At 49.0% G+C, this 71,764-nt stretch overlaps 1 long non-coding RNA gene across 6 annotated transcripts; it reads left to right on the plus strand.

Annotated features, from left to right (window-relative positions):
• The first annotated feature begins 9,581 nt into the window (after positions 1-9,581).
• On the plus strand, positions 9,582-33,378 carry LOC134987314 (uncharacterized). 6 transcript variants are annotated; one of them, XR_010192990.1, is made up of 9 exons: positions 9,582-9,698; positions 25,809-25,836; positions 26,562-26,628; positions 28,542-30,010; positions 30,139-31,856; positions 31,940-32,115; positions 32,396-32,523; positions 32,813-32,940; positions 33,219-33,378. It is a non-coding gene; the product is annotated as an uncharacterized LOC134987314 (long non-coding RNA). The 6 variants fall into 6 exon arrangements; XR_010192985.1 differs by having other exon boundaries at positions 28,542-31,856; XR_010192986.1 differs by lacking the exon at positions 9,582-9,698 and adding an exon at positions 21,793-21,860 and having other exon boundaries at positions 28,542-31,856.
• The last annotated feature ends 38,386 nt before the right edge of the window (positions 33,379-71,764 follow it).

Raw genomic sequence — 71,764 nt, forward strand, 5'->3', positions numbered from 1 at the left:
GGAGTGGTGGTGAGTAAAGGTGCTGAGGATGAAGAGAGGTGGTGGAGAGTTAAGGTGCTGAGGATGTGAAGGAGTGGTGGTGAGGAATGGCGCTGAGGATGAGGAGGAGTGGTGGCGAGGAAAAGGCGCTGAAGTTAAGGAGGCTTGGTGGAGAGCAAAGGTGCTGAGGATGAGGAGGACTGGTGGAGAGAAAAGGTGCTGAGGATGAGGCAGAGTGGTTAAGAGGAAAGGTGCTGAGGATGAGGTGGAGTGGTGGAGAGGAAAGGTGCTGAGGATGAGGAGATGTGGTGGAGAGGAAAGGTTCTGAGGATGAGGAGAATTGGTGGAGAGGATAGGTGCTGAGGGGGAGGAGGAGTGGTGGCGAGGAAAGTGGCTGAGGAACAGGAGCAGTGGTAGCGAGGTAAGGTGCTGAGTATGAGGAGGAGTGGTGGAGAGGAAAGGTACTGAGGATGAGGAGGCATGGTGGAGAGCAAAGGTGCTGAGGATGAGGAGGAGTGGTGGAGAGAAAAGGTGCTGAGGATGAGGCAGAGTGGTGGAGAGGAAAGGTGCTGAAGAACAGGAGCAGTGGTAGCGAGGTAAGGTGCTGAGTATGAGGAGGAGTGGTGGAGAGGAAAGGTACTGAGGATGAGGAGGCATGGTGGAGAGCAAAGGTGCTGAGGATGAGGCAGAGTGGTGGAGAGGAAAGGTGCTGAGGATGAGGCAGAGTGGTGGAGAGGAAAGGTGCTGAGGATGAGGAGGAGTAGTGGAGAGGAAAGGTGCTGAGGATGAGGAGAAGTGGTGGTGAGGAAAGGTGATGAGGAGAGGTGGCAAGGAAAGGCACTGAGGATGAGGAGGAGTGGTGGCAAAGAAAGTTGCTGAGGAACAGGAGCAGTGGTAGCGAGGTAAAGTGGTGAGGATGAGGAGGAGTGGTGGAGAGGAAAGGTGCTGAGAATGAGGAGGTGTGGTGGAGAGTAAAGTTGTTGAGGATGAGGAGTGGTGAAGAGGGAAGGTGCTGAGGATGAGGAGGAGTGGTGGAGAGGAAAGGTGCTGAGTATGAGGAGGAGTGGTGACGAGGAAAGGTGCTGAGGATGGGGAGGATTGGTGGAGAGGAAAGGTGCTGAGGATGGGGAGGAGTGGTGGAGAGAAAAGGTGCTGAGGATGAGGAGGAGTGGTGGAGAGGAAAGGTGCTGAGGATGAGGAGGAGTGGTGGCGAGGAAAGGTGCTGAGGATGAGGAGGAGTGGTGGAGAGGAAAGGTGCTGAAGATGAGGAGGAGTGGTGGCAAGGAAAAGGCGATGAGGATGGGGATAAGTGGTCGAGAGGAAAGGTGCTGAGGATGAGGAGGAGTGGTGGAGAGGAAAGGTGCTGAGGATGAGGAGGAGTGGTGGAGAGGAAAGGTTCTGAGGATGAGGAGGAGTGGTGGCGAGGAAAAGGCGCTGAGGATGAGGAGGAGTGGTGGAGAGGAAAGGTGCTGAGGATGAGGAGGAGTGGTGGAGAGAAAAAGTGCTGAGGATAAGGCAGAGTGGTGGAGAGGAAAGGTGCTGAGGATGAGGAGGAGTGGTGGTGAGGAAAGGTGCTGAGGATGAAGAGGAGTGGTGGAGAGGAAAGGTGCTGAGGATGTGAAGGAGTGGTGGTGAGGAAAGGTGCTGAGGATGAGGAGGAGTGGTGGCGAGGAAAAGGCGCTGAAGTTAAGGAGGCTTGGTGGACAGCAAAGGTGCTGAGGAAGAGGAGGACTGGTGGAGAGAAAAGGTGCTGAGGATGAGGCAGAGTGGTTAAGAGGAAAGGTGCTGAGGATGAGGTGGAGTGGTGGAGAGGAAAGGTGCTGAGGATGAGATGGAGAGGAAAGGTTCTGAGGTTGTGGAGATGTGGTGGAGAGGAAAGGTTCTGAGGATGAGGAGAATTGGTGGAGAGGATAGGTGCTGAGGGTGAGGAGGAGTGGTGGCGAGGAAAGGTGCTGAGGAACAGGAGCAGTGGTAGCGAGGTAAGGTGCTGAGGATGAGGTATAGTGGTGGAGAGGAAAGGTTCTTAGGATGGGGAGGAGTGGTGGAGAGGAAAGTTGCTGAGGATGAGGAGGAGTGGTGGCGAGGAAAGGTGCTGAGGATGAGGAGGAGTGGTGGAGTGGAAAGGTGCTGAGTATGAGGAGGAGTGGTGACGAGGAAAGGTGCTGAGGATGGGGAGGATTGGTGGAGAGGAAAGGTGCTGAGGATGGGGAGGAGTGGTGGAGAGGAAAGGTGCTGAGGATGAGGAGGAGTGGTGGAGAGGAAAGGTGCTGAGGATGAGGAGGAGTGGTCACGAGGAAAGGTGCTGAGGATGAGTAATGGTGGCGAGGAAAGGTGCTGAGGATGAGGAGGAGTGGTGGAGAGGAAAGGTGCTGAGGATGGGGAAGAGTGGTGGAGAGGAAAGGTGCTGAGGATGAGGAGGAGTGGTGGCGAGGAAAGGTGCTGTGGATGAGGAGTGGTGGAGAGGAAAGGTGCTGAGGATGGGGAGGAGTGGTGGAGAGAAAAGGTGCTGAGGATGAGGAGGAGTGGTGGTGAGGAAAGGTGCAGAGAATGAGGAGGCGTGGTGGAGAGTAAAGTTGTTGAGGATGAGGAGTGGAGGAGAGGGAAGGTGCTGAGGATGAGGAGGAGTGGTGGAGAGGAAAGGTGCTCAGTATGAGGAGGAGTGGTGACAAGGAAAGGTGCTAAGGATGGGGAGGATTGGTGGAGAGGAAAGGTGCTGAGGATGGGGAGGAGTGGTGGAGAGGAAAGGTGCTGAGGATGAGCAGGAGTGGTGGAGAGGAAAGGTGCTGAGGATGAGGAGGAGTGGTGGTGAGGAAAGGTGCTGAGGATGAGTAATGGTGGCGAAGAAAGGTGCTGAGGATGGGGAGGAGGGGTGGAGAGGAAAGGTGTTGAGGATGGGGAGGAGTGGTGGAGAGGAAAGGTGCTGAGGATGAGGAGGAGTGGTGGCGAGGAAAGGTGCTGTGGATGAGGAGTGGTGGAGAGGAAAGGTGCTGAGGATGGGGAGTAGTGGTGGAGAGGAAAGGTGCTGAGGATGAGGAGGAGTGGTGGCTAGGAAAGGTGCTGTGGATGAGGAGTGGTGGAGAGAAAAGGTGCTAAGGATGAAGTGGACTGGTGGCGAGGAAAGGTGCTGAGGATGAGGAGTGGTGGCGAGTAAAGGTGCTGAGGATGAGGAGGAGTGGGGGAGAGGAAAGGTGCTGAGGATGGGGAGGAGTGGTGGAGAGGAAAGGTGCTGAGGATGAAGAGGAGTGGTGGCGAGGAAAGGTGCTGTGGATGAGGAGTGGTGGAGAGGAAAGGTGCTGAGGATGGGGAGGAGTGGTGGAGAGGAAATGTGCTGAGGATGAGGAGGAGTGGTGGCGAGGAAAGGTGCTGTGGATGAGGAGTGGTGGAGAGGAAAGGTGCTAAGGAAGAAGTGGACTGGTGACGAGGAAAGGTGCTGAGGATGAGGAGTGGTGGCGAGTAAAGGTGCTGAGGATGAGGAGGAGTGTGGGAGAGGGAAGATGCTGAGGATGGGGAAGAGTGGTGGAGAGGAAAGGTGCTGAGGATGAGGAGGAGTGGTGGCAAAGAAAGGTGCTTTGGATGAGGAGTGGTGGCGAGTAAAGGTGCTGAGGTTGAGGATGAGTGGTGGAGAGGAAAGGTGCTGAGGATGAGGAGGAGTGGTGGCGAGGAAAAGGCAATGAGGATGGGGATAAGTGGTCGAGAGGAAAGGTGCTGAGGATGAGGTATAGTGGTGGAGAGGAAAGGTGCTGAGGATGGGGAGGAGTGGTGGAGAGGAAAAATGCTGAGGATGAGGAGGAGTGGTGACGAGGAAAGTTGCTGAGGATGAAGAGAGGTGGTGGAGAGTTAAGGTGCTGAGGATGTGAAGGAGTGGTGGTGAGGAATGGTGCTGAGGATGAGGAGGAGTGGTGGCGAGGAAAAGGCGCTGAAGTTAAGGAGGCTTGGTGGAGAGCAAAGGTGCTGAGGATGAGGAGGACTGGTGGAGAGAAAAGGTGCTGAGGATGAGGCAGAGTGGTTAAGAGGAAAGGTGCTGAGGATGAGGTGGAGTGGTGGAGAGGAAAGGTGCTGAGGATGAGGAGATGTGGTGGAGAGGAAAGGTTCTGAGGATGAGGAGAATTGGTGGAGAGGATAGGTGCTGAGGGGGAGGAGGAGTGGTGGCGAGGAAAGGTGCTGAGGAACAGGAGCAGTGGTAGCGAGGTAAGGTGCTGAGTATGAGGAGGAGTGGTGGAGAGGAAAGGTACTGAGGATGAGGAGGCATGGTGGAGAGCAAAGGTGCTGAGGATGAGGCAGAGTGGTGGAGAGGAAAGGTGCTGAGGATGAAGCAGAGTGGTGGAGAGGAAAGGTGCTGAGGATGAGGAGGAGTAGTGGAGAGGAAAGGTGCTGATGATGAGGAGAAGTGGTGGCGAGGAAAGGTGATGAGGAGAGGTGGCAAGGAAAGGCACTGAGGATGAGGAGGAGTGGTGGCAAAGAAAGTTGCTGAGGAACAGGAGCAGTGGTAGCGAGGTAAAGTGCTGAGGATGAGGAGGAGTGGTGGAGAGGAAAGGTGCTGAGAATGAGGAGGTGTGGTGGAGAGTAAAGTTGTTGAGGATGAGGAGTGGTGGAGAGGGAAGGTGCTGAGGATGAGGAGGAGTGGTGGAGAGGAAAGGTGCTGAGTATGAGGAGGAGTGGTGACGAGGAAAGGTGCTGAGGATGGGGAGGATTGGTGGAGAGGAAAGGTGCTGAGGATGGGGAGGAGTGGTGGAGAGAAAAGGTGCTGAGGATGAGGAGGAGTGGTGGAGAGGCAAGGTGCTGAGGATGAGGAGGAATGGTGGCGAGGAAAGGTGCTGAGGATGAGGAGGAGTGGTGGAGAGGAAAGGTGCTGAAGATGAGGAGGAGTGGTGGCAAGGAAAAGGCGATGAGGATGGGGATAAGTGGTGGAGAGGAAAGGTGCTGAGGATGAGGAGGAGTGGTGGAGAGGAAAGGTGCTGAGGATGAGGAGGAGTGGTGGAGAGGAAAGGTTCTGAGGATGAGGAGGAGTGGTGGCGAGGAAAAGGCGCCGAGGATGAGGAGGAGTGGTGGAGAGGAAAGGTGCTGAGGATGAGGAGGAGTGGTGGAGAGAAAAGGTGCTGAGGATGAGGCAGAGTGGTGGAGAGCAACACAAGACAGAGAAAGATTGTCTCTTTGCTGGCGCACTTAAGGGAGAAAGAATAAATTTATTTATATTTCTAATATTTATTAAAAAGTAACTTTTATTAACTTCATTTTAAAATGATGCAATTGAGAAAAATAAATGTGAACAAATATGTGCAGAATTCTGTGATTTCTGTGAAATAATTCACTAATGTGAAAGAAAATTTTTTTAAAATAAATGCAAAACTGTTACACAATGCTTGATTTTTGTTTTTACAGTAAAAGACTGTTACACAATGCTTGATTTTTGTTGAATTACTTGAATATATGTTCTGGATCGTGAGTGAATAAGTGGTAATTATATGTGGGTTAGAGTTATAATATGTATCATTTTAACAGGTTGATTCTGGATATAAATAATCAGTTTACATAATTCCGTGATTCCTGAATTCCCCACTGATTTTATATAATTAATTTTACCAACTTCGTGGCCCACTTTATTATACAGATGAGGTATTTACATTCACTCACATGTGGATAAAGGAGAGTTGGAGTTATGGGTAATAATCCTATCTGATCAGATATTGATTGCACATGAAATTAATTAGAGAGTATTTAAATCTCTATCCATAATTTAGTGCAATCAATAAGCAGCAGTCTGAGATGCGGACTCTAAATTTGGCAATGTGCACCATCTGTGTCTGACATATATTTAACAAACTCACGATATATATCTCAAGCACAAGCTCTGTAATTGGCAATACTCAAATAATCAGAAAATTAGTATCAGAGCTGTAATAAGTATGGGGCTTACACTAAGTTTTCATTTAGATTATATCCAGGGGGCATTATGCATATATCACTGTGGGATATATCCCACTGTTATTGGTAAGAGTGCATTTTAGATTTATTAGAGGTCATTCATGTCTCTATCCGTAGTTAGGTACGATCATAAATAACAGTCTGTGATACAGACTTTAGGTTAAACAGTATGTACCCTCTGTGATTGAATGATATTCTTTAAACACGGCGTGTATATTCAGGCTACAAGTGTTAATACAATCATAGACATAGATCTGTGATGCAGACTTTATCAGTGTGCATCCTCTGTGTCCAAGTTAAATTTATTGGACACAGTGTATGTATTCAGGCTACAAGCTCCGTGATTAACAATATTGACCCGGTCAGGGATTGGTGACTGGAACTACAATGGATATACAGCTTGCCCAAAAATCCCAACTATTTGTCGGCCGATTTGTATAGAAATACTGTCAGTCTAAGTATTCCTGGTTGTGCGGGAGTCAGTATGTCCCGTATTGTATATCAATTGGTGGGTATTTACATGTGTTTTTAAATCGCTGTTTCAAATCACTATGAGCCGTGCCTCATTATTACTGGTGAATAAGAGCTCTATGAGAGGGGCTTGATGCCTGATGTAAAGGTCATGGATTGTGACAAAAAGTAATTAAATAAGCATAGAGTTTTGACACAGTAAAGGTATGATTACTATGATATAATCAGATAGGATTAGTTCATGTCTGACATGTGTATTTGGATAGAGACGCCTTAGACATCAGTTAGTGTTTGATCCAGATAAAATGGATCGGCTGATCACCGTGTCATGCATTCGATACTCCCAAAATGCTCCCTGGATTCTAAGGCTCTGACTGCACTATTCTGTCTATAGCACAATTGCCTACTTAACAATGCCCTATACTCTATAACATTAGACTGCGCTGATAGGTATATTATATTGTAAATCCCTACTTAACATTTGCCTATCTATTATTCTCCAAGGAAAGGTGCTGAGGATGAGGAGAAGTGGTGGCGAGGAAAGGTGATGAGGAGGTGAGGTGGCAAGGAAAGGCACTGAGGATGAGGAGGAGTGGTGGCAAAGAAAGCTGCTGAGGAACAGGAGCAGTGGTAGCGAGGTAAGGTGCTGAGGATGAGGAGGAGTGGTGGAGAGGAAAGGTGCTGAGAATGAGGGTGCGTGGTGGAGAGTAAAGTTGTTGAGGATGAGGAGTGGTGGAGAGGGAAGGTGCTGAGGATGAGGAGGAGTGGTGGAGAGGAAAGGTGCTGAGTATGAGGAGGAGTGGTGACGAGGAAAGGTGCTGAGGATGGGGAGGATTGGTGGAGTGGAAAGGTGCTGAGGATGGGGAGGAGTGGTGGAGAGAAAAGGTGCTGAGGATGAGGAGGAGTGGTGGAGAGGAAAGGTGCTGAGGATGAGGAGGAGTGGTGGAGAGGAAAGGTGCTGAGGATGAGGAGGAGTGGTGGGGAGAAAAGGTGCTGAGGATGAGGAGGAGTGGTGGAGAGGAAAGGTTCTGAAGATGAGGAGGAGTGGTGGCGAGGAAAAGGCGCTGAGGATGGGGAGAATTGGTCGAGAGGAAAGGTTCTGAGGATCAGGAGGAGTGGTGGAGAGGAAAGGTGTTGAGGATGAGGAGGAGTGGTGGAGAGGAAAGGTGCTGAGGATGAGGAGGAGTGGTGGAGAGGAAAGGTGCTGAGGATGAGGAGGAGTGGTGGAGAGGAAAGGTGCTGAGGATGAGGAGGAGTGGTGGAGAGAAAAGGTGCTGAGGATGAGGCAGAGTGGTGGAGAGGAAAGGTGCTGAGGATGAGGAGGAGTAATGGCGAAGAAAGGTGCTGAGGATGAGGAGGAGTGTTTGCGAGGAAAGGTAATGAGGAGGAGAGGTGGCAAGGAAAGGCACTGAGGATGAGGAGGAGTGGTGGCAAAGAAAGTTGCTGAGGAACAGGAGCAGTGGTAGCGAGGTAAGGTGCTGAGGATGAGGAGGAGTGGTGGAGAGGAAAGGTGCTGAGTATGAGGAGGAGTGGTGACGAGGAAAGGTGCTGAGGATGGGGAGGATTGGTGGAGAGGAAAGGTGCTGAGGATGGGGAGGAGTGGTGGAGAGAAAAGGTGCTGAGGATGAGGAGGAGTGGTGGAGCGGAAAGGTGCTGAGGATGAGGAGGAGTGGTGGAGAGGAAAGGTGCTGAGGATGAGGAGGAGTGGTGGAGAGAAAAGGTGCTGAGGATGAGGAGGAGTGGAGGAGAGGAAAGGTTCTGAAGATGAGGAGGAGTGGTGGCGAGGAAAAGGCGCTGAGGATGGGGAGAATTGGTCGAGAGGAAAGGTTCTGAGGATCAGGAGGAGTGGTGGAGAGGAAAGGTGTTGAGGATGAGGAGGAGTGGTGGAGAGGAAAGGTGCTGAGGATGAGGAGGAGTGGTGGAGAGGAAAGGTGCTGAGGATGAGGAGGAGTGGTGGAGAGGAAAGGTGCTGAGGATGAGGAGGAGTGGTGGAGAGAAAAGGTGCTGAGGATGAGGCAGAGTGGTAGAGAGGAAAGGTGCTGAGGATGAGGAGGAGTGGTGGCGAAGAAAGGTGCTGAGGATGAGGAGGAGTGGTGGCGAGGAAAGGTGATGAGGAGGAGAGGTGGCAAGGAAAGGCACTGAGGATGAGGAGGAGTGGTGGCAAAGAAAGTTGCTGAGGAACAGGAGCAGTGGTAGCGAGGTAAGGTGCTGAGGATGAGGAGGAGTGGTGGAGAGGAAAGGTGCTGAGAATGAGGAGGCGTGGTGGAGAGTAAAGTTGTTGAGGATGAGGAGTGGTGGAGAGGGAAGGTGCTGAGGATGAGGAGGAGTGGTGGAGAGGAAAGGTGCTGAGTATGAGGGGGGGGTGGTGATGAGGAAAGGTGATGAGGATGGGGATGATTGGTGGAGAAGAATGGTGCTGAGGATGCGGAGGAGTGGTGGAGAGGAAAGGTGCTGAGGATGAGGAGGAGTGGTGGAGAGGAAAGGTGCTGAGGATGAGGAGGAGTGGTGGCGAGGAAAGGTGCTGAGGATGAGGAGTGGTGGCGAGGAAAGGTGCTGAGGATGGGGAGGAGTGGTGGAGAGGAAAGGTGCTGAGGATGAGGAGGAGTCGTGGCGAAGAAAGGTGCTGAGGATGAGGAGGAGTGGTGGCGAGGAAATGTGTTGTGAAGGTCTGGTGGCAAGGAAAGGTGCTGAGGATGAGGAGAACTGTTGGAGAGGAAAGGTGCTGAGGATGAGGAGGCGTGGTGGAGAGTAAAGTTGTTGAGGATGAGGAGTGGAGGAGAGGGAAGGTGCTGAGGATGAGGAGGAGTGGTGGAGAGGAAAGGTGCTGAGTATGAGGAGGAGTGGTGACGAGGAAAGGTGCTGAGGATGGGGAGGATTGGTGGAGAGGAAAGGTGCTGAGGATGGGGAGGAGTGGTGGAGAGGAAAGGTGCTGAGGATGAGGAGGAGTGGTGGAGAGGAAAGGTGCTGAGGATGAGGAGGAGTGGTGGAGAGGAAAGGTGCTGAGGATGAGGAGGAGTGGTGGCGAGGAAAGGTGCTGAGGATGAGTAATGGTGGCGAGGAAAGGTGCTGAGGATGGGGAAGAGTGGTGGAGAGGAAAGGTGCTGAGGATGAGGAGGAGTGGTGGAGAAGAAAGGTGCTGAGGAAGAGGAGCAGTGGTGGCGAGGAAAGGTGATGTGAAGGTCTGGTGGCAAGGAAAGGTGCTCAGGATGAGGAGAAGTGGTGGCGAGGAAAGGTGATGAGGAGGTGAGGTGGCAAGGAAAGGCACTGAGGATGAGGAGGAGTGGTGGCAAAGAAAGCTGCTGAGGAACAGGAGCAGTGGTAGCGAGGTAAGGTGCTGAGGATGAGGAGGAGTGGTGGAGAGGAAAGGTGCTGAGAATGAGGGTGCGTGGTGGAGAGTAAAGTTGATGAGGATGAGGAGTGGTGGAGAGGGAAGGTGCTGAGGATGAGGAGGAGTGGTGGAGAGGAAAGGTGCTGAGTATGAGGAGGAGTGGTGACGAGGAAAGGTGCTGAGGATGGGGAGGATTGGTGGAGTGGAAAGGTGCTGAGGATGGGGAGGAGTGGTGGAGAGAAAAGGTGCTGAGGATGAGGAGGAGTGGTGGAGAGGAAAGGTGCTGAGGATGAGGAGGAGTGGTGGAGAGGAAAGGTGCTGAGGATGAGGAGGAGTGGTGGGGAGAAAAGGTGCTGAGGATGAGGAGGAGTGGTGGAGAGGAAAGGTTCTGAAGATGAGGAGGAGTGGTGGCGAGGAAAAGGCGCTGAGGATGGGGAGAATTGGTCGAGAGGAAAGGTTCTGAGGATCAGGAGGAGTGGTGGAGAGGAAAGGTGTTGAGGATGAGGAGGAGTGGTGGAGAGGAAAGGTGCTGAGGATGAGGAGGAGTGGTGGAGAGGAAAGGTGCTGAGGATGAGGAGGAGTGGTGGAGAGGAAAGGTGCTGAGGATGAGGAGGAGTGGTGGAGAGAAAAGGTGCTGAGGATGAGGCAGAGTGGTGGAGAGGAAAGGTGCTGAGGATGAGGAGGAGTAATGGCGAAGAAAGGTGCTGAGGATGAGGAGGAGTGTTTGCGAGGAAAGGTAATGAGGAGGAGAGGTGGCAAGGAAAGGCACTGAGGATGAGGAGGAGTGGTGGCAAAGAAAGTTGCTGAGGAACAGGAGCAGTGGTAGCGAGGTAAGGTGCTGAGGATGAGGAGGAGTGGTGGAGAGGAAAGGTGCTGAGTATGAGGAGGAGTGGTGACGAGGAAAGGTGCTGAGGATGGGGAGGATTGGTGGAGAGGAAAGGTGCTGAGGATGGGGTGGAGTGGTGGAGAGAAAAGGTGCTGAGGATGAGGAGGAGTGGTGGAGCGGAAAGGTGCTGAGGATGAGGAGGAGTGGTGGAGAGGAAAGGTGCTGAGGATGAGGAGGAGTGGTGGAGAGAAAAGGTGCTGAGGATGAGGAGGAGTGGAGGAGAGGAAAGGTTCTGAAGATGAGGAGGAGTGGTGGCGAGGAAAAGGCGCTGAGGATGGGGAGAATTGGTCGAGAGGAAAGGTTCTGAGGATCAGGAGGAGTGGTGGAGAGGAAAGGTGTTGAGGATGAGGAGGAGTGGTGGAGAGGAAAGGTGCTGAGGATGAGGAGGAGTGGTGGAGAGGAAAGGTGCTGAGGATGAGGAGGAGTGGTGGAGAGGAAAGGTGCTGAGGATGAGGAGGAGTGGTGGAGAGAAAAGGTGCTGAGGATGAGGCAGAGTGGTAGAGAGGAAAGGTGCTGAGGATGAGGAGGAGTGGTGGCGAAGAAAGGTGCTGAGGATGAGGAGGAGTGGTGGCGAGGAAAGGTGATGAGGAGGAGAGGTGGCAAGGAAAGGCACTGAGGATGAGGAGGAGTGGTGGCAAAGAAAGTTGCTGAGGAACAGGAGCAGTGGTAGCGAGGTAAGGTGCTGAGGATGAGGAGGAGTGGTGGAGAGGAAAGGTGCTGAGAATGAGGAGGCGTGGTGGAGAGTAAAGTTGTTGAGGATGAGGAGTGGTGGAGAGGGAAGGTGCTGAGGATGAGGAGGAGTGGTGGAGAGGAAAGGTGCTGAGTATGAGGGGGGGGTGGTGATGAGGAAAGGTGATGAGGATGGGGATGATTGGTGGAGAAGAATGGTGCTGAGGATGCGGAGGAGTGGTGGAGAGGAAAGGTGCTGAGGATGAGGAGGAGTGGTGGAGAGGAAAGGTGCTGAGGATGAGGAGGAGTGGTGGCGAGGAAAGGTGCTGAGGATGAGGAGTGGTGGCGAGGAAAGGTGCTGAGGATGGGGAGGAGTGGTGGAGAGGAAAGGTGCTGAGGATGAGGAGGAGTCGTGGCGAAGAAAGGTGCTGAGGATGAGGAGGAGTGGTGGCGAGGAAATGTGTTGTGAAGGTCTGGTGGCAAGGAAAGGTGCTGAGGATGAGGAGAACTGTTGGAGAGGAAAGGTGCTGAGGATGAGGAGGCGTGGTGGAGAGTAAAGTTGTTGAGGATGAGGAGTGGAGGAGAGGGAAGGTGCTGAGGATGAGGAGGAGTGGTGGAGAGGAAAGGTGCTGAGTATGAGGAGGAGTGGTGACGAGGAAAGGTGCTGAGGATGGGGAGGATTGGTGGAGAGGAAAGGTGCTGAGGATGGGGAGGAGTGGTGGAGAGGAAAGGTGCTGAGGATGAGGAGGAGTGGTGGAGAGGAAAGGTGCTGAGGATGAGGAGGAGTGGTGGAGAGGAAAGGTGCTGAGGATGAGGAGGAGTGGTGGCGAGGAAAGGTGCTGAGGATGAGTAATGGTGGCGAGGAAAGGTGCTGAGGATGGGGAAGAGTGGTGGAGAGGAAAGGTGCTGAGGATGAGGAGGAGTGGTGGCGAGGAAAGGTGCTGTGGATGAGGAGTGGTGGAGAGGAAAGGTGCTGAGGATGGGGAGGAGTGGTGGAGAGAAAAGGTGCTGAGGATGAGGAGGAGTGGTGGTGAGGAAAGGTGCTGAGAATGAGGAGGCGTGGTGGAGAGTAAAGTTGTTGAGGATGAGGAGTGGAGGAGAGGGAAGGTGCTGAGGATGAGGAGGAGTGGTGGAGAGGAAAGGTGCTGAGTATGAGGAGGAGTGGTGACGAGGAAAGGTGCTAAGGATGGGGAGGATTGGTGGAGAGGAAAGGTGCTGAGGATGGGGAGGAGTGGAGGGAGGAAAGGTGCTGAGGATGAGGAGGAGTGGTGGAGAGGAAAGGTGCTGAGGATGAGGAGGAGTGGTGGCGAGGAAAGGTGCTGAGGATGAGTAATGGTGGCGAGGAAAGGTGCTGAGGATGGGGAGGAGGGGTGGAGAGGAAAGGTGCTGAGGATGGGGAGGAGTGGTGGAGAGGAAAGGTGCTGAGGATGAGGAGGAGTGGTGGCGAGGAAAGGTGCTGTGGATGAGGAGTGGTGGAGAGGAAAGGTGCTGAGGATGGGGAGGAGTGGTGGAGAGGAAAGGTGCTGAGGATGAGGAGGAGTGGTGGTGAGGAAAGGTGCTGTGGATGAGGAGTGGTGGAGAGGAAAGGTGCTAAGGATGAAGTGGACTGGTGGCGAGGAAAGGTGCTGAGGATGAGGAGTGGTGGCGAGTAAAGGTGCTGAGGATGAGGAGGAGTGGGGGAGAGGAAAGGTGCTGAGGATGGTGAGGAGTGGTGGAGAGGAAAGGTGCTGAGGATGAAGAGTAGTGGTGGAGAGGAAAGGTGCTGTGGATGAGGAGTGGTGGAGAGGAAAGGTGCTGAGGATGGGGAGTAGTGGTGGAGAGGAAAGGTGCTGAGGATGAGGAGGCGTGGTGGCGAGGAAAGGTGCTGTGGATGAGAAGTGGTAGAGAGAAAAGGTGCTAAGGATGAAGTGGACTGATGGCGAGGAAAGGTGCTGAGGATGAGGAGTGGTGGCGAGTAAAGGTGCTGAGGATGAGGAGGAGTGGGGGAGAGGAAAGGTGCTGAGGATGGGGAGGAGTGGTGGAGAGGAAAGGTGCTGAGGATGAAGAGGAGTAGTGGCGAGGAAAGGTGCTGTGGATGAGGAGTGGTGGAGAGGAAAGGTGCTAAGGAAGAAGTGGACTGGTGACGAGGAAAGGTGCTGAGGATGAGGAGTGGTGGCGAGTAAAGGTGCTGAGGATGAGGAGGAGTGTGGGAGAGGAAAGGTGCTGAGGATGGGGAGGAGTGGTGGAGAGGAAAGGTGCTGAGGATGAGGAGGAGTGGTGGCGAGGAAAGGTGCTGTGGATGAGGAGTGGAGAGGAAAGGTGCTAAGGATGAAGTGGACTGGTGGCGAGGAAAGGTGCTGAGGATGAGGAGTGGTGGCGAGTAAAGGTGCTGAGGTTGAGGATGAGTGGTGGAGAGGAAAGGTGCTGAGGATGAGGGGGAGTGGTGGCGAGGAAAAGGCAATGAGGATGGGGATAAGTGGTCGAGAGGAAAGGTGCTGAGGATGAGGTATAGTGGTGGAGAGGAAAGGTGCTGAGGATGGGGAGGAGTGGTGGAGAGGAAAGGTGCTGAGGATGAGGAGGAGTGGTGGCGAGGAAAGGTGCTGAGGATGAGGAGGAGTGGTGGTGAGGAAAGGTGCTGAGGATGAAGAGGAGTGGTGGAGAATTAAGGTGCTGAGGATGTGAAGGAGTGGTGGTGAGGAATGGTGCTGAGGATGAGGAGGAGTGGTGGCGAGGAAAAGGCGCTGAAGTTAAGGAGGCTTGGTGGAGAGCAAAGGTGCTGAGGATGAGGAGGACTGGTGGAGAGAAAAGGTGCTGAGGATGAGGCAGTGTGGTTAAGAGGAAAGGTGCTGAGGATGAGGAGATGTGGTGGAGAGGAAAGGTTCTGAGGATGAGGAGAATTGGTGGAGAGGATAGGTGCTGAGGGGGAGGAGGAGTGGTGGCGAGGAAAGGTGCTGAGGAACAGGAGCAGTGGTAGCGAGGTAAGGTGCTGAGTATGAGGAGGAATGGTGGAGAGGAAAGGTACTGAGGATGAGGAGGCATGGTGGAGAGCAAAGGTGCTGAGGATGAGGAGGAGTGGTGGAGAGAAAAGGTGCTGAGGATGAGGCAGCGTGGTGGAGAGGAAAGGTGCTGAAGAACAGGAGCAGTGGTAGCGAGGTAAGGTGCTGAGTATGAGGAGGAGTGGTGGAGAGGAAAGGTACTGAGGATGAGGAGGCATGGTGGAGAGCAAAGGTGCTGAGGATGAGGCAGAGTGGTGGAGAGGAAAGGTGCTGAGGATGAGGCAGAGTGGTGGAGAGGAAAGGTGCTGAGGATGAGGAGGAGTAGTGGAGAGGAAAGGTGCTGAGGATGAGGAGAAGTGGTGGCGAGGAAAGGTGATGAGGAGAGGTGGCAAGGAAAGGCACTGAGGATGAGGAGGAGTGGTGGCAAAGAAAGTTGCTGAGGAACAGGAGCAGTGGTAGCGAGGTAAAGTGCTGAGGATGAGGAGGAGTGGTGGAGAGGAAAGGTGCTGAGAATGAGGAGGTGTGGTGGAGAGTAAAGTTGTTGAGGATGAGGAGTGGTGGAGAGGGAAGGTGCTGAGGATGAGGAGGAGTGGTGGAGAGGAAAGGTGCTAAGTATGAGGAGGAGTGGTGACGAGGAAAGGTGCTGAGGATGGGGAGGATTGGTGGAGAGGAAAGGTGCTGAGGATGGGGAGGAGTGGTGGAGAGAAAAGGTGCTGAGGATGAGGAGGAGTGGTGGAGAGGAAAGGTGCTGAGGATGAGGAGGAGTGGTGGCGAGGAAAGGTGCTGAGGATGAGGAGGAGTGGTGGAGAGGAAAGGTGCTGAAGATGAGGAGGAGTGGTGGCGAGGAAAAGGCGATGAGGATGGGGATAAGTGGTGGAGAGGAAAGGTGCTGAGGATGAGGAGTGGTGGAGAGGAAAGGTGCTGAGGATGAGGAGGAGTGGTGGAGAGGAAAGGTTCTGAGGATGAGGAGGAGTGGTGGCGAGGAAAAGTCGCTGAGGATGAGGAGGAGTGGTGGAGAGGAAAGGTGCTGAGGATGAGGAGGAGTGGTGGAGAGAAAAGGTGCTGAGGATGAGGCAGAGTGGTGGAGAGGAAAGGTGCTGAGGATGAGGAGGAGTGGTGGTGAGGATGAAGAGGAGTGGTGGAGAGGAAAGGTGCTGAGGATGTGAAGGAGTGGTGGTGAGGAAAGGTGCTGAGGATGAGGAGGAGTGGTGGCGAGGAAAAGGCGCTGAAGTTAAGGAGGCTTGGTGGAGAGCAAAGGTGCTGAGGAAGAGGAGGACTGGTGGAGAGAAAAGGTGCTGAGGATGAGGCAGAGTGGTTAAGAGGAAAGGTGCTGAGGATGAGGTGGAGTGGTGGAGAGGAAAGGTGCTGAGGATGAGATGGAGAGGAAAGGTTCTGAGGTTGTGGAGATGTGGTGGAGAGGAAAGGTTCTGAGGATGAGGAGAATTGGTGGAGAGGATAGGTGCTGAGGGTGAGGAGGAGTGGTGGCGAGGAAAGGTGCTGAGGAACAGGAGCAGTGGTAGCGAGGTAAGGTGCTGAGGATGAGGTATAGTGGTGGAGAGGAAAGGTTCTTAGGATGGGGAGGAGTGGTGGAGAGGAAAGTTGCTGAGAATGAGGAGGAGTGGTGGCGAGGAAAGGTGCTGAGGATGAGGAGGAGTGGTGGCGAGGAAAGGTGCTGAGGATGAGGAGGAGTGGTGGCGAGGAAAGGTGCTGAGGATGAGGAGGAGTGGTGGCGAGGAAAGGTGCTGAGGATGAAGAGGAGTGGTGGAGAGGAAAGGTACTGAGGATGAGGAGGCATGGTGGAGAGCAAAGGTGCTGAGGATGAGGAGGAGTGGTGGAGAGAAAAGGTGCTGAGGATGAGGCAGAGTGGTGGAGAGGAAAGGTGCTGAGGATGAGGAGGAGTGGTGGAGAGGAAAGGTGCTGAGGATGGGGAGGAGTGGTGGAGAGGAAAGGTGCTGAGGATAAGGAGGAGTGGTGGAGAAGAAAGGTGCTGAGGATGAGGAGGAGTGGTGGCGAGGAAAGGTGATGTGAAGGTCTGGTGGCAAGGAAAGGTGCTGAGGATGAGGAGAAGTGGTGGCGAGGAAAGGTGATGAGGAGGAGAGGTGGCAAGGAAAGGCACTGAGGATGAGGAGGAGTGGTGGAGAGGAAAGGTGCTGAGAATGAGGAGGCGTGGTGGAGAGTAAAGTTGTTGAGGATGAGGAGTGGTGAAGAGGGAAGGTGCTGAGGATGAGGAGGAGTGGTGGAGAGGAAAGGTGCTGAGTATGAGGAGGAGTGGTGACGAGGAAAGGTGCTGAGGATGGGGAGGATTGGTGGAGAGGAAAGGTGCTGAGGATGGGGAGGAGTGGTGGAGAGAAAAGGTGCTGAGGATGAGGAGGAGTGGTGGAGAGGAAAGGTGCTGAGGATGAGGAGGAGTGGTGGCGAGGAAAGGTGCTGAGGATGAGGAGGAGTGGTGGAGAGGAAAGGTGCTGAAGATGCGGAGGAGTGGTGGCGAGGAAAAGGCGATGAGGATGGGGATAAGTGGTCGAGAGGAAAGGTGCTGAGGATGAGGAGGAGTGGTGGGGAGGAAAGGTGCTGAGGATGAGGAGGAGTGGTGGAGAGAAAAGGTGCTGAGGATGAGGAGGAGTGGTGGAGAGGAAAGGTTCTGAAGATGAGGAGGAGTGGTGGCGAGGAAAAGGCGCTGAGGATGGGGAGAATTGGTCGAGAGGAAAGGTTCTGAGGATCAGGAGGAGTGGTGGAGAGGAAAGGTGTTGAGGATGAGGAGGAGTGGTGGAGAGGAAAGGTGCTGAGGATGAGGAGGAGTGGTGGAGAGGAAAGGTGCTGAGGAGGAGGAGGAGTGGTGGAGAGGAAAGGTGCTGAGGATGAGGAGGAGTGGTGGAGAGAAAAGGTGCTGAGGATGAGGCAGAGTGGTGGAGAGGAAAGGTGCTGAGGATGAGGAGGAGTGGTGGCGAAGAAAGGTGCTGAGGATGAGGAGGAGTGGTGGCGAGGAAAGGTGATGAGGAGGAGAGGTGGCAAGGAAAGGCACTGAGGATGAGGAGGAGTGGTGGCAAAGAAAGTTGCTGAGGAACAGGAGCAGTGGTAGCGAGGTAAGGTGCTGAGGATGAGGAGGAGTGGTGGAGAGGAAAGGTGCTGAGAATGAGGAGGCGTGGTGGAGAGGGAAGGTGCTGAGGATGAGGAGGAGTGGTGGAGAGGAAAGGTGCTGAGTATGAGGAGGAGTGGTGACGAGGAAAGGTGCTGAGGATGGGGAGGATTGGTGGAGAGGAAAGGTGCTGAGGATGGGGAGGAGTGGTGGAGAGGAAAGGTGCTGAGGATGAGGAGGAGTGGTGGAGAGGAAAGGTGCTGAGGATGAGGAGGAGTGGTGGCGAGGAAAGGTGCTGAGGATGAGGAGTGGTGGCGAGGAAAGGTGCTGAGGATGAGGAGGAGTGGTGGAGAGGAAAGGTGCTGAGGATGGGGAGGAGTGGTGGAGAGGAATGGTGCTGAGGATGAGGAGGAGTGGTGGCGAGGAAAGGTGCTGTGGATGAGTGGTGGAGAGGAAAGGTGCTGAGGATGGGGAGGAGTGGTTAAGAGGAAGGGTGCGGAGGATGGGGAGGAGTGGTGGAGAGGAAAGGTGCTGAGGATGAGGAGGAGTGGTGGCGAGGAAAGGTGCTGTGGTTGAGGAGTGGTGGAGAGGAAAGGTGCTAAGGATGAAGTGGACTGGTGGCGAGGAAAGGTGCTTATGATGAGGAGTGGTGGTGAAGAAAGGTGCTGAGGATGAGGAGGAGTGGTGGAGAGGAAAGGTGCTGAGGATGAGGAGGAGTGGTGGCGAGGAAAAGGCGATGACGATGAGGAGGAGTGGTGGCGAGGAAAGGTGCTGTGGATGAGGAGTGGAGAGGAAAGGTGCTAAGGATGAAGTGGACTGGTGGCGAGGAAAGGTGCTGAGGATGAGGAGTGGTGGCGAGTAAAGGTGCTGAGGTTGAGGATGAGTGGTGGAGAGGAAAGGTGCTGAGGATGAGGGGGAGTGGTGGCGAGGAAAAGGCAATGAGGATGGGGATAAGTGGTCGAGAGGAAAGGTGCTGAGGATGAGGTATAGTGGTGGAGAGGAAAGGTGCTGAGGATGGGGAGGAGTGGTGGAGAGGAAAGGTGCTGAGGATGAGGAGGAGTGGTGGCGAGGAAAGGTGCTGAGGATGAGGAGGAGTGGTGGTGAGGAAAGGTGCTGAGGATGAAGAGGAGTGGTGGAGAATTAAGGTGCTGAGGATGTGAAGGAGTGGTGGTGAGGAATGGTGCTGAGGATGAGGAGGAGTGGTGGCGAGGAAAAGGCGCTGAAGTTAAGGAGGCTTGGTGGAGAGCAAAGGTGCTGAGGATGAGGAGGACTGGTGGAGAGAAAAGGTGCTGAGGATGAGGCAGTGTGGTTAAGAGGAAAGGTGCTGAGGATGAGGAGATGTGGTGGAGAGGAAAGGTTCTGAGGATGAGGAGAATTGGTGGAGAGGATAGGTGCTGAGGGGGAGGAGGAGTGGTGGCGAGGAAAGGTGCTGAGGAACAGGAGCAGTGGTAGCGAGGTAAGGTGCTGAGTATGAGGAGGAATGGTGGAGAGGAAAGGTACTGAGGATGAGGAGGCATGGTGGAGAGCAAAGGTGCTGAGGATGAGGAGGAGTGGTGGAGAGAAAAGGTGCTGAGGATGAGGCAGAGTGGTGGAGAGGAAAGGTGCTGAAGAACAGGAGCAGTGGTAGCGAGGTAAGGTGCTGAGTATGAGGAGGAGTGGTGGAGAGGAAAGGTACTGAGGATGAGGAGGCATGGTGGAGAGCAAAGGTGCTGAGGATGAGGCAGAGTGGTGGAGAGGAAAGGTGCTGAGGATGAGGCAGAGTGGTGGAGAGGAAAGGTGCTGAGGATGAGGAGGAGTAGTGGAGAGGAAAGGTGCTGAGGATGAGGAGAAGTGGTGGCGAGGAAAGGTGATGAGGAGAGGTGGCAAGGAAAGGCACTGAGGATGAGGAGGAGTGGTGGCAAAGAAAGTTGCTGAGGAACAGGAGCAGTGGTAGCGAGGTAAAGTGCTGAGGATGAGGAGGAGTGGTGGAGAGGAAAGGTGCTGAGAATGAGGAGGTGTGGTGGAGAGTAAAGTTGTTGAGGATGAGGAGTGGTGGAGAGGGAAGGTGCTGAGGATGAGGAGGAGTGGTGGAGAGGAAAGGTGCTAAGTATGAGGAGGAGTGGTGACGAGGAAAGGTGCTGAGGATGGGGAGGATTGGTGGAGAGGAAAGGTGCTGAGGATGGGGAGGAGTGGTGGAGAGAAAAGGTGCTGAGGATGAGGAGGAGTGGTGGAGAGGAAAGGTGCTGAGGATGAGGAGGAGTGGTGGCGAGGAAAGGTGCTGAGGATGAGGAGGAGTGGTGGAGAGGAAAGGTGCTGAAGATGAGGAGGAGTGGTGGCGAGGAAAAGGCGATGAGGATGGGGATAAGTGGTGGAGAGGAAAGGTGCTGAGGATGAGGAGGAGTGGTGGAGAGGAAAGGTGCTGAGGATGAGGAGGAGTGGTGGAGAGGAAAGGTTCTGAGGATGAGGAGGAGTGGTGGCGAGGAAAAGTCGCTGAGGATGAGGAGGAGTGGTGGAGAGGAAAGGTGCTGAGGATGAGGAGGAGTGGTGGAGAGAAAAGGTGCTGAGGATGAGGCAGAGTGGTGGAGAGGAAAGGTGCTGAGGATGAGGAGGAGTGGTGGTGAGGATGAAGAGGAGTGGTGGAGAGGAAAGGTGCTGAGGATGTGAAGGAGTGGTGGTGAGGAAAGGTGCTGAGGATGAGGAGGAGTGGTGGCGAGGAAAAGGCGCTGAAGTTAAGGAGGCTTGGTGGAGAGCAAAGGTGCTGAGGAAGAGGAGGACTGGTGGAGAGAAAAGGTGCTGAGGATGAGGCAGAGTGGTTAAGAGGAAAGGTGCTGAGGATGAGGTGGAGTGGTGGAGAGGAAAGGTGCTGAGGATGAGATGGAGAGGAAAGGTTCTGAGGTTGTGGAGATGTGGTGGAGAGGAAAGGTTCTGAGGATGAGGAGAATTGGTGGAGAGGATAGGTGCTGAGGGTGAGGAGGAGTGGTGGCGAGGAAAGGTGCTGAGGAACAGGAGCAGTGGTAGCGAGGTAAGGTGCTGAGGATGAGGTATAGTGGTGGAGAGGAAAGGTTCTTAGGATGGGGAGGAGTGGTGGAGAGGAAAGTTGCTGAGAATGAGGAGGAGTGGTGGCGAGGAAAGGTGCTGAGGATGAGGAGGAGTGGTGGCGAGGAAAGGTGCTGAGGATGAGGAGGAGTGGTGGCGAGGAAAGGTGCTGAGGATGAGGAGGAGTGGTGGCGAGGAAAGGTGCTGAGGATGAAGAGGAGTGGTGGAGAGGAAAGGTACTGAGGATGAGGAGGCATGGTGGAGAGCAAAGGTGCTGAGGATGAGGAGGAGTGGTGGAGAGAAAAGGTGCTGAGGATGAGGCAGAGTGGTGGAGAGGAAAGGTGCTGAGGATGAGGAGGAGTGGTGGAGAGGAAAGGTGCTGAGGATGGGGAGGAGTGGTGGAGAGGAAAGGTGCTGAGGATAAGGAGGAGTGGTGGAGAAGAAAGGTGCTGAGGATGAGGAGGAGTGGTGGCGAGGAAAGGTGATGTGAAGGTCTGGTGGCAAGGAAAGGTGCTGAGGATGAGGAGAAGTGGTGGCGAGGAAAGGTGATGAGGAGGAGAGGTGGCAAGGAAAGGCACTGAGGATGAGGAGGAGTGGTGGAGAGGAAAGGTGCTGAGAATGAGGAGGCGTGGTGGAGAGTAAAGTTGTTGAGGATGAGGAGTGGTGAAGAGGGAAGGTGCTGAGGATGAGGAGGAGTGGTGGAGAGGAAAGGTGCTGAGTATGAGGAGGAGTGGTGACGAGGAAAGGTGCTGAGGATGGGGAGGATTGGTGGAGAGGAAAGGTGCTGAGGATGGGGAGGAGTGGTGGAGAGAAAAGGTGCTGAGGATGAGGAGGAGTGGTGGAGAGGAAAGGTGCTGAGGATGAGGAGGAGTGGTGGCGAGGAAAGGTGCTGAGGATGAGGAGGAGTGGTGGAGAGGAAAGGTGCTGAAGATGCGGAGGAGTGGTGGCGAGGAAAAGGCGATGAGGATGGGGATAAGTGGTCGAGAGGAAAGGTGCTGAGGATGAGGAGGAGTGGTGGGGAGGAAAGGTGCTGAGGATGAGGAGGAGTGGTGGAGAGAAAAGGTGCTGAGGATGAGGAGGAGTGGTGGAGAGGAAAGGTTCTGAAGATGAGGAGGAGTGGTGGCGAGGAAAAGGCGCTGAGGATGGGGAGAATTGGTCGAGAGGAAAGGTTCTGAGGATCAGGAGGAGTGGTGGAGAGGAAAGGTGTTGAGGATGAGGAGGAGTGGTGGAGAGGAAAGGTGCTGAGGATGAGGAGGAGTGGTGGAGAGGAAAGGTGCTGAGGAGGAGGAGGAGTGGTGGAGAGGAAAGGTGCTGAGGATGAGGAGGAGTGGTGGAGAGAAAAGGTGCTGAGGATGAGGCAGAGTGGTGGAGAGGAAAGGTGCTGAGGATGAGGAGGAGTGGTGGCGAAGAAAGGTGCTGAGGATGAGGAGGAGTGGTGGCGAGGAAAGGTGATGAGGAGGAGAGGTGGCAAGGAAAGGCACTGAGGATGAGGAGGAGTGGTGGCAAAGAAAGTTGCTGAGGAACAGGAGCAGTGGTAGCGAGGTAAGGTGCTGAGGATGAGGAGGAGTGGTGGAGAGGAAAGGTGCTGAGAATGAGGAGGCGTGGTGGAGAGGGAAGGTGCTGAGGATGAGGAGGAGTGGTGGAGAGGAAAGGTGCTGAGTATGAGGAGGAGTGGTGACGAGGAAAGGTGCTGAGGATGGGGAGGATTGGTGGAGAGGAAAGGTGCTGAGGATGGGGAGGAGTGGTGGAGAGGAAAGGTGCTGAGGATGAGGAGGAGTGGTGGAGAGGAAAGGTGCTGAGGATGAGGAGGAGTGGTGGCGAGGAAAGGTGCTGAGGATGAGGAGTGGTGGCGAGGAAAGGTGCTGAGGATGAGGAGGAGTGGTGGAGAGGAAAGGTGCTGAGGATGGGGAGGAGTGGTGGAGAGGAATGGTGCTGAGGATGAGGAGGAGTGGTGGCGAGGAAAGGTGCTGTGGATGAGTGGTGGAGAGGAAAGGTGCTGAGGATGGGGAGGAGTGGTTAAGAGGAAGGGTGCGGAGGATGGGGAGGAGTGGTGGAGAGGAAAGGTGCTGAGGATGAGGAGGAGTGGTGGCGAGGAAAGGTGCTGTGGTTGAGGAGTGGTGGAGAGGAAAGGTGCTAAGGATGAAGTGGACTGGTGGCGAGGAAAGGTGCTTATGATGAGGAGTGGTGGTGAGGAAAGGTGCTGAGGATGAGGAGGAGTGGTGGAGAGGAAAGGTGCTGAGGATGAGGAGGAGTGGTGGCGAGGAAAAGGCGATGAGGATGGGGATAAGTGGTCGAGAGGAGAGTGCTGAGGATGAGGAGGAGTGGTGGAGAGGAAAGGTGCTAAGGATGAGGAGGAGTGGTGGTGAGGAAAGGTTCTGAGGATGAGGAGGAGTGGTGGCGAGGAAAAGGCGCTGAGGATGGGGAGAATTGGTTGAGAGGAAAGGTGCTGAGGATGAGGAGGAGTGGTGGAGAGGATGAGGAGGAGTGGTGGAGAGGAAAGGTGCTGAGGATGAAGAGGAGTGGTGGAGAGAAAAGGTGCTGAGGATGAGGAGGAGTGGTGGAGAGGAAAGGTGCTGAGGATGAGGGGTAGTGGAGGGGAGTAGGTCTGGAGCTACTCTGAAACTGCACATTTTTTTTTTTGTAGCCGCTCTGTGATCCTTTCGTTCGCACTTCTGCTAAGATACTCTCCCAGAGGGCGGCGGCTTAGCGTTTGTACGGCTGCTAAAAACTCCCATGGTGCCTTACAGCCGTATACACGTTTCTGCAGGAATACAAGAGCCTCATTTGCATGAACCCACCCTTACCCGAATTTTCATGAACCCACCCTTAGCTGCATTTGCATGAACCCACCCTTAGCCGCATTTGCATGAACCCACCCTTAGACGCGTTTGCATGAACCCACCCTTAGCGACATTTGCATTAACCCACCCTTAGCCACATTTGCATGAACCCACCCTTACTGCATGAACTCACCCTTACCCGCATTTGCATGAACCCACCCTTACCTCTGTTTACATGAACACACACCTACTGTGCTCACCCTGTATTTACACGCTTTTCCTCTCCACTGTTCCATCTTTTCAGTTATAAGGAGGTATAAATGTGGGATACACACAAGTCTACATTGTCCTACCTTCCGCCTTCTTGTAAATTGAAATCGGCACCACTGCACTTGGGGGCGTGGCCTCATGACTGGGGGTGTGGCTTTGTGGGAAATGCTGTGCCCGTGAGCCACACCTTCTGTTTTTGTCACTGTGGGAGCTGCTGGCACCGTCCCCAGTCCCTCTCTCCACAGAGTAGACACCACGCACATGCGCATGGAATTTATTCACCAGAGGCGTAACTAGGGTTATTGGAGCCCAGGGCAAAATTTAGAATGCCCCCCCCCCCCCCCTCCAAAAAAAAAAAGAAATCAAAAGCCTTACAAAGAAATTGTGTGCGCATGCTGGAAAAAAATGGGCATGGTCACATAACAGAAGGGGCGTGGCAACATGATTTTCTTTTCAATTCAACATGCAGCTTACCTGTATGATGGTTTCTCACAATATGGAACCTCTGATGAACACTATTCATGTACAGATGTTTCCACATTTATCTTGACGGTTAATAGGATTAACTGTGACTGGCCAGTCAGACTTAATCCTCTGCTGTAATGACTTAATCCCCTGCTGCATTGTTCTCTGTATTGTATCAGTGGCAAACGCATGATTTTCGGGGGGGGGGGGGGGGGGGGGGTTTCCATATGTATGTATGAGTGTGTGTATATATATATTATATATATATATATATATTGTCAAAGTCGAAAAATATCTTGATTCACATGCCTTGTACTAACCCCATGCACATGCCTGCTGTACGTGCACCAAGTCTGCGGTGCGTGCTCATATCCGCAAATTGCGTAAGATCGCGCCGGCGATCACGCGCGTGGTATGCGCATTTACGGTAGAGTTTGTGAGCATGTAGCGGGCGACTCGATCGCAACATATTTAACCCATATAGTGTGTTTTATAGTTAATATTCCCCTAGACATCGTCAGCAAGTATGTTACGTTTAAACGGTTCTTGGACAGAGAGATTCCTCTTTACATGCTAGGAAGGCTCAGATAAAGGTTGAAAGGTGGTGTTTAGTATCCAGCTGTAGGGTATTTTAAGAGTAATATTCCTATGATAGTTAGGAAAGATTCACATATTTCTGCGTATAGTTATGCGCAGAAGTAGAAAATAGATATAAAATTGCATTTAAAATATATTACAAATGGGCAGATGATCAGAATGGAATTCACACATGAATTTCCCACAGTTGAGATACAATGGCCTTATTTACACTAAGCTTTGAGATTCTATGAAGAGGGCTTACACCTTTGTTTATGAATAGGGCCAGGTTTCTCTCCAGAATAATAAGTGCTCAGTTGTCATTGTCTCAACTAAAGGAGGGGACAGTGGGGTAAACAAAGCCCAGAGCCAGTTTGTTTGGAAGATCCGAAACAATAGCTACCCACAACATTCCAGACAGACAGGAATTTGGAATACTAACAAGTCCTAGTCATCACCCACTTCTTGAACTAACCAATGGCCCCTGGTGCAGGACATGTCCCACCCCCTAACCAATGGAAAAAGAGCACACAGTGTCTATTGTAGTATGTCTTGAGCTAGTGAATAAATATAGCTTGCAACAGGCATTGACACACAAGACTCTGAAGGCTTTCTCCTTGATAGCTGAGGACTGAATTCAGGTTGCGCCGGCGAAACTTTCTCATGTATGTATATTTCTCAGTAGCCATTTTGTTATTCTTTGTGTATGCCATTCATTCTCACTCTGTGTGCTTTGCTAATGTTTATATCTTATTTCTTGTTATTATGTTTAGATATTAATGTTAGGTCTGTAGTGTATAAGCTGTAATTGTTTTCCCCTTTTTCATACTAAAAGTATCTTCTATGAAGGTGTTGGAACCTTACCAGGTCATGTGTATTTCATCATTTACTACTAAGGGTTTCTGAGCGTCTCAATCGCTCATATTGCATACGCATTATTAAGGTTTTCCAGCGTCACATCGCTGCAGTGCTTTATGAGTAAGGTTTAGAGTTTAAGCATATCATCTCTGTGTTTAACATAACAAGGTCTAAAAGGTTATGAACTGTGTGTGCGCCTGCTGTGTGTATTCCATACGCCCAGCGCAGCGTGTGTACGTTACGTGCGTACCACGTGCAAAGTCTTTATATGCAAATAGCGTACAAAGTGCGTAGCACGTGCACGTGGTTTAGCGGCCATAACGGCTTCATGGTGTTAATACATAGCTTATGTTCAAAGGTAAATATTTGACTTTATCAATTGGGGGACTCATCCGGGCCTCCTCATATCCGCAGCCAAGCGGAACCGGGTAGACTTTATCCGTCAGCAAAGGGCGGGAAAGTAGTATCCCCTGTTATCCGTTTGGTGGTTGGGGATACGGTAGTGCTGATCGGATAAGCGTCTCCTCTGCTTGGTTTGTAGGGCTGCTGGTGGGATCCAGAACCGAAAGGTAAGAACGTTAAGCTATTGTCTTTTAAATCTGTTTAATTTCTGTTTGGTGCCAACTGCGCACGCAAAACACGCAACACACGCACACACCTGTACTCTGCAAATCTGATCATATTGTTACAAAACAAGGTTCAAATGAGTCATATTGTGTTTTATTCAGATTGGATTGCTTATCTGTTTAAGTAGGTTTAAAAGTATATTTAAAAGTTGCTGCAAAAGCCTGATATAGTGTTGTTGTTGTTGTTGTTGTTGTTTTTAACTTAGGCCTAAAATAACTTCAGGGGCTTGCATGGTGATTTTTTTGTGACAAAGGAAGCCGCATGGTCTGTCCTCCATTTTGTGTAACCTTCATGGATGTGGAAGGGGGAGGAGCAGCGGCCATTTTGGGAAGGTCCAAAAAAATGTTTTTCTAAAATAGCTGATTTTCAGTCTACTCAGGAATAATAAGCCGGCCATGGTCAAAAAGAAATCACCATTTGAGTTACCAATGCATTTATTTAACCAATGTCATAATCAATTACAAATAGTTTCAGATGGGGCTTAATGAAAGATAATAGTAAAATGAATATTTAATTTAGGAATGACACACACAGATAAAAAAAAAGTTTTGTTTTGTTTTTTGTTTTTTTCTCTCTCCTTACCTCTGTGATTCAGGTAAACTCTGTTTGTTGTAGGATAGCAATTGAAATGCAAATTAACCTGTATGGCTGCTTTTTTTCCTGGCAGTGAAAAAATCACCTTCACAGACAGTCAAAAGCACAGCATTCATATGCAAATTAGAAACACTTAATGGGTACATAGAGATAATATTATAATTATGTGTGTGTTTATATCAATGTATGTTCTACAAGATAGCTACCCAATATGAATCATACTATTGGAAGCATTGATTACTAGATTAATTTAGAATTGTATCTGTGTATTTTCGCATAGCTACTCTCTTGTTGCCATTAGAATTGATTGCTAGACACGTGCTGAGGAAATTTGGTGCTATTTAGTTGATATTATAAAGTAATACTTAAGGGAGTAATTGTAAAAACACGCATGCAGCACAGAAGATACTGTGTGGTGTTCGGTAAGCGATTATAGTTGAACATCGTTTACATTTATAGAAGCGTGTTATTTGTGTTATTGTGAGCGTATCTGGCCTTTTGTATACGTGTCTCGGGCAACGTGCGAGATTACATACGCAAACGCAAAGGCCTACACATGTGGCGTATAATACGCAGCGTGCGTACGGATACGCCCACTAAATTCAAATCACATGATAGCATTGTTTTAGTGTGGGCGGTATAGTAGCCACGTGATAATAGCACAAGTTTGTTCAGTTTCCAAAAAGTTTAGTTTAAAAAGAACCTTTTTCTATTGCAAAACTCGATGATTGAACTGTTTGCCTGAATGAAAGTAATTTCTGTACAGAAAAATCAGTGTGCATATGAGTGAACAGGAGTGAGTGTGCAAATAAAGGTATTCTTTTTTGTGAACCCAGAAATCGAGATACCTTCGGAGACCACACCAGGTGAGTGGAGACTTGGTGGCGTGGGATTGGCTTGCTCACGTTAACATTGTATAAGGTAAAGGAGCAATTAGTATCAGCAGACAAGAGGACTGCGAAGTCAGAAAACGGCAAACTCTCGCAACGCTCTGAAAACCGTGACCAAAAAGAAAGGTCAGAGGTAGAAAGCGCAGCCCCGGGGGTTGGCGTAGTACCCATATAGGCCCGTTAGTATAATGCTCCAGCTGAAGGTTTCGCAGCCTGAACAACCGATTTCATTGGTCGTTCAGCGGATAAGTAATAGTTACTTATATGCAGTGCGACTGTACCGCATGTAATTGTGTGCATTAGTTAGTTGCCTTGATACCCATTACGCAATTTGCGTACGCTTTGCGGGATCAAAAACCCTATTTGTACACTTTAACGTGATTTGTGTAGGTTTTAGTTATTTTAAGTGAGTTTCGCTGTTCACTCAGGAAATCTCCAACAACTGATATTTACTGGGAGGGGTAGCATACTCCCACACGCTCTCAGTAAATAGAGGTTCCAAAAAGATCCCGAGATTGGGTACGACCAGTGGTGGGCACACTGCTGGAATTCGTATCAGCCAATAGGGGCGAGAGTGGGTGAAGGCACTCGTTGGACTTTCACCGTCGCCTTACCTCTGGGAACTTGTATTTTTGTAAGGGTTCGCTGAGAAAGCAATACCTGCAAATAATGGGGACCAGTTGCTCAAGTAAGGGACTATCAACAAGGGTTCACGTTGGTATTGGTTGGCCCAAAGGGACAGCACGGTATATAATGTGTGAGAAATATGGATCACACACACAGGTCTTATGCAAAGAATGGGAACGAATGACTGAGGATGATGGTGAACAGTACCCCAGGGTCGGCAGTTTGAATCCTGAGGTATTGCAAAATCTAAGAAAAAGGATATGTCTAATAAAATCTGCAAAACAGAGGATTAGGCATTATGATTGTTTACAGTTATGGCAACAGGAAGGTGAGATACAAAGGGAATTAGCTGGCACAGCTGATTCCCACCTTAGCAGGAAACACATGGCAACTTGAGAAACAATGGCTACAGAGAATGGCATACTGGGATATGATGATGATAATAATGCACTTAGTAACTGTATTAATAATGATAGTAGTAAATGTAATAATGATAGAAGGAAAACTGATAAATGTACAAATTCTAACCCATGCAGGTTGCACCCCATGTTAAACTTCCCTCAGGATTACAAGCAAGAAACTGAGCCCAGCATGATGTCGGCACCTTTTCCAGCAGCCATCATACGAGACACCCAGGTGGGCACGGCCCAATCGGTAAAGACAGTAGTAAAGCCCCCTAATGGAGGGTCAGGTGAGGTCGTGTCCACAGGTAAGTACGGCATTGTATATTATGCACAGACAATTGCACCTCACATTGTAGAGTCAACACAAGATGATGTAGTTGAACTTAATTCTGTCAGGGTGATTGCAGTCCCAAATGGACAGACTGACACTCTGGGAGTCACTCACGTCAGGGGCATTGCCCCTGGTCCCAGACAGAATTAAGGACAATTATGTCTGAATTTCCTGATCCCAGGAAAGATCTAGCCGCATGCCAAAGGTTCATTAAAAAATTAGGTAACTCCGCATAACCCAATAACAAACATTGGCGGACATTGCTGAGGGTATGTCTACCCTCCAATATTGACCCTGCGAAATTTATTACTGATTGTAAATTAGACGCAGACGTACCTCTCACTGAGGAATACACTCAGGAGAATGTACGACAAATCAATCTGCAATTAGGAGTATATTTCCCAACTGTTGTCAAGTGGAACAAAATTTTCTCCATTAGCCAAAAAGAAGGTGAAATGGCAGCGGAATATTTCCATCGAGCACTGCAGGAAATATCTAGATACACTGGGATCACGGACATTGAGGATAATGTACATTATAGGGAGGTAGCTGTGTCCGTATTAATGGATGGCTTAAAAGACACACTAAGAATCAGGGTACAAACCTCTCTACCTAACTGGAGAGGTATCTCGGTGGCTGCATTAAGAGAGTCCGCTATCGAGCATGACCGTAATATCCAAAGAACAAGGGAAGCACGGGGAGAGCGGTTGATGGTGATGAACATCCAAGCACTAGAAGAGGCATCAAATCGACCAAAACCCCAGGCCACTGGCACATGGAGGAAGCCAAGGGTTTGTTATCTTTGTAAAAGGGAAGGGCATTATGCCAGCAACTGTAACAGCACACATAAAGTCAGACCTCCTAGACAAGAACACAAGCAAAGTTATGACACACGTAATTGTAATCAGGGATCATATAGGAAGAATTTTGGGAAGCACCTGTAATTTGCAGCCAGTGAAGTTGATCATTAGCCTTGATAGTAAGCCTGAGGTTACAGTCAATGTAATTGGGAGGTCAATTCCTTGTAGACACAGGGACGGCCGGGTAAACTTTGTAATTTATCTTTAAATGTTTCCTTCTCATCGCTAACGTTCACCAGCAGAACACAAACGTCACATGACTACTTGGTCTTTTCAGAGGTCTACCCAACCCCAGTATATCTTACCAGCATCGTTGTGTTTGGCCAGGCACAAAGGGTGGAGAGTGGAAATACTGGTGGGGGAGAAAGTGCAGAGATACCTATGGACATGTTGGTGTAAAAAGCCTAATGGTGAACGGAAATCCGACAATGTTTTTTTTTCCTAATTGTTCTCTCTCTTTTTGTTCTTTCATGTTTTACGGATGGTATGTCACACAAAAGTTAGATAAATGGTAATGCAAGATTTATGCTCCTTACAGAAAGATCACTGATTTGGAAAGAATATTGTATCACCGGAGTGTTCGTTGTGGGAAGACTGAGAGACAGCACCTTTGAGATGACAACTGAGCAAGAAGAACAAAAAGACTAGAGGACAAATTATCGTAACAAGTTTTTTTCCCCTTCAATTAATTTCTGTACCCCCATTACAACTTTCTCTTTCTCCTCTTGTAAGATGGACTCGCACCAAGAGACTGCAGTCCGTGTTTTCCTGTTGACCCTGTTGTTGACCAGAGCAGTCTGTTTCGGTGAGAGTACCAGTGAGGTCGAGAAAGGATCTGGAAAGGGTTCTGATGATCAGGATGGAGTAGTAGAATTCCAAGAGCAACACAATCACCGAGTAAAGGCGAGTATCAGAAAACGATCTGGTAGCCATGACACTAAGAGACATTGTGAAGGATTGTTAGCTGAAGAGAATTGTATCTGTAGGAATTGTGAAAACATAGTTGAGGATGGGTGCATCCAGAGATGTCAGTCCAGCCTTAATATCAACATGGACCGTCATCCGTTGAGTGACTATCACTCATTAGTGGGTAAGGTTTTAAACCAAACAGAATGCTGGGTGTGCTCACAAGTACCTCAAGGTCATAGAAAGTCAGGACTAGTGCCATACTCTTTATCGATAGATGAGGTACTTGAGTTAAGGGGTGGGAGACCGGTGGACAAGAAATTTAATATTTCTAGGCCTCCTGGTTTGAAGCTCCACCAATACCATGTAGATAGGTCCCTAATATGTTTTAACATTTCCAATCCCCGAAAGCCGGGAAATTGGGAAGTGACATGGAACAACTGAACCATGACATTCTACGTTACATTTTTTGGCGTCAGGCACATTCCAGCCTACACTGTCTCAAACATGCGGTTTTTCACAGTCGACACTGTCGCGCTGTATAACCCAGGTCTTTAGGGCTTTCCGCAAATTGACGATCCAGTACATCACATTTCCAGAGACGGACAGCGAATGTCGTGAGATCAAATTAGGCTTTTTTACCAAATACAAATTTCCCAATGTTCTGGGCGCGATTGACTGTACCCACGTGCAGATCAGACCGCGATGGAATTCGGAAGAATGTTTTCGGAACCGAAAACATTTCCACGCCATGAATGTACAGGCGGTCTGTGATGTCAACATGAAATTTTTGAATATTTTTGTGGGATTTCCTGGATCGTCTCACGACTACTTCATCCTAAGTCAGTCATCGCTGTTTGAGAAGTTCGAAACAGGAAAGATGCCGGGTGGCTGGCTGTTAGGTATTTATTTTAATTGTTTTTATTTTTTTTTATTTTTTTTTTATATTACCCACCATTTTTTTTTATTTTCTTATAGGCGATGTGGGTTATCCCAACAAATCGTGGCTCTTGACCCCATTGTCAAATCCTGTTGGTAGAGCAGAAAAACGTTACCAAGAGACACACAAAGCATCGAGGCAAATAATTGAACGTGCCTTCGGGGTACTTAAAAGCCGGTTTAGATGTTTAGACACTTCCGGCGGTGCTCTTTTGTATTCACTGGGAAAGGTTTGCGGCATGGTAAATGCATGTTGTATTTTACACAACATATGTGTCGCAAACTGTTTGCCGGTGACTCTTCGTCACAGTGCTTTCTGACGCGGGAACCGTTCTTCTGCTCTACCGGTGGGTATGGACGAAGGAGATGATTCCCGACGGACATTGGTACAAAACTTTTTTTCCGTTGCCTGTGAGTATACTTGTAACATTTGTATTATCGTGTAAACTGAGATTGTAATATTCTAAAAAAACATCTTTATTTATGTATTTTAGAGTTTTACGTCCTGTTGACGCACCTTCCCAGGCCTGTTTTCAAAGTTTTGTCCTGTTGACGACCTGTTACCCCCTGTTTTCTCCTGTTGTTGGGTTGCCGCAAATATTGGACCCATTTATCTAACTCCACCATGGGCGACCTGACCCTCCGCCATGTAGCAGACAACCCCCCTCAGGTGAGATGTACTGCCCAAAAGTCCATCCTGTCCAAGTCACCCCTGCATGTCCAAAGTGCAGCCCTCCGGCATTTGCAAAACTGCACATCCAATCATGCCCTGAAACACCAATGCTTACGCTGTGTCAGGGAATGTATGGATGTGTAGTTACACAAGTGCCGGGGGGTTGCATTTGGGCCCACTGTAACCTGCTTGTGTCGTGTTGCTTGTACCTCATCTTTTCCATACCAGGGTGACACTATTACCAATAGCTGGAACCTCATAATATTCTCTTCCACAGGTCTTGCGGAGTATCCTTCCCAAGTTGCGTGGATGTGAAGAGACACGACATTTCTCCTGATGTACCATAGGCGACCTACTTGTGATGTGGACCTGAATCTCCGCCATGTAGCTGACAACCCCACTCTGGTGAGATGTATTGCCCAAAACTCCCTCCTGTCCAAGTCACCCCTGCATGTCCAAAGTGCAGCCCTCCGGCGTTTGCAAAACTGCACATCCAATCATGCCCTGACACACCAATGCTTACGCTGTGTCAGGGCATGCTTGGATGTATAATTTCTCAAGTGCCGGAGGGTTGAATTTGAGACAAAGGCTGCTGTAACCTGATTGTGTCAAAGTGTTGCTTGTACCTTGTCTTTTCCATGCCAGGGTGACACTATTACCAGTAGCTGGAACCTCATACTATTCTCTTCCACAGGTCTTGCGGAGTATCCTTCCCAAGTGGTGTGGATGTGAAGGGACACGACATTTCTCCTGATGTACCATGGGCGACCTACTTGTGATGTGGACCTGAACCTCCGCCATGTAGCTGACAACCCTCCTCAGGTGAGATGTATTGCCCAAAACTCCCTCCTGTCCATGTCACCCCTGCATGTCCAAAGTGCAGCCCTCCGGCATTTGCAAAACTACATCCAATCATGCCCTGACACACCAATGCTTACGCTATGTCAGGGAATGTTTGGATGTGTAGTTACGCAAGTGCCGGGGGGTTGCATTTGGGCCCACTGTAACCTGCTTGTGTCGTGTTGCTTGTACCTCATCTTTTCCATACCAAGGTGACACTATTACCAATAGCTGGAACCTCATACTATTCTCTTCCACAGGTCTTGCGGAGTATCCTTCCCAAGTTGCGTGGATGTGAAGGGACACCACAGTTCCCCTGATGTACCATGGGTGACCTAACAATTCCACTGCATCTCATATTTAACATTGTATTTGCTAATAATTTAAATAAAAACCACAGAAAACTTCTCAATTTAAACATTTATTAAAGAAAAATTTAATTTTATTTTTGAAATAAAAAATGAAATGTAATAAAACAAAAAAATAGTTTGTTCTTCTTTACATTCTTTTCTTGTGTAGATATCCATGGGAAAAAAAAAGCATATAAGTAAAGACACTAATGTGATGTTCATTCCTTTCCCAAGAACATTTGTGGAACCACACAGCCCAGCATGACCCATTGCTGGGCTGTGTGGTTCCACAAAGGCAGGCGGTCCAAAGTGGAATAGTGGTGTCAGTGGTCAGTACTTTGACACGCCTGCACTTGTGGAACCACACAGCCCAGCATGACCCATTGCTGGGCTGTGTGGTTCCACAAAAGCAGGCGGTCCAAAGTGGAATAGTGGTGTCAGTGGTCAGCACTTTGACACGCCTGCACTTGTGGAACCACACAGCCCAGCATGACCCATTGCCGGGCTGTGTGGTTCCACAAAGGCAGGCGGTCCAAAGTTTCTTGAAAATATACATTGGAACATGGCTCTACTCACCTTGGTACGCAAACACGAACTATGCAGTCCACTTCAATTTTCAACCCAATCCTATGAATAAGCCAAAAACAAACAATAGTGAATAGTAAATTCACACAACAATGAAAGCCTATTGTACACCAATACAAAAAGGATTTTTTGGGTAAAAAAAGTGGTATCAGAATAGCTCTTTGGCCCATCACACATGTAGCCACAAGGAGCTTTCATCCGTTACCACACGCACCTGCATACATGCCCGCGCATGTATGCCTAGACATAAAGCTCCTTGGTAGTACCCGGTCACGGGTGGGGGAGCCCAACACATATAAAACAATAGTAAGAAGAAAAAAAACTAATGGCAGGGGAAGAAAGGGATACATGAAAAACATAACGGTAAATAAAACAATACGACCGGGCTTATGGTGGAAGTCTGTCCGGATCCTCGTCTTCCTCCTGATGGGGCGTTGATGTCCTGGGCGGCTGGATAGTGGGTTGAATAAGCCTCGGTGCCCGTGCGGGTGCAGATGTTGTGGCCGGTGTTGGTGGTGGAGGCATCTGGTGGGTGGGGTACATCCCTGTATATCCTTGGTACAGCTGTGACTGTCTATACCAGGATTGTGGTGGAGGAAGGGAAGGAGGCGTCCATGTGGCTTGTGATAGCGGAAGTGGTGGATCACCAGCGTGTTGACGAGCTGGCTCTGGGAGCTTATTGTACATCATCTGCAGTGTGGTTGCGATGATCTGTTGGCTGGATGCGGAATGTCGGTGGCTCTCCGACATGTTGTTAGAGCTGTGTGCCAGGCATGTTGTGTTCTCCACCAGCCGGTTGATGGATGTGGTCAGAAGTTGAAGGATGTCCATAGTCTCCCTATGATCTTCTCGTCTGGTCTTTTGAATTTCGGCCGTGCTGTCGGCTTGAGCCTTCTGCATTTCAAGCAGACCGTTTGCCATCTTATCCATTGTCCTCTCAATGGCGTCCAGTCTGCTTCCAACGACAACCCGAAAACTATCCTGGCTGACATTCATCTCTGCTGCCAGGGTGTGTACCCTCTGAACATTTGAGGGATCCTGCCCTTCCTGTACGTCTGCCACCAATTGCATTTGTGCAGCTGAAAAGAAAATTAGAAATTATTATACACATTCATCATACATTTGTTTGAAGGCTCACAATTCGATATTTACTCACACAGGGATGTAGAAACAGCAGGCTGCTGCACTTCCACCTCGTCATCCTCTGATGAATCCTGTATGAGATCTGGCCTGTAGTAGGAACCAATCCCCGACGCTAGTCCTCTGCTGGTCCGTGGCACCTCTGTTTGCAAAAGAAAAAAAAAAGTAAGTTAATAAACTATACAAAAATGGTACCCCTCCCATCCCCCCACCCCCACAAAAATAAATACAAACCTTCTCCATGCAGTGGTGCCGCTGCTCCAGGAGCTTCACTTGTCCTCAATTCTGCAGACTTTTCAAGGGTCTGGCTGGATACGTCTGCACGGCTGTCTTCAAACCCAAGAAAAGTCTCGTCCGTTAACCCTGTAGACTTAAACATTTTGGGTGATGGGTCCACAAGGGTAGTGTCTTGTTGAGGCTCTTCGGTCACAGTCCCAGAGATCCTGGAGAGATGACGATCTGGTGATGGCCTGCGCAGATGATGGTCCGCGCGCTGCTGCTGATGCCTGCTGCGCAGGTGATGGTCCGTGCGCTGGCGATGTCCTGTGCGCAGGTGATGTCCTCTGGGCAGGCGTGTCTGGAAAAAAAAACACATTAGCAAATACAAAAATATTTTTTTTTAGTACAGCTCATCTGAATGTATTCTTACCATCATGCCTTCTTTTGGACTGCTTGTCTCCCGCCGTCTTCCGTCTTCTGGGTGGTTCTTCCTCCTCGGGAAAGCCAGCAGGACGGCTGGAGTCCACACCTCCGCGAACTACTTCGACCATGTTAGGGTTCATGCGCCTTTTGATAACATTCTCCCAGGGTAGCCACTTCAGATTGAGAGCCGGACCACCTCCCGTAGCTGTCTCATGTCGGCGCTGAATCCCCATCTTCTTTTTGGTCTGTCTGCGGCAATCACTGTACCGCTTCATGCAGTTTCTGGTGCTCCGGCGGTTTCCAGATACTGCAGTGACTTGTCTCGCGATGGCATCCCAGATGTTTTGCTTGGTCTTAGCTGCTGTGGTCTGTGCCCTTGATCCATACAGAACGTCGTAGGACCTGTCGACACCATGCACTAGGGCACAGTTTTCCGCCTCAGTGTATCTGGGTCCACGCGGCTTCTTCGGTCCTGCATCTTCACCAAAGGCTTCCTCCTCCGACTGCTCCTCTGGCTGGCTTCTTGCCTTTAGGGATAAAAAAAACAAAACATGCATTTACTAAGATCGGTATGTACCTGTGAGTGTCAGTATCCCTGGCAGTGTGCAAAGATACCTGTAGGTCTTCATGGCAGTGCGCAAACTAGGGTGTGTCAAGTTGGATGCTATTGTGTCTGCAGGTGTTGTCAGTATTCACCTGTCTAGGCTTTTTCTTTTTCTTTGACATCTCCATTTGGTCCCTTGACGACCGCGGCTGGTCACTGCATGACTGGTCGGTCGTATCCTCCTCCTGGGTCGGCTCCGGCTCCCACTCCTCATTGCTATGCAGGGAAAGATCTTCTGAGGGGTGGGGGGAAGGGGGGGATCGGGACCACTTAGCCGTAGACATCTCTGTTGTAAAAAGAAAAAATATATATGTTTACAAATTTAACACACATTACAAAATTACATGTAACCACACGTCATGCTGCTGAGACCTCAGTTCTCAAGCAGGACCAAACACACACAAAATAATAAAATAAAAAAAAAGAATAGAAAAAAAAAAAAAGCAAAATAAGCCAAAAGCCCTGTACAAGCATCCCTGCACATACTGGAGGTCAACCAGTGCTAACACAAAATGGCTGACACAAACAAAATGGCTGACAGTCACCCCAAGCTAGCCAAAAAGCATCCCTGCACACTCTGGAGGTACACCAGTGCTTATATAGGAGCAAAATAACATGTTTGGCAAACAAACGACACAACATGTTGACCGCATGGCTGACACAAACTTGCTCCAAGTCACCTCAAACAAGCCAAAAAGCATTCCTGCACACTCTGGAGGTACACCAGTGCTAAAATAGGAGGTAAAAAACCTGTTTTGTCAAACAAACGACACGACATGTCGACCGCATTGATACCGACACACACTAAAATCAGCCCAAAGTAGCCAAAAAGCATCCCTGCACACTCTGGAGGTACACCAGTGCTAATATAGGAGCAAAAAAACATGTTTGGCAAACAAACGACACGACATGTCGACCGCATGGCTGACACAAACTTGCTCCAAGTCACCCCAAACAAGCCAAAAAGCATCCCTGCACACTCTGGAGGTACACCAGTGCTAAAATAGGAGGTAAAAAACTGTTTTAGCAAACAAACGACACAACATGTCGACCGCATTGATACCGACACACACAAAATCAGCCCAAACTAGCCAAAAAGCATCCCTGCACACTCTGGTGGTACACCAATGCTAATATAGGAGCAAAAAAACATATTTGGCAAACAAACGACACAACATGTTGACCGCATGGCTGAAACAAACTTGCTCCAAGTCACCCCAAACAAGCCAAAAAGCATCCCTGCACACTCTGGAGGTACACCAGTGCTAAAATAGGAGGTAAAAAACCTGTTTTATCAAACAAACGACACGACATGTCGACCGCATTGATACCGACACACACTAAAATCAGCCCAAACTAGCCAAAAAGCATCCCTGCACACTCTGGAGGTACACCAGTGCTAATATAGGAGCAAAAAAACATGTTTGGCAAACAAACAACACAACATGTCGACCGCATGGCTGACACACACTTGCTCCAAGTCACCCCAAACAAGCCAAAAAGCATCCCTGCACATTCTTGAGGTACACCAGTGCTAACATAGGAGCAAAAAAACATGTTTGGCAAACAAACGACATGGCATGTCAGCCGCATGGCAGACACAAACTTGCTCCAAATCTCCCCAAACAAGCCAAAAAGCATCCCTGCACATGCTGGAGGTACACCAGTGCTAAAATAGGAGCAAACAAACCTGTTTTTGCAAACAAACGACATCACATGTCGACCAGATTGATACCGACACACTCTAAAATCACCCCAAACAAGACAAAAAACATCCCTGCACATGCTGGAGGTACACCAATGCAAAAGCATGACCCAAAAAGTCATTTTAAGAAAGAAAAAAAATGTGAAAAACAACCCCAAAACACAAAACTCCCCCCAAAAATGCAGCAATACAAGCAGGAGCTATACACATACCTGCACACATATATATACATACCTCAAACACCCCAAAGACATACCCCAAACACCCCATGTACACCTCATGGCAACCCCCACTACACAAACGCATACATGCAACACCAGACCCACATGTTGTACTTACCTAAAAATGTAGAAATAGCTCCAAAAATGACTCTCCTCCGGGGTAACAGGTATCCTCCTGTCTGTCATGGATTAAAGCCTGCTGGGTGTCCAAACTATACCACAGCAAACAACAACCAATTTGCTAGCTCTGCACCACCTCACACCTCTCTGCAGGTTCACAAAATGGCTGCTGAGCACGCAGCAAACAAGCCCTAATAAAGGGCTGCAAACGGCGGGAAGTCGAATTCAGGACGCCCACTACTCGCCAATTGGTCCGTTATCCGCCAAGGGGAGTGTCGAATGCATTTTGTATTGCATATGGTGAATTCATGGTCCCGGCGGCAGGGCTGCAGCTGTCGAGTACAGGCGAATTTTAAAACGGACGAAAAAAAGGTGCAATTCATCCGGAATTGCATATATCCCTCAGATTTTAGTATTTCCAGTAGCTGTTCTTCCACGGTGTGGATTCTTATAACTGGTATCACCTGCAAGTATACCCTCACACCAGAGAACACACCCGAACAAAAAGACGGCCAGAATGGCCTAAATTAGATATGATACCAATTTGTTTTTATTAAAAAAATATATAGAGGCGGGACTGAATGGCGGGACGGAAGTTCGACTGACGGCGGCGGAGCGCTGAACCGGAGATGGCCCCTGGAGCGGAGGACACTGACCTGGCTCCCCCCTGCTTCCACGTCTGCGCTGCAGTGTCCGGAGGCGAAGCTGGGCGACGCGGCGGTGATCGGCTTCCGTGACGGGTGCCGGCTGAGCGGCGGCGGAAGATCCCAAGAGGCACTTATCATCACGGGCGAGGTGAGAGCCTGCTGAATCGAGCCCGTCTGCTACCTGGGGGGTGGCCGCTACTGCCCTCGGCTCCTGGGGTGTTGAGGTCCCTCTCCAGCCCTCTGAACCTGTTGCCGGAGTTTGGACATCCGGATTACTGAGACCTTGTATAGTGCAGTGGCGGTGATTGCTGGGGTAAGGATGGAGAGGGTGACCTTCCGGTGCCCCACCGGCTTGCTCTAATCAAATAACTGGAGACGAGACTTGTGATTTTGTGCAAAGAATAAATGGTCACAGCTTTATTTCCACCTAATACCAAAAACATGCCATTGCAGGGTAAAAAGGAGAGCAAGCGGTGCACGGCTTTCCCGCTGTTTAGAGAAATGCCTGGGGCATGCCTTACGCCGCCTTACCGGCAACGGCCACTCCCCCTCCCCGCCTGAGGTGTACCCGGCCCGCCCTTGTGGGCCGACGGACCATGCCCTCTGCGCTGGGGGACCAGCTACCATGCGCATAACACCCTACCACGGCGCGCAACCCGTATGGCCCCTGCCACATTTAGCTGGAACCAGGCGTACGGCCTACTAATTGGTGACTTATGTGAGGCATTCTGACAATCCCCCCTTACCATGCCTTGTGCAACGCTCCTTCCCCGCAACCCGCTGTGACAAGAAAATACAAACGATTTACACCAAACCATGTTTATTGCGATAAAACAAAACACCGTAATAACTTCTCACAACGTGTCATATATTAGCAAGTGACGGGAAAAAAAAACTGCCTAAGTCCTGCGCTCCCTTGGCCCGTTCCCTTGTCCTAGCTACTACCGACCCTGTTCCTTGCCAACTCAGGGCGGGTGGGTGGGCTTCCTTTCCTGTGTGGGGAAAATGGAGCTATTAACTCCCTCCCCCCAGCTGCTGCCTCTCCCTCCTCACCCCCCCCCCCCCCCCACCTCTGGGCCGCACCTTTTACTGGCCCAGGGCTCCCTGCAGGTGATGAAAAGGGGTCCTGCCTCCCTGCGGCCAACCCCCCCTCCCCTGGCGTTCGCTCCTTCGGGCTGCCCGGCACCCCTCCTCCTTATCCCGCTGCGGCGCCATTGCTGCCCCCTTCGCCCCTGTAAGGATGGAGAGGGTGACCTTCCAGTGCCCCGCCGGCTTGCTCTAATCAAATAACTGGAGACGAGACTTGTAATTTTTGTGCACAGAATAAATGGTCACAGCTTTATTTCCACCTAATACCAAAAAAGAAGAAAACTCCTCTTTTCTATAAGACAATTCAGAAGTATAGAATCACTGTGAGCCCAGTGGTCCTCTCTTTTCCTAAACTTTGCAATTTCTGATATTAATACTCACAATTTCTGAAGCAAGAGGATATAAAGAAATGGAAACGATAAAGGTGATACACATAAAATGGAACATGGGAATGACCGATACATCGGCCTAGATGATTCTAGGAATTAGATGGATTAAAGATGGGATGTAACATCATAATAGGATAATTACTAAAGAGTCTCTCACCATCTCACCAATTGGAAGTTTGTTCTTGTAATTAAGTGAGGTAGAATGACTCAATATGGAATGAAAAGTAACTGAAGAATTATTAACCGACCTTATTCGAACGTAGGTGGTAATTGTGGGTTAAGAAACATAGGTAGAATTGGTGAATATTATTAATACACAAAAATTAAAAACAATGATAATAAAGATGTATATCCTAGGATCATGGGTTGAAAACACAGAGTGGTAGTGGCACAGTGTGTTCATTTGGATTTTAGGCACTTCACTTAAGCATGTGTATGGGAAGGGGGTTGGGGGGAGGGAGGGTAATAATAATTTTTTGAGGATAAACACTTATTACATCTAATGAATTAACACATAATAATGAGAGAGAACACTATATAATTACAGCACATAGTTATAAACTTAGTATAATTTAATCTATCTCCAATGAGAGAGACTTGGAGATGGATTGCACATATGGATTGAGGGGAGGGAATAATCACTAAGGAGAATGGAGCACAGTGAAAGAAATAGGACTTGCACTTTTTTCACATAGTAATATTGAAAGGGAATCATCAGTGTAAAAGATCTATAAAAATAGGAGATCATATAAGATAGTGACCAATATCAGGACACCAGTATGTAGTATTGAGATCAAAAGAACAACTTTTGATGTATAGTAATGTATTAGGAATAGTCATCCAATAGAGTAATGAAAAGATAGTATTGGGCACGAAGAAAAATAATATAAAAAATAATTAATTGGCATTAAAGAAAGTAGAATAGGGTTGGATGAGTAAAACTAAAATTAAGATATTTCAAACATATGAGAATTCTTAAAATAAAGGATATTTAATTATCTCAAATTTAGGTCAGAACAAAAATTTACTTTTAAAAATTTGATATTGATAATTTTTGTAGGAAGAAATGTACTGTAGGAATTATTACTGGGATTAAAGTGGTAATTCTGAGTACAATAAAATTCTAAATATTGTTTTATTAATACTGACATATTTATCTGATTCCTCAGCTCACAGTTGTAATGATATAATATAATGGAATGTATCACCATTACAGAAATAGCAGGAATACCAATGGCTTTACCATTGTAGTAATGTCAGGATTCATGCTATAATTGTGCAGCAGGATCTGAATGATTGACAGCCTTTAGATCCAATCAAGATAATATGTGGGGGATATAAGGAGATGGAAATCCTGGCTCTGGTTAGTGCCCTGAGGAAGCCTAAGGTGGAACGGCCGTGGGCTGCTTCCGGGTGGTGTTTAAACTCAAAGTAAAGATAATAATGTGTCTATAATTGTAATGTAATTGTGTTGTCCTCCCTCTGAGATAAGCAATAGACCTCAAGATCGCTCCCTCTCACGATCTCCGCTGCCGGCAGCGGCTTCGTGAGTGAAGCCGTCAGACGGAGAGAGAGAGCGGGGAGTCCCGGCGTCAGCCCGCACACACGCTGAGCTCAGTGCGGCCAGCGGCATTAAGACGGGCGGCCGGCTTTCAGTGCTCACCTGTATTATCTATGATCACAGCCTATAAAGCTACATAGTGCTGTGATCGCAATACATTAAATCTAATCACTATCAACAAACAATCAGTTTTATCAGACAGAATAATAAATGAATTGAAAATATTACTGATACTGAGGGATTGTAATGAAATAACAGTGTTGTGCACGGCTGCTCAAAATATATGCAATTACTCTGATGGGATGGAAGCGTGATGGTTAATATATACAGGCTAACGGATAGTTTTTATAGTGGGAAAGACATCCCTTGAATAATATAGAAAGGATGGTGTGTTAATCACAGATAACTGGGCAATATTTAATAAAATCAAGTGAATATCAAATAGCTATAGCATATAAGAATATATCTGCAAGTTTTTGCGTCTATCAAGGATAATTAGTGGAGGAAATATTTCCCCTGCATGAAAGACTAGCAGTGACACATCCTTGGAATAAAGCCAGCAACATTTATTAGCTACAATTTATAAGAATAGCAATAGTAGCTACATTGTATAAGAGCATACTTGAAATTGTTGCAAAAGGATAAGCAATAATACTGCCAGCCTGTTGTACTCATTAAAAAGCAGTTTATAGGACAACACTAACAAAAGACACGGATACTATGTTACAGGCAATATAGCCTTTATTGAGTTAACACTTTGAGGGATCACCATTCCGAAATGAGTAGTTTTTATTATCACATTCTGATTTTCTTATTCACACTATATTTTAATATTTCACCAATTCCTTACATTTTTAATGTATATCCGATAAAGAATAGACATTTTAAGTAAACAATTAGTGGTTGAGTGCATCCAAGAAAATGCTTCTTTCTTCTTTGGTAGCTTCATACGAGTCCAGGACTCAAAAGCATTTGGAGGGCACCTGCGTACAGGGTCATATAGGGTCGAGAAAACCCAAAATATTTTCAGCAACTCTGAAGGTACCACAATACATTTGAACTGTATACACAAGAAAATTATAGTGGTACGGGATTACACAAACTATATGTACATATGGAAAAACACACTGGTGGGGGGGAGGGACATGGAGACACATGCAGGCAGGGTCACACAAACACACACACAGGTGCCCTCACCTTGATGACTTGTAGCCTCCAGCTGCTGCTCCCTCCTCTTCCACGCTGCCAGCCAGGGCCCAGGAGAAGAGCTGTAGAAGATGCTGCTGTAGCCCCGCCCCCTACTCGGGTCATATGAGCATGTGCTGGGTTCCACCAATCAGGGCTCAGCACATGCTCCTCTGACCCCTACTGTCAGCAGGTTACTCTCTGCTTCTGCTGCTCATTATCACAGAGCAGGCAGCCGGCATCAGCAGCTTGAAAAGGTACAGAGGAGGGCGACCAAACTAATTAAGGGCATGGAGACGATGGAATACAAGGAAAGGCTTGAAAGACTAGGCATGTTTACATTGGAAAAGCGGAGACTAAGAGGGGATATGATCAACATCTACAAATATATAAGGGGACAATACATAGAGCTTGCGCGGGACCTGTTTTTGGTTAGATCAACACAGAGGACTCGTGGACACTCGCTCAGGTTAGAGGAGAGGAGATTCCGCACAATACAGTGTAAAGGCTTTTTCACGGTAAGGACAATACGTGTTTGGAATTCCCTGCCCGAGGGAGTTGTAATGGCGGAATCTGTCAACACCTTTAAGAATGGGTTAGATAAATTCCTATTGGATAAGGATATCCAGGGGTATGGTGCATAGTCATGCATTATAGTTACTATAAATAGGGATAAAATGCAATGGCTGACGGCAGCATCAGTCAGAAATTTTAGTCAAATCATCATGCATAGGACACCACAAATAGGTTGAACTCGTTGGACAATTGTCTTTTTTCAACCTCAGATACTATGTTACTATGTTACATTGATGGAGGCGGGCAGGCGAGCAGGTACAATGCCCTGGCCAGTGGCACCCCCTTCTGCTGGGCCTGCCACGGTGCCCAGGGCACATGCCCTGCTCGACCCCCCTTAGTTACGCCTCTGCTTTCGATAGGTAGTTTTTGTCAGAGAAAGACGTGCAGAAATGTTCTCATACTTACAGACATTTTTGATGATATTTCTCATTATTACAGCAGGTCAGGGAGCACCTATTGTGCAACTGAAGGTAAGTGCCATCTTCCTACACATTGCTAATCTTCTCTATTCTCTCCGTGGCCTTACATCAGCCACACATGTAGGTATCTCCGCAGACCATGCCGGTGTCCAAGGGACAGAAGACCCTTATGTTCCTACAGACACAGGTAACTAACAGTGATGAAAGTCAGACATATATGTGCTATGTGTTAGTAATAAGGATCAGTGACATCTTCCGCTGGCAGCAGCTGGGTGACATTGGGGCATCATTTGCCTAGTATTGCACTTATGCCCATAAGTCAGCTTTGTGCTGCAGAATATAACATATCAGCAGGTGCAGAGTACTCAGTGAGGCATTCCCAGGTTAGGGCGCAGGTTACTCCTCAAAATACATGTGACGGTTACACACCATCAGGGGCAAATGCAGGATTTCTAGGAAATGATATGCGCTGAGCTTCAGCATATTCTGCACTTACTAGTGACAACAAAGCTGTTTTCAGAATTGTTTCATATAAGGAATTGATTCACGTGTAACACGGCTGTAAATGACATGACGCTTATACCCCTTTTCCACCTACGTACCGTGTCCGATCCGGGATGTTTAACACGGCTACAACCCGTGTCGGCTCCCCCGTTTCCACTACACTTCAACACGGGTTATTCCCGTGTCTGATCTGTTTACACTTAACCCGGGTAAGCTCTGTAAAAGCCTATTGCTGTCATTACAAATGGACTTTTTACTGTCTCATCAAGATGATGTCATCAAAAGGACCAAAAGGGAGGGGTGGGGCCTGCTCACAGCATTGCAGCAATGGACGCCGGTGCAGTAGCTGTGTCTAGCATGGAGTCGCAGACTGTTTGCAGTTTACTGCTGCTTTCTGCTACAGACAGCTTGATGCAGCTTTTCACCTTGTGCTACCTACTGCAGAGCTGGAGAAGGAGAGCTCAATTCTTTGCAGAGAGGGCTACCTATCGACGCAAATATTTGAAAAGGAGGAGAGCGCGTATATCATCCACTGTTGTTATTTCTTTAATAACAATGAACTCTACACCAAGCCGAAGAATGTGGATGAGAGATCGCAGACATGGGGAAGCATTCATGCAGACTATTCTAGCATATCAGGAGGAGCAGTGGATGTCAAACTTCAGGATGTCTCGCGCTACATTCGAGTATGTTTTGGAACTACTGTCCCCCGCAATAACCATGCAGACCACCAGGTTCCGTAAGCCCATTGAGCCAGCCAGGAGATTAGCGATTGCTCTCTGGTGGTATGCTACCCCTGGAGAGTATCGCACAGTTTCCAGTTTATTTGGAGTAGGGATTGCCTTCTTATTTCTTCCTCTCCCCGAATATTAAGCAGCTCCTTGATCTCTGTGTCTGACCAGATATGGCTAGCCATGTTGCTGTGCTGGAGCTTCTGCTGCTGTATATTGTCTGGAAGCTGCTGCAATAAAAAGATCTGTATGTACCCAGCGCGACTTCAGAGTGTTTTGTTTGCTGCCTCAATGCCTGCATGTGCCCAGCGTGTCTCCCAGGGATGACATCATCTTCCAGTGCCCCAGAAGCACCAATCAGCGTCTCAGAGCGTTACTCGGGTCTGAAAACACGTGTAATGACCGTTTCCACTGCACCGCTATCCGTGTCATTACCGTGTTCTACCCAGGTAAATAGCCGGGTTGGATTCCCGGGTCACTCAACCCGTGTTGACCCGTTTCCACCTACTAAAAATCCGTGTTGATGCGCGCCCCCGTGCAAAAACACGGGTAAAAACAGCTAGTGGAAAAGGGGTATCATTCACAGAACCTTCTTTCTTTCTTGCAGGATTGCTGATTGCCGCTACATGTTTCTGCTTCTTCTCATTGGCGGTAATGCTGGCCTTCTGCATTTACATCTGGTAAGTCAGTGATATCATTTACAGATAAAGGGCCCTATTCAAAGTTGTTAGCAAACCAAAAAAGCCCACTAATGGGCAAAACCATGTGCACTGCAGGTGGGGCAGGTGTAACATGTGCAGAGAGAGTTAGATTTAGGTGTGGTGTGTTCAATCTGCAATCTAAATTGCAGTGTAAAAATAAAGCAGCCAGTATTTACCCTGCACAGAAACAAAATAACCCACCCAAATCTAACTCTCTCTGCAAATGTTATATCTGCCTCCCCTGCAGTTCACATGGTTTTGCCCAACTGCTAAAAAAGTTCCTGTTGCGATCAACTTGGAATTACCCCCCATGTGCACTGCAGGTGGGGCAGGTGTTACATGTGCAGAGAGAGTTAGATTTGGGTGGGTTGTGTTCAAACAGAGATCTAAATTACAGTGTAAAAAAAAAGCAGCCAGTATTTTCCCTGTACAGAAACAATATAATCCACCCAAATCTAACTCTCTCTGCACATGTTACATCTGCCCTATGTTATATAATGTGCCTCTATACACTGCACTGTGAAATGCGTTTAGGATATAGGGGGCTGATGGTTTTTCTGTTCTGCTACTGAGTACTTTTCATTCTTTTTGTACATTTAGGAAGAGACCAAAGTCGGAGAGAAAGTCGGACCCCGATATTGAGGCTGGAGACAATGGCAGTTGGAGCATTCTGGAAGAAGAACAACAGGAAGAAGAAAAAGCAGAAGAAGAAGCAGAAGAAAAAGAAGAAGCAGCAGCAGGAGAGGAAGCAGCAGTGGACATCAATAAAGACAGAGCGGCACCAGAAGAACAAGTTTATTTTTTGGATGACGAGGAAACACACAAGAAGGTGGAGGCTGCTATGGTTATACCACCGCCCCAGTGTGCACCAATCACCAGCGGCTTTCTGTTTGATGAACAGGGTACTTATGAGTACCGCCTCCCTTCTGGATTTTTGAGCTGCATGATATTTGGCGGAGGCTAATATCATGCTTGGTTTGTCAGCATTGTTACTGTTATGCCATCTGGCATTCACTACTGGCAGGGCCCTCCAAAGTGGACAGGTCCCAAAAACAGACCACAGAAGAAAGACCTAGCGATCAACTTCCAGATGCTGCTTCAGAATCCCCAACAGCTGCTGCTGTAGTTCTCTTCTGCAGCTCTCCTCCTCCAGCATCTCTTCCAGATATGCAGGCAGCTCCCATAGGGAAGTGTGAGCCGCTCAGCACACTCCTATGCCACAGTGTAAGATCCACCACCTAGCTCCAGCGTTATAGCCTCCGCTCCCAGCTCCTGCCTTCCCTGTGCTCCACTCTTAAGGGGGGTACTCACGGAGAGATCCATGCTTAAAATCTAATCCATATGACTAGATTGCTTAGATTTTAAGCACAGATCACTCGTGTATACCCCCACAGCAATAGCGATGCGCGGCCCCGCACATCGCTATCACCGGTGCTAGACAATGGAGTGGGAGCATGCATGCAGGCCAATCTAGCACGTTGCTCATTTTACCCGCTGGGTGAAATGAGCGGCTCCCCGACCTCCCCCGCATTGCTCAGCACACATCGCGCTGTGCTAAGCAGTGGGTGAGATGTGTGCTGAGCGGTTCGCTCAGCACACATCTCTCCCATCTATATGGGCTTTTAGTTCCTGCCTTCCCTGTGCTCCGCTGGAAAGTTGAAGGTCAAGAAAAAGAGGAAAACCAGCAGCGAGATAGCATGATACAGTCACAACAACTATAGACACCAGACTATAAACACTGAGCCGCTTAACTTAAGTTCTAAATTTGTTCAAGACAGCTGTCCACAGGGTCATCATGAGTCAACATTGACTTGACGGAACTTAACAACAGCCACACCAATATCCTGATAATTCATCCTGTGGCCACCCTGATACTCTTCCCATCATTAGATGTCCTCCTGGGGGTGTTGCTGTTGGGCTCTGGACCTCCATAGTGCCCCCCACAGTAACATATCAGAGCAGGCTAGGATAGGGACTTGCAGAATATTGGGGTCTCTTGACATGGGCTGCAAGCTTAAATGTTTTGATCAAAACATGACCAAATCCCCTCTGTTTTATTTGCCTAGTGCTGTCATGGCAGTGTACAATTAAGGCTATAAATTGCCTTCTTGGGTTTGGTTCACAGACCAGCCCTGTATGGATGTTCCCCTATGTAGGTGGAAGGTACATTTACCTGCATTGCAATGGCGTGCTGAGCATGTAGGCTTGGTGAGGGACTTTCAGAATATTGGTGTCCCTTGACGATGGGATACAACATACCGCCAAACTATCCTGCATTCAGTGGTACAGTCCTGTTTTCCTAGGACTGTTCCGCTGTCTCACCTGTGGGCTGCTATGTGCCCCATGGTGGTAGGGTAGTTGGGAGAGCACACACCACTGCTCTATACGCCCCCCCACAGTGATGAGAATGGGGGTTGACAAAACTCCGCCCACTTTCACATAGGCTATGTCCCCTTTGCGGTCACATGTGCGCACCTTTGCGGTTGTTCCCGCTCCATTGACCACAATTTTGGGAGGTATGCTACAAGCAGGCCCACTATCAGGGGGTGTTGCGGGCTCAGATGTCCCGAGACCAGCCTCTCTGACAGTGGAGAGGGCCCGGACCGCTCATGCCACCATCCGCCCGCCACGATGCTCTGCCCATTTTTCATTACCGAGTTCTGGCACTTGCAAAGGGGAAGTGGTCGTTAGGTTGACAAGCATTAGGTCGACATACATTGATCGACCACTGAAGGTCCACATGCATTAGCTCGACATGGTCATTAGGTCAACATCTACTAGGTCGACAAAAAAATTTCGACATGAGTGTTTTTCCCATATTTTTACCTTTTTCATACTTAATGATCCATGTGGACTACAATTGGAAATGGTAACCTGTGCTGAGCGCAGCTGCAGCGGAGCGAGGTACCTTCATGAGCCATGCGAGGGGACGCGGTGCACCAATTGGGGTTCCCCATTACTTTACGAAGAAAACTACACCAAAACAGTCAAAAACTCATGTCGACCTTTTTTCTATGTCGACCTTGTACATGTCGACATAATGAACATGTCGACATAATGAATGTGTCGATCTTCAGTGGTCGATCCAATGTATATCGACCTAATGGACCACACCTCTTGCAAAGGAGGGGGAGAGGACGCTGCAAGCTTCTATTGTAAACATCACTCCAAAAATGGCCACCGCCACAGAGGAGACAGTTATTAAAGATGCTAGAGGAGGCTCCTCTAGTAAGTTTAATAGCTGTCTCCTCTAAGGCTGTGGCCAGGCCCGGCGTTATCCGCTCAGCGAAGGGATGCAGTGCAGGGAGGCGCTGGGATGGATAGGTGCTTCCCCTGCTCTGCATCCCTTCCCTGCTGCGCCGTCCTGTCCCCCTCCTGCTGCTGCTGCTGCCACTGCTGTGTCTGTCACTGTATGACAGGCACTGGCAGCGGACACCTGCAGCATGAAACGCCTCCTCCCTCCCCTCACCTCATCTCATCTATGTGAGAGAGCCGAGTACAGGACAGAAGGAGGTGGAGCTACACGGGACGGTAGGGGGCGTGGCTAAATGGGACATAAGGGGGCGGAGCTACATGGACCTGGCTGCTGTACAGAGAGAGACTGGATTAGGTAAGTGGAGGGTGAGAGAGAAGTGTGTGTGTATGGTGGGTGTGTATGTGTGTGTGAATTGTGTGTGTGTGTGTGTGTATGTGAGGTATGTCTGTGCGCGCGCTCTATGGACGCCACTACTGGGGGGGCATTACGTATAAGGACGCTATTACTACAGGGGGGCATTACTTGTAACAACGCTATTACTGGGGGGGCCATTACGTGTAAGGATGCTACTACTAATGGGGCTGGGGGCATTACGTATAAGGACGATACTACTACTGGGGTGCACTACGTATAAGAACGCTACTACTACTGGGGGGGCATTACCTATAAGGACGATACTACTACTGGGGGTGCACTACGTATAAGGACGCTACTACTACTGGGGGGGCATTACATATAAGGACGATACTACTACTTGGGGGCATTATGTATAAGGACGCTACTATTACCAGGAGGGCATTACGTATAACAATGCTATTACTACTGGGAGGAGGGCATTACGTATAAGGATGCTAGTACTGCGGGGGGCATTATGTATAAGGACGGTGCTACTACTGGGGGCGCATTACGTATAAGAACGCTACTACTACTGAGATGGCATTACGTATAAGGATGCTAATACTACTGGGGGTGCACTACCTATAAGGACGCTAATACTACTGGGGGTGCACTACCTATAAGGATGCTACTACTACTACGGGGGGTATTACGTATAAGGACGCGTCTACTACTGGGGGTGCACTACGTACAAGGACGCTACTACTACTGTGGGTGCATTATGTATAAGGATGCTACTACTACTGGGGGGGCATTATGTATAAGGACACTACTACTACGGGGGGGCATTATGTATAAGGACACTACTACTACAGGGGGGCATTATGTATAAGGATGCTACTACTACTGGGGGGGCATTATGTATAAGGATGCTACTACTACTGGGGTGCATTACATATAAGGACGCTACTACTACGGGTGAGGTATTACATATAAGGACGCTACTACTACGGGTGGGGCATTACGTATAAGGACGCTACTACTACGGGTGAGGTATTACGTATAAGGACGCTACTACTACGGGTGGGGCATTACGTATAAGGACGCTACTACTACGGGTGAGGTATTACGTATAAGGATGCTACTACTACTGGGGGGGGCATTATGTATAAGGATGCTACTACTACTGGGGTGCATTACATATAAGGACGCTACTACTACGGGTGAGGTATTACGTATAAGGACGCTACTACTACGGGTGGGGCATTACGTATAAGGACGCTACTACTACGGGTGAGGTATTACGTATAAGGACACTACTACTACTGGGGGGCATTATGTATAAGGACACTACTACTACTGGGGGGGCATTATGTATAAGGACACTACTACTACGGGGGGGGGCATTATGTATAAGGACACTACTACTACGGGGGGGCATTATGTATAAGGATGCTACTACTACTGGGGGGGCATTATGTATAAGGATGCTACTACTACTGGGGTGCATTACATATAAGGACGCTACTACTACGGGTGAGGTATTACGTATAAGGACGCTACTACTACGGGTGGGGCATTACGTATAAGATTAATAAGATTGTGCTACATTGTGGCGTAATTTTAAATGGGGGTACTACTGTTCCCTTACTTGTGAGACCACAACCCTCTTTCCGGCGCTCGCCAAAGGAATATGGGAGGGCACAAATTTATAGTTTGCATGGCGGCGCCGAACACCCTAGCACCGGCCCTGGCTGTGGCCATTTTGGCAGAGTTTTTTTCAATTGAAGCTTGCAGCATACTCTACCCTCTCATGTGACAGTGCCAAGCTCGGTCAAGAAAAGCGGGAGGAGCTACATGAAACAGAGGTGTCGGAGCTACATGGAACCAGGCTGCTACAGCCTCTGATAGATAAGATGAGGGAGAGTGAGTGGGAGAGAGAAAGTGTGTGTGTATTTATTTTGTATGTATATATACGTTGGGGGGTGGGCCACGGGGGCTGCGTGACGTCTCACGTAGCCGCTACGGCCAGCGGGAGCGACTAACAACTCCCGGCCCGCCGCAGGAGCAGCGCTGGCCGGGAGTTACTCCTCAAATACAAAGGCATCACCACTGTGCGATGCGTTTGTATTTGTGCGGGAGGGGGGCTGGACTGACATGCGGGGCGGACTAGCCCTGTGCTGGGTGTTCCCCCGCATGTCAGGGAACATGATCATAGTTGTGCTAAATTTAGCACAGCTACGATCAACTCGGAATGACCCCCAATATGCGCAGATGGAAAGTGCCACAAAAAAAGGGTGGCCTCGCAAGTGAGGAACATAATATGACCCCACAGTAAAGCAACTGACACCATATTAAGCCGCACACAGTAATGCCCCTGACACCATATTATGCCGCACACAGTAATGCCCCTGACACCATATTATGCCGCACACAGTAATGCCCCAGACACCATATTATGCCCCTGACATCATATTATGCTGCACACAGTAATGCCCCTGACACCATATTATGCCCCTGACATCATATTATGCCGCACACAGTAAAGCAACTGACACCATATTAAGCCGCACACAGTAATGCCCCTGACACCATATTATGCCGCACACAGTAATGCCCCAGACACCATATTATGCCCCTGACATCATATTATGCCGCACACAGTAATGCTCCTGGCACCATATTATGCCCCTGACATCATATTATGCCGCACACAGTAATGCTCCTGGCACCATATTATGCCCCTGACATCATATTATGCCGCACATAGTAATGCTCCTGACACCATATTATGCCGCACACAGTAATGCTCCTGGCACCATATTATGCCCCTGACATCATATTATGCCGCACATAGTAATGCTCCTGACACCATATTATGCCGCACACAGTAATGCTCCTGACACCATATTATGCCGCACACAGTAATGCCCCTGACACCATATTATGCCGCACACAGTAATGCTCCTGGCACCATATTATGCCCCTGACACCATATTATGCCGCACACAGTAATGCCCCTGACACCATATTATGCCGCACACAGTAATGCTCCTGGCACCATATTATGCCCCTGACATCATATTATGCCGCACATAGTAATGCTCCTGACACCATATTATGCCCCTGACACCATATTATGCCGCACATAGTAATGCTCCTGACACCATATTATGCCCCTGACACCATATTATGCCGCACACAGTAATGCCCCTGACACCATATTATGCCGCACACAGTAATGCTCCTGGCACCATATTATGCCGCACACAGTAATGCCCCTGACACCATATTATGCCGCACACAGTAATGCTCCTGGCACCATATTATGCCCCTGACATCATATTATGCCGCACATAGTAATGCTCCTGACACCATATTATGCCGCACACAGTAATGCTCCTGACACCATATTATGCCCCTGACATCATATTATGCCGCACATAGTAATGCTCCTGACACCATATTATGCCGCACACAGTAATGCCCCTGACACCATATTATGCCCCTGACATCATATTATGCCGCACATAGTAATGCTCCTGACACCATATTATGCCGCACACAGTAATGCTCCTGGCACCATATTATGCCGCACACAGTAATGCCCCAGACACCATATTATGCCCCTGACATCATATTATGCCGCACATAGTAATGCCCCAGACACCATATTATGCCGCACACAGTAATGCTCCTGGCACCATATTATGCCCCTGACATCATATTATGCCGCACACAGTAATGCCCCAGACACCATATTATGCTGCACACAGTAATGCTCCTGGCACCATATTATGCCGCACACAGTAATACTCCTGGCATCATATTATGCCCCTGACATCATATTATGCCACACACAGTAATGCCCCTGACACCATATTATGCCACACACAGTAATGCCCCAGACACCATATTATGCCGCACACAGTAATGCTCCTGGCACCATATTATGCCCCTGACACCATATTATGCCGCACACAGTAATGCTCCTGGCACCATATTATGCCCCTGACATCATATTATGCCGCACACAGTAATGCCCCAGACACCATATTATGCCCCTGACATCATATTATGCCGCACACAGTAATGCCCCTGACACCATATTATGACCCTGACATCATATTATGCCGCACACAGTAATGCTCCTGACACCATATTATGCCCCTGACATCATATTATGCCGCACACAGTAATGCCCCTGACACCATATTATGCCCCTGACATCATATTATGCCGCACACAGTAATGCCCCAGACACCATATTATGCTGCACACAGTAATGCTCCTGACACCATATTATGCCGCACACAGTAATGCTCCTGGCACCATATTATGCCCCTGACATCATATTATGCCGCACATAGTAATGCCCCAGACACCATATTATGCCGCACACAGTAATGCTCCTGGCACCATATTATGCCCCTGACATCATATTATGCCGCACACATTAATGCCCCAGACACCATATTATGCTGCACACAGTAATGCCCCTGACACCATATTATGCCCCTGACATCATATTATGCCGCACATAGTAATGCTCCTGACACCATATTATGCCGCACACAGTAATGCTCCTGGCACCATATTATGCCCCTGACATCATATTATGCCGCACATAGTAATGCCCCAGACACCATATTATGCCGCACACAGTAATGCTCCTGGCACCATATTATGCCCCTGACATCATATTATGCCGCACACAGTAATGCCCCAGACACCATATTATGCTGCACACAGTAATGCCCCTGACACCATATTATGCCGCACACAGTAATGCTCCTGGCATCATATTATGCCCCTGACATCATATTATGCCACACACAGTAATGCCCCTGACACCATATTATGCCGCACACAGTAATGCCCCAGACACCATATTATGCCGCACACAGTAATGCTCCTGGCACCATATTATGCCCCTGACATCATATTATGCCGCACACAGTAATGCTCCTGGCACCATATTATGCCCCTGACATCATATTATGCCGCACACAGTAATGCCCCAGACACCATATTATGCCCCTGACATCATATTATGCCGCACACAGTAATGCCCCTGACACCATATTATGCCCCTGACATCATATTATGCCGCACACAGTAATGCCCCTGACACCATATTATGCCCCTGACATCATATTATGCCGCACACAGTAATGCCCCTGACACCATATTATGCCCCTGACATCAGATTATGCCGCACACAGTAATGCCCCAGACACCATATTATGCCCCTGACATCATATTATGCCGCACACAGTAATGCCCCTGACACCATATTATGCCCCTGCAGTAATGCCCCTGACACCATATTATGACCCCATAGTAATTCCCTGGCACCATATTATGCCACTGCACTAATGCCCCTGACACCATATTTTTTCACCACAGTAATGCCCCGACACAATATTATGCCCCCACAGTTATAGCCCACCTCAGCCATACCCTACTGGTTATTCAGTTTTCCCATTTCCTGCAGTTTTTGAAACACAAGGGGTGTACTGCGACTTTTGACTCACCCTGTATAATGTTTAAAGCTTTAAAAGTTGAATATAAGGAGGTAAAACAACAAATAATATAATGGGCATGAATAAGGAACAAACATATAGTGTTATGGATTTTGATGAGGGAGAGGGGCCCCAAAGTGGCTAGGGCCCGTGAGGTCTAAATCCCGCTCCGGATTATACTCAGATATCTGATACAGCATCTGTGAGCTAACAGCACATTCATGTGATAACATTATATTAATGTCTGGCAGTTATCAGCTTATAATTTCTCTGCACAGATTGTCCCTAATAAGGCCCCAGCCCCTTCCTAACTGTCATTATGACATCACAGCCGCATCACAATGCAGCTGAGGCCAGGGTGATGTCACAGACTGTTAGAGTGTTAGCCTTTTGATAGGTAGTTTTTGGCGGAGAAAGACGTGCAGAGATGTTCTCGTGCTTACAGACATTTTTGTGGATATTTCTCATTATTACGGCTGGTCAGGGAGCACCTATTGTGGCAACTGAAGGTAAGCGCCATCTTCCTTATTGTAAGAGTTGTTACTAAGTAGAAATAAATGATATTATTTAGCCAAATAGAGCCATAGACACAAGTATACCTCAGCATTTATAAGGGCGCACAGTACATAATATACAACATACAGACCTCTACAAGCATGACATACATACAACTATACTTTCTATATCACACCCTATATAGTGCTAGTTACATACTGAATGTTATACTAAATATACTGTGTGAGAATAGTACTGGGGTGACATGTGTGACTTACACAGGCCTACTCACCTGTGTCTATAGCAGGTGTAGGCAACATGTGGTAGACCATCTAGTGTGGAACTACATATCCCAGCATGCCCTGTTACAATTTTAGCATGTCTTAACAGCAAAACTATGGCAGGACATGCTGGGAAGTGTAGTTCTGCAGCCAGAGCCGGCCCTAGCCAATTTGATGCCCTAGGCAAAATTTTGTCTGGTGCCCCCTAGCACTGCCGCTAGTTCTGCATCTGACCCAGCAACACTTAGGTAGTGGGGCCCACCGGGGGGTTACCATGTGGTCTAGTTCAACCCTGCATAATGGCACACAGTAATGCCCATAATACACATAATTCCACACAGTGATGCACCTTACACATATGTCCAACATTAGTAATGCTAGTAACTTTTTTTATAAAACTTACTTTTGCTTGCTGGTGTGCTTGCAGTCAGTGTGTACGCCCATGCAGCTCCCTGGATCTGTGCCTGCGTTTTGTGAGATGGGGGTGGCAGGATGGGTGGGTGGGTGCGTGCTTGCGCTGGCACCCGTACAAGGGATGTGACCTCACAGGGTATGCCATCCTGGCATGGGAATTTTACAGCATGGACTGACTAGGAAATAAAGTGTGAGGAGAACACTGCCCATGTTATGTCCCTGCAGACATCTGGGGTTGGCACAGGAATAAGGAACACAGGATAGCAGGGTCCCCCTCCCCCATGTGCACAAGCAGTATAGGTGATGTCAGGTTTATGTGAAGCAGTCTTCCAAATACACATGTGGTATCATAAGGAGCCATCCAGTAATAACCTTATATAGTCAGTGTAAATATCACAGGTCCAGGAATTGCAGTTACCGGGCTTCTGCTGTCTGTCTGAGGTCTCACAAGTCAGGGGCATTCAAGCATGTCAGAGGGAATTTAAAGAACTTTAAGGGAGAGTGTGCATTTTTATTTGACAAATGTAAACAGCAGTGTATACCAGTACTGATTGAATACATTTGGAAAGTAACAGTTAGTTTGTAGACTGTCCCTCCCAGCATGAGATACTGCAGGGACTTGGATGCCCCTAGACATGCTTGGATGCCCTAGGCAAATGCCTAGCCTGCCTATAGCTAAGGCCGGCTCTGTCTGCAGCAGCTGGAATGCCCACATGCTGATCAACCAATGACGGTGGAGATTATGGGAAGACTATCCCCAGGTGTACGCCCATATTATTTACATTACCGCACTCAGATAGCTGTGTAACAGGAGACAGAAACACGTCCCCCATAACACACAGGAAATGTCCTGTCGCAGCGTCACTAGGCAAAGTAAATGTTCATTATTTATACATTACTATACACATTGCTCATCTTCTCTATTCTCTCCGTGGCCTTACATCAGCCACAGATTTAGGTGTCTCCGCAGACCATGCCGGTGTACAGGGGACAGAAGACCCTTATGTTCCTACAGACACAGGTAACTAACAGTGATGAAAGTCAGACATATATGTGCTATGTGTTAGTAATAGGGATCAGTGGGGACAGGGACGGCATCTGTGTGTGTGAGGGGGGTAAGTTACATCTTCCACTGGCAGCAGCTGGGTGAGATTGGGGCATCATTTGCCTAGTATTGCACTTATGCCCATAAGTCAGCTTTGTGCTGCAGAATATAACATATCAGCAGGTGCAGAGTACTCAGTGAGGCATTCCCAGGTTAGGGCGCAGGTTACTCCCCAAAATACATGTGATGGTTACACACCATCAGTGGCAAACGCAGGATTTCTAGGAAATGATATGCGCTGAGCTTCAGCATATTCTGCACTTACTAGTGACAACAAAGCTGTTTTCAGAATTGTTTCATATAAGGAATTGATCTATGTGTAACACAGCTGTAAATGACATGACGCTTATTCACAGAACCTTCTTTCTTTCTTGCAGGATTGCTGATTGCCGCTACATGTTTCTGCTTCTTCTCATTGGCGGTAATGCTGGCCTTCTGCATTTACATCTGGTAACTCAGTGATATCATTTACAGATAAAGGGCCCTATTCAAAGTTGTTAGCAAACCAAAAAAGGCCACTAATGGGCAAAACCATGGGGGTCATTCTGACCCAATCGCACACTGCAGTTTATTGCAGCTGTGCGATGGGGTCAGGACTGCGCATGTGGCGCCGTCGGGCCGCTACGATCGCCCCTGCCTGATTGACAGGCAGAGGCGGTCGCTGGGCAGGGGGGTGGAATGGTGGCATTTGGCTGCTGTTTCATCGGCGTGGTCCGGCCAATGCAGGCATGGCCGGACCGAACGGGGGGCGGGCCGCAGCGGCTGCGTGATGTCACATGCAGCCGCTGTGGGCCGGGGAGCGACGAGTAGCTGTGCGATGCCTTTGCACTTCTGCAGGGGGCGACCAGCACTGACATGCGGGGTGGGATAGCCCTGTGCTGGGCGTCCCCCTGCATTTCAGTGTGAATGATCGTAGCTGTGCTATATTTAGCACATCTATGATCATCTCGGTATAACCCCCCCATGTGCACTGCAGGTGGGGCAGGTGTAACATGTGCAGAGATTTGGATTTGGGTGGGGTGTGTTCAAATGGAAATCTACATTGCAGTGTAAAAATAAAAAAGCCAGTATTTACCCTGCAGAGAAACAATACAACCCACCCAAATCTAACTCTCTCTACACATGTTACATCTGCCCCAACCACAGTGCAACATGATTTTGCCCATTAGTGGGCTTTTTTGGTTTGCTAATAAACCTGAATAACATTCAATGTTACAGTTTATTTACCTACAGTAGATAACAGGAGTATTAGTTATTACCAGTATAATAGAAAGGGTTAATACAGGCACTCTGCTGTCAGCGTATGAGAATATGATTTTACTGACACACTAATAGACAGTAATATGCTATATTAGCACCGCCAATAGAGTGACAACAACTTGCAGACCTGTCCCTTTTATCAGAACTCTTGTTTGCACTTAGCAGGATATATAGTGGAAAGTAGAGCACAACCACTTCTGCATTGCTGTGCTATACTGTGATATCATAGGCTGCCCTGTGTTCCTGTGCTGTACTGTAATACATTATGCTACCGTGTTATATAATGTGCCTCTATACACTGCACTGTGAAATGCGTTTAGGATATAGGGGGCTGATGGTTTTTCTGTTCTGCTACTGAGTACTTTTCATTCTTTTTGTACATTTAGGAAGAGACCAAAGTCGGAGAGAAAGTTGGACCCCGATATTGAGGCTGGAGACAATGGCAGTGGGAGCATTCTGGAAGAAGAACAACAGGAAGAAGAAAAAACAGAAGAAGAAGCAGAAGCAAATGAAGCTGCAGCAGAAGAAGAAGCAGCAGCAGCAAAAGAAGCGGCAGCAGTGGACATCAATAAAGACAGAGCGGCACCAGAAGAACAAGTTTATTTTCTGGATGACAAGGAAACACACAAGAAGGTGGAGGCTGCTATGGTTATACCACCGACCAAGCGTGTACCAATCACCAGCGGCTTTCTGTTTGATGAACGGGCTACTTATGAGTACCGCCTACCTTCTGGATTTTAGAGCTGCATGATATTTGGCGGAGGCTAATATCATGCTTGGTTTGTCAGCATTGTTACTGTTATTCCATCTGGCATTCACTACTGGCAGGGCCCTCCAAAGTGGACAGGTCCCAAAAAAACACCACAGAAGAAAGACCTAGCAATCAACTTCCAGATGCTGCTTCAGAATCCCCAACAGCTGCTGCTGTAGTTCTCTGCTGCAGCTCTCCTCTTCCAGCATCTCTTCCAGATATGCAGGCAGCTCCCATAGGGAAGTGTGAGCCGCTCAGCACACTCCTATGCCACAGGGTAAGATCCACCACCTAGCTCCAGCGTTATAGCCTCCGCTCCCAGCTCCTGCCTTCCCTGTGCTCCGCTGGAAAAGTTGAAGGTCACGAAAAAGAGTAAAAACAAGCAGCGAGATGGCATGATACAGTCATCATGAGTCAGCATTGACTTGACAGCACTTAACAGCCACAGCAATATCCTGATTATTCATCCTGTGGTCACCCTGGGACTCTTCCCATCATTAGATGTCCTCCTGGGGGTGTTGCTGTCGGGCTCTGGACCTCCATTGTGCCCCCCAACCAGTAACATATCGGAGCAGGCTAGGATAGGGACTTGCAGAATATTGGGGTCCCTTGACGTGGGCTGCAAGCTTAAATGTTTTGATCAAAACATGACCAAATCCCCTCTGTTTAATTTGCTACATACACACAGATTTGTAGTATATTATTGTTAGCGGCAACAGCTAATGGATTCTTCTTTGTATACATATATAGCATGAATATGGCCACCAGCTGGTACCAGTGGCGTGCGATGAGGTCAGAGGCTGGTGAGGCACTACAGCCATAATGTCCGCCAAATCCTGGCGATGACCCCTACCGCCGCCGAGCCAATGCCCACTACTGCCACTTAGCCGATGCCTGCAGCCACCGCCAATGGCTTACAAACTAGCCCACCATCAACTGACCCAGCCCTCCGCCACTAATTTGCGGGTGGTCTTCTGTTTGCCGGCGGTCGGGCTCCCGGCGCTCAGTATACCGGCGCCGGGAGCCCGACAGCCGGAATACCGACAATTATTTTCCCTCGTGGGGGTCCACGACCCCCATAGAGGGAGAATAAAATAGTGTGGCGCGCGTAGCGCGCCACCGTGCCCGTAGCGTGGCGAGCGCAGCGAGCCCGCAAGGGGCTCATTTGCGCTCGCCAAGCTGTCGGTAAGCCGGCGGTCGGGCTCCCGGCGCCGGGATGCTGGTCGCCGGGAGCCCGACCGCCGGCCAGCCGTAGTGAACCCCTAATTTGCACCTCAGTCCGATGCCGCCAATGCCCGCTGCCTGCCTGCTTATCATACTTGTGATATATTGTACATTTTTATAGAAAAAAAATAAAAATTAGTGTTTGGGAAGGGAGTGGGAGGAGGACATGAATGCAATTTTGTTGTCCAGGGCTTCCATTAACTTAATGGAGAAGGATCTGAATGTGTTAAAAAATGTAAAAAATAAATGCGTGAGGTCCCCCTTCCTTAGTATAACCAGCCTCGGGCTCTTTGAGCTGGTCCTGGTTGTCTAAATACTGGGAAAAAATTGGACAGGGGTTCCCCATATTTAGACAACCAGCACCGGGCTCTTAGACCGGTCCTGGTTCCAAAAATACGGGGGACAAAAGATGTAGGGGTCCCCCGTATTTTTAAAACCAGCACCGGACTCCACTAGCCAGGGACATAATGCCACAGTCGGGGGACACATTTATGTAGGTCCCTGCGGCCGTGGCATTACCCCCCCAACTAGTCACCCCTGGCCGGGGTTCCCTGGAGGAGTGGGGACCCCTTAAATCAAGAGGTCCCCCCCCCCCTCCAGGCACCCAAGGGCCAGGGGTGAAGCCCGAGGCTGTCCCCAGCCCCCCTGGGCGGTGGGTGCCGGGCTGATAGCCATAAGTGTGAATAAAAAAGAATATTGTTTTTTGTTGTGGAACTAAAAGGCCCAGCAAGCCTCCCCCGCTTGCTGGTACTTGGAGAACCTCAAGTGCCAGCATGCGGGGAAATAATGAGCCCGCTGGTACCTGTAATTCTACAACAGAAAAAATACCCAAATAAAGACACAACACACACACCATGAAAGTAAAAATTTATTCAAACACACTTACACACTCACACATACTTACCTACATCCTGATCCCACGCCGGTCACGTCCACTTGTCCAGTAGAATCCAATAGGTGGTTCCTGTAAAAATGAGAGAGAGATCACTTACCTACATCCCACGCCGGTCACGTCCACTTGTCCAGTAGAATCCAATAGGTGGTTCCTGTAAAAATGAGAGAGAGATCACTTACCTACATCCCACGCCGGTCACGTCCACTTGTCCAGTAGAATCCAATAGGTGGTTCCTGTAAAAATGAGAGAGAGATCACTTACCTACATCCCACGCCGGTCACGTCCACTTGTCCAGTAGAATCCAATAGGGCCGGTATCTGTAAAAATGAAAATTATACTTACAAAGTAATCCACAGGAGGAGAGAGAGAAATGAATGAATATTATGCACTCGCTGATGCGGGAAGACGTTAGCACAGACAGGGGAGAGGCTGCTGCTAACTGGGATGATGGAGCAGGCTCCCCCAATAGTTGTGAGCCTAGTAGCTGTACCCCTAGTAGCTTTGCCCCCAGTAGCATTGCCCCGAGTAGTTGTGACCCCTTGTAGTTGTGCCCCCAGTCGCTGTGCCCCCAGTAGTTGTGACCCCAGTCGCTGTGCCCCTTGTAGCTTTGCCCCTAGCTGTGCCTGAAGTAGTTGTGCCCCCTGTCGGTGTGCCCTCAGTCGCTTTGCCCCCAGTAGCTGTGACCCCAGTAATTGTGCCCCCAGTTGCTGTGCCCCTTGTAGTTGAGCCCCCCAATTGCTGTGCCCCTTGTAGTTGTGCCCCCCAGTTGCTGTGCCCCCAGTTGCTGTGCCCCTTGTAATTGTGCCCCCCAGTTGCTGTGCCCCTTTGTACTTGTGCCCCTTATAGCTGTGCCCCTTGTTGCTGTGCCCCTGTTGCTGTGCCCCTTGTGGTTGTGCCCCCCAGTTGCTGTGCCCCTGTTGCTGTGCCCCTTGTTGTTGTACCCCCCTGTTGCTGTGTCCCTTGTTGATGCGCCCCCCAGTTGCTGTGCCCCTGTTGCTGTGCCCCTTGTTGTTGTGCCCCCCAGTTGCTGTGCCCCTGTTGCTGTGCCCCCCAGTTGTAGTGCCCCCCAGTTTCTGTGCCCCTTGTTGTTGTGCCCCGCAGTTGCTGTGCCCCTCTTGCTGTGCCACTTGTTGTGCCCCCCAGTTGCTGTACCCCCCAGTTGTAGTGCCCCCTTGTTGTTGTGCCCCTATTGCTGTGCCCCTCTTGCTGTGCCACTTGTTGTTGTGCCCCCCAGTTGCTGTGCCCCTCTTGCTGTACCCCTTGTTGTGCCCCCCCAGTTGCTGTGCCCCCCCAGTTGTTGTGCCCCCGAGTTGCTGTGCCCCCCAGTTGTTGTGCCCCTCTTGCTGTGCCCCAACACAAAAAAACAACAACACACACACACACACATACTCACCGCTTCTGCAGCGCTGTCCTCCGTCCGTCCGCCGCTGGCTCGTCTCTTCTGTACTATGGGAGAGACGTCATGACTCATGACGTCTCTCCCATAGTAGCGGTGCTGGCTGCAGCGGGCGCCCACACAGCCCACGGCGCCTGCTGCAGCCGGGAAGGGGGTGATTGGACAGCGGATCCAGCACTGGATCCGATGGGCCAATCACATCTGGGGCACTGACAGGGGCGTGCATTCATCGCACGCCCCTGTCATTGCGGCACCAGTATAGGTGCCGCTTCCCCATTCATTTTCAATGGGCTTTCACAGCCCATTGCTGCGCCCCGCCCCCTGCCCGCCCCCCGCTGCCCGGAGTTTTAATGTTAGCAGCGAGAGGCACCTCTCCCACTGCCTCCCACCCTCACAAGCAGCCGGGGGGGGGGGGGGGGGGAATTATTAAAATAATAAAAAAAGATATTTATAACAGACTGTGTTATAAATATCTTCTTTTTATTATTTTAATCATTATGACAGGGGAGGCACTGCCTCTCCTGCCTCCCCTGACTGCACGTCCCTGGCTGGTACCATGTACAATATGGTAAACCCGAGCATGGGCATATTTCTTTTCTGTTTTGTTTCCAAATATTTTGCCTAGTGCTGTCATGGCAGTGTACAATTAAGGCTATAAATTGCCTTCTTGGGTTTGGTTCACAGGCCAGCCCTGTATGGATGTTCCCCTATGTAGGTGAAAGGTATATATACCTGCATTGCAATGGTGTGCTGAGTATATAGGCTAGGTTAGAGACTTTCAGAATATTGGGGTCCCTTGACGATGGGCTACATCATACCTCCAAACTATCCTGCATTCAGCGGGACAGTCCCGTTTTCCTAGGACTGTTCCGCTGTCTCACCTGTGGGCTGCTATGTGCCCCATGGTAGTAGGGTAGTTGGGAGAGCACACACCACTGCTCTATACGCCCCCAACAGTGATGGGAATGGGGGTTCGCAAAACTTCACCCACTTTCACATAGACTATGCCCCCTTTGAGGTCACATGTGTGCGCCTTTGCGGTTGCTGCCGCTCGATTGACCACAATGTTGGGAGATATGCTACAAGCCTAAATTTTCTGATCAAAATATGACCAAATCCCCTCTGCTACATACACATGGATTTGCAGTATAATATTAGCGCTGATAGCAACTGTCTATCTATCTATCTATCTATCTATCTATCTATCTATCTATCTATACACACGCACAAGGTATAGATACATTTACTTTACATACACAAAGTGTAGTGTATATGTACACTGTGTGATTATGTGTGTGTATTTGTATATATGTGTGTGTATGTGTATATATATATATATATATATATATATATATATTAAAGTAACCATAGTGGACTGGTAAAGGATTTCAAGTTCATATATATATATATATATATATATATATTTGTATATAGTTTTTATTATTATTATTATCATTATTATTATTTATTTATATGGTGCCACAAGGGATTCGCAGCGCCCGTTACACAGTACATAAGCAAATGAGCAAACAAGAAAGCAGTACTTACAGTGCAAGACAAAATAGGATAGGTATAGAAAACCCGGGGTTAGGTGCAACCAACGGGAGTATGGAGTATAAGATAGCACAAGTAAGAAAAGGAAATGCACATGATATATATATTTCTTAATGGAAGGTGATAAGGTAGGTGTTCTGCAGCCTTGTTAGGTTCGCAGAGGTGGATGGCGTTTTCTGTTTCTACCACATCCACCACATGGTTCTTAGTCTATCTGACTGGACCCCACTCCGGTGGAGACTCGTCTACTACGTTTCCGTTAGTCCGGGAATAGACCAGGACCTGTGAGTTACTTGTAAAATCCAAAGGGGGACATTCTGGAGTTACAGATGTTCCCCTCACTGATTTTCTAATAGATCTTGCCATTTCCCCTCTGGAAGAGGAGGTAGTACGCGACGCCATACCAGAGGTGCGTCAGGTTCAAGGCATTGTCCTGCTGTCCCTTATTTTTTAAAAAAATAAAAAAAATAAGATGTTTAAATGCGTTGTTTTCCGCATTCAGTTTACCTGGCGGGAGATCCAGGATTGTATTTGCCATTTCACCGGAGTGATGGCAGTATGATGGTTTTCTTTCAATAATAGGAGCCATTGTTATTCTGTACTAAGACGCTCTCCTGATTAAAGCGAGGTCAAGAAACAAGTGGTGCAAGGCGTTGTTTCTCTCTGACTGTTCTTCAACACTGGGAATGGCTGTTGTTCCCAACGACGCATATGTCGGGGGTGGGTATCAGAGTAGATACTGAACGGTTGAGGTTCTGTGTTTTTCCTGTGGAATAGGTCTGAGGATCCGGAGTCGGATCAGTTTTGCAATGACAATCCATCATTATGTTCCGTTATGAAGTGGAGGGGTGCGGCCTAAGAGGCCTTTTCGGTGAGTAGGTAAAATGCTAGAGTGTTTTCAAGGGACCAGTTGGAAATGTGGTCCGGGTCTCACCTGCACCGGAATGTGATCCTACTGGCCAGGATGTCGCTCCTGTGGTGTCTGCTCGGTTCTCACCTTCTGGAGGGACGAAAGTTCGGATCCAAGATTAGATCCTGGTGTTAATGCATGCAGATCTCCGAGGCTGGGGATTAGTCCTTGCAAGGGACGTATTTCCGGAGGAAAAGGTCAAGCTGGGAAGATTGTCTGTACTATGCTTTCTTGATTTAAGAGCTATTTTCAACGAACATATTTTTCGTGGTCCGCCCGTGTTACTTCTGTCGGACGACTTAACAGCAGTGGCGTAAGTAAGCCACTAAGCCGGAACAAGGAGCAAAGCGGAAATGGCAGAAGGTGCAAAAAATTTGCCGCTGAGTGGAAAGACTGATAAACGCTTTATTAGTGGTCTTCACTCCGGAGGTAAACGACGGAGAATTAGATTTCCTCTGCAGCTGCAATCTCCTTCCGGGAGAAATACAGTCGTCATCAAGAAGTTTTCACAGAAGTGACAAGTCTTTGAGGAGTACCTCAATTGGACATGTTGGCATTTCGCCTCAACGAGAGGCCTCAAGGATATTGTTCCAGGTCAAGGGACACTCAAGCTATGGCAGTGGATGCCCTCGTGACACCTTGGGTGTTTTCAGTCGGTCTATGTGTTCCCTCCGTTTTCACCTTTTCTGAAGGGATAACCGTAAGACGAACAAAGGTTCATGAGATCCTCATTGTTCCGATCTAGCCAAGGAGTGCTTGGTTTACAGGTTTTCATGATTACTCATGGAAGATTTCTGACCGCTTTGTCTACATAAGGAACTGTTACAAAGATCAGGGAGTGTTTCAAGACTTACCGTGACTGCGTTTGACGGCGTGGAGGTTGAATGCCATATCCTAGCCAGAAAAGGTATTTCCAGTGAAGTCGTTTCCACATTTCTTCAGGCTAGAAAAGAAGTAACAGCATAACCTTACCACCGTAGTCGGCGTAAAGATGTGTCTTGGTATGAATCCAAGAAGACTCCTACGGAAGATTTTCAGCTGGGTCGTTCTTCTCCTCTCCTTGCAAGCAGTTGTGGATACAGGCCTAAAGTTAGGCTCCATTTCAGTGCAGTTTTAGTCTTTTACATTTTCTCAAAGAAAAAAAAAAGAATTGGCCACCTTTCTGGAAGTTCGGACTTTCGTGAAAGCAGTACTGCACATCCAACCTCCGGTTGTGCCGCCATTGGCACCATGGGACCTTGACGTGGTGTTGTGTTTTCTTGTGTCACACTGTTTGGAACCTTTATGAAAGGTTGTGTTAAAAATTTCTCTCTTGAAGAGTGGTCATGCTACTGGATTTGGCGTCCGCAAGGCGTGTGTCGGAAGTAGCGGCTTTGTCTCACAAGAGCTCCTGTTGGATCTTCCATGTGTAGAGCGGAATTGAGAACTCGGATAATAGTTCTACAAAGAAGGTGGCTCTGTGTTTCGCAGAAACCAGCCTATTGTGATGCCTGTGATTACTTAAGCTTTGGCTGATTCAAAGGCTCTCGATGTCGTCGGGACTTTGACTATTTTTGACGCCTCGTTGGCTCAGGTTGGGGAAACAGAGGCTCTGCTTGTCCAGTATGCTCCCAGCATAATTGGGACACCTGCATCTATGCAGTCTGTTTTACGCTGGATCTGTGATACAATTTGGTGTGCTCATTCTACGGCTGGATTGCCGTTACCATTGTTGGTGGAGACCCATTCTCCTAGGAAGATGGGCTCTTCTTGGGCGGATGCCCGAGGAGTCTCGGCAGTTCAACTTTGCAGAGCGGCTACTTGGTTGGGTTCAAACTCTTTTGCTAAACTGTACAAATTTGATACCCTGGTTTCTGAGGACCTCATGGTTGCTCAAATCGGTGCTGCAGAGTCGTCCGCACTCTCCCGCCCGGTCTGGAGCTTTGGTATAAAAACCCCATGGTCCTTACGGAGTCCCCAGCATCCTCTAGATCGTATGTGAAAATAGGATTTGAATACCTACCGGTAAATCCTTTTCTCTTAGTCCGTAGAGGATGCTGGGCGCCCGTCCCAGTGCGTACTGTGTCTGCAGTTCTTGGTTATAGTTACTCTGGTGGTGTTTCTTTCTGTAAGGCTGTTGCTGACGTGGTGCTTACCATGGCAGGCAGTGTTTTATTATTGGTTGTGTTGACACACTGGTTGTGTTGCATATTCTCTCAGCATGTGGTTGTGTATTTTTCATGCTGTTGGCTGGTATTCTATTGATTGCCACGTTCTGCGGTATGTTCGTGGTGTGAGCTGGTATGACACTCACTGTGTTTAAACAATAAATTCTTTCCTCGAAAGGTCCCTCTCCCTGGGCACAGTTTTCTAACGGAGGTCTGGAGGAGGGGCATAGAGGGAGGAGCCAGTTAACACCCATTCAAAGTCTTATAGCGTGCCCATGTCTCCTGTGGATCCCGTCTATACCCAATGGTCCTTACGGAGTCCCCAGCATCCTCTATGGACTAAGAGAAAAGGATTTACCAGTAGATATTAAAATCCTATAATAAATATCTATATCTATCTATCTATCTATCTATCTATCTATCTATCTATCTATCTATCTATCTATCTATATATATATATTCATACTTAGTGCTAAAAAGGAAATAGGGCAGGACAGAGGTGGGCAGTGATGTGGGTGGAGCTACCACAGGGGTGGGGCATAAATTGGTGCATAAAAATGCAGTTATGCTATGTGGGTCGCGCCCATTTATGGCATAAACATTTTAATGGGACAATATGCGCAGATGGAAAGTGCCACAAAAAAAGTGTGGTCTCGCAAGTGAGAGACATATGACCCCACAGTAAAGCATCTGACACCATATTATGCCGCACACAGTAATGCCCGACACCATATTAAGCCCCACACAGTAATGCCCCTGACACCATATTATGACCCCATAGTAATGCCCTGGCACCATATTATGCCACTGCACTAATGCCCCTGACACCATATTTTTTCACCACAGTAATGCCCCGACACAATATTATGCCCCCATAGTTATAGCCCACCTCACCCATACCCTACTGGTTATTCAGTTTTCCCATTTCCTGCAGTTTTTGAAACACAAGGGGTGTACTGCGACTTTTGACTCACCCTGTATAATGTTTAAAGCTTTAAAAGTTGAATATAAGGAGGTAAAACAACAAATAATATAATGGGCATGAATAAGGAACAAACATATAGTGTTATGGATTTTGATGAGGGAGAGGGGCCCCAAAGTGGCTAGGGCCCGTGAGGTCTAAATCCCGCTCCGGATTATACTCAGATATCTGATACAGCATCTGTGAGCTAACAGCACATTCATGTGATAACATTATATTAATGTCTGGCAGTTATCAGCTTATAATTTCTCTGCACAGATTGTCCCTAATAAGGCCCCAGCCCCTTCCTAACTGTCATTATGACATCACAGCCGCATCACAATGCAGCTGAGGCCAGGGTGATGTCACAGACTGTTAGAGTGTTAGCCTTTTGATAGGTAGTTTTTGGCGGAGAAAGACGTGCAGAGATGTTCTCGTGCTTATAGACATTTCTGACGTCCTAGTGGATGCTGGGAACTCCGTAAGGACCATGGGGAATAGATGGGCTCCGCAGGAGACTGGGCACTCTAAAAGAAAGATTAGGTACTATCTGGTGTGCACTGGCTCCTCCCTCTATGCCCCTCCTCCAGACCTCAGTTAGAATCTGTGCCCGGCCAGAGCTGGGTGCTCCTAGTGGGCTCCCCTGAGCTTGCTAGAAATAAAGTATTTGTTAGTTTTTTTATTTTCAGTGAGATCTGCTGGCAACAGACTCACTGCTACGTGGGACTGAGGGGAGAGAAGCAAACCTACCTGCTTGCAGCTAGCTTGTGCTTCTTAGGCTACTGGACACCATTAGCTCCAGAGGGTTCGAACACAGGGCCTGACGTCGATCGTCCGTTCCCGGAGCCGCGCCGCCATCCCCCTTGCAGAGCCAGAAGACAGAAGAGAAGCGATGAAATCGGCGGCTGAAGACTCCTGTCTTCATTAAGGTAGCGCACAGCACCGCAGCTGTGCGCCATTGCTCCCACAGCACACCACACACTCCGGTCACTGTAGGGTGCAGGGCGCTGGGGGGAGGGGGGGCGCCCTGGGCAGCAATAAAAATACCTTTTGGCATAAAAATACACATAATACAATCTGTGACTGTATATGTGTAAAACCCCCGCCATTTTTCAGTCAGAAACTGCAGGGAGAAACCCGCCGCTGAGGGGGTGGGGCCTTCTTCCTCAGCACACCAGTGCCATTTTCCCTTCACAGCTCCACTGGAAGCAGCTCCCCAGGCTCTGCCCTGCAGTATTCCTGATAAAAGAAGGGTAAAAAAGAGAGGGGGGGCACATAAATTTAGGCGCAAAATAATATATATTAAGCAGCTATTGGGTAAATCACTTTTTGTAGTGTGAATCCCTGTGTTATATAGCGCTGTGGTGTGTGCTGGCATACTCTCTCTCTGTCTCCCCAAAGGACTTTGTGGGGTCCTGTCCTCAGTCTGAGCATTCCCTGTGTGTGTGCGGTGTGTCGGTACGGCTGTGTCGAAATGTTTGATGAGGAGGGTTACGTAGAGGCGGAGCAGAGGCAGATAAGTGTGGTATCGCCCCCGACGGGGCCGACACCTGATTGGATGGATATGTGGAAGGTCTTAACCGACTGTATCAACTCCTTACATAAAAGGTTCGATGACGCAGCAGCCTTGGGACAGCCGGGATCTCAGCCTGTGCCTGCCCAGGCGTCTCAGAGGCCATCAGGGGCTCATAAACGCCCGCTAGCTCAGATGGTAGACACAGATGTCGACACGGAGTCTGACTCCAGTGTAGACGATGATGACACAAATGTATTGCACATTTCTGACGTTAACCCGGTTACTACCAAGAAGGGTATTATGTTTGGGGAGAAAAAGCAGCCAGTGACTTTTCCCCCATCTGATGAATTAAATGAATTGTGTGAAGAAGCTTGGAGTTCCCCTGATAAGAAACTAGTGATTTCTAAGAGGTTACTGATGGCATACCCTTTCCCGCTAATGGACAGGTTACGTTGGGAAACATCCCCTAGGGTGGACAAGGCGCTCACACGCTTATCAAAAAGGGTGGCACTGCCGTCTCAGGATATGGCCGCCCTAAAGGAGCCTGCGGATAGAAAGCAGGAAGCTATCCTGAAGTCTGTGTATACACAGTCGGGTACTATGCTGAGACCTGCTATTGCTTCAGCATGGATGTGTAGTGCTGCAGCAGCATGGACTGATACCCTGTCAGACAACATTGATTCCCTCGACAGGGACACTATTTTGTTAACCATAGAACATATAAAGGACGTAGTCTTATATATGCGGGATGCACAGAGGGACATTTGCCTGCTGGCATCGAGAATTAATGCAATGTCCATTTCTGCCAGGAGAGTATTATGGACTCGGCAGTGGACAGGTGATGCTGATTCTAAAAAACACATGGAGGTTTTGCCTTATAAGGGTGAGGAATTGTTTGGGGACGGTCTCTCGGACCTCGTATCCACAGCAACAGCTGGGAAGTCGACTTTTTTACCTCAGGTTCCCTCACAGCCTAAGAAAGCACCGTATTATCAAATGCAGTCCTTTTGGCCTCAGAAAGGCAAGCGGGTCAGAGGCGCATCCTTTCTGGCCAGAGGCAGGGGTAGAGGAAAGAAGCTGCACCAGGCAGCAAGTTCCCAGGAACAAAAATCCTCCCCCGCTTCCACTAAGTCCACCGCATGACGCTGGGGCTCCACAGGCGGAGCCAGGTGCGGTGGGGGCGCGTCTCCGAAACTTCAGCAACCAGTGGGTTTGCTCACAGGTGGATCTCTGGGCTGTACAAATTGTATATCAGGGATACAAGCTGGAGTTCGAGGCGACTCCCCCTCACCGTTACCTCAAATCAGCCTTGCCAGCTGCTCCCAGGGAAAGGGAGGTAGTACTGGCGGCAATTCACAAGTTGTACCTCCAGCAGGTGATAATCAAGGTTCCCCTCCTTCATCAGGGACGGGGTTACTATTCCACAATGTTTGTGGTACCGAAACCAGACGGTTCGGTGAGACCCATTCTGAATTTAAAATCCTTGAACACTTATATAAGGAAGTTCAAGTTCAAAATGGAATCGCTCAGGGTGGTTATTGCAAGCCTGGAAGAGGGGGATTTTATGGTGTCGCTGGACATCAAGGATGCTTACTTGCATGTCCCCATTTA

This window comes from Pseudophryne corroboree (assembly GCF_028390025.1).
Source record: "Pseudophryne corroboree isolate aPseCor3 chromosome 8 unlocalized genomic scaffold, aPseCor3.hap2 SUPER_8_unloc_3, whole genome shotgun sequence".
In the NCBI taxonomy this organism is placed as follows: domain Eukaryota; kingdom Metazoa; phylum Chordata; class Amphibia; order Anura; family Myobatrachidae; genus Pseudophryne; species Pseudophryne corroboree.